Raw genomic sequence first — 72,089 nt, forward strand, 5'->3', positions numbered from 1 at the left:
GGGTGCTTGGGCACACTATCATAATTATGTGGGACCTTGCACAGATTGGCAGGAGTGCAGCTGTTAATTAAGGGGGAGGCTCACACAGTATTGCCAGGTTGCAGCCGCGCAGTGATGCTGGGGTGCTGGATGTTGGGTCAGTGGTGGGCGCAGAGGTTTGCGGGATGGTTGGTCGATGGCTATGGTTTCATTTCGCAGGGGAGCGTGTTGTGGCCATTCCTTGTGCAGCTCGCTTTTCTGGGTTTGAATCCATTAATACATAGAGCCGCGCAGTCTTTGCCGGCATGCAGACTTTGCAGGATCTATGCAAACATTTCCATGAATGGGGCCCAAAGTGCTTTCACTGGTGTGAAATTCGTCAGTCTCAGGGTATTTCTCCAGAGTGTGGCCTCAAGTCGTTTTACCCATAACGTTTATTTCTCTAGCAACACCTCTAAACCATCCAATGTGAAAAGCACTACACTAGTGTGTTAGTGTGTAACTTCAGCTTCCCATCCAATGAATATCCCCCACTGGTAGAAATAAAGGTTTTAATAACTTGAAATGTCCCCATTATCTTCAGGAAGATGGAATTTTATAAAATAGTACTACCCAACCACTACCAATCCCAACTACTAAATACTTGTATGCTGTCACTACTTCACTCATTGTATCGTTTTGGGCCTGATTCATGGAAAAATGTGCATTGATCATGCAAATCCTGCGTGCTAGAATTTGTGCGTCCCTGTATGCACACGATTTTCTGCGCACTCCGCGTATTCATGGAATTGTCCCCGCAAAGTAACCCTATGCGCAAGTTGCGGACAGAACGCCCATAACATGCCCCCACCCAAAGCAAATCTAACCATGTATACCGACCTTTGCGTAGTCCTCGTCCGCAGAGTAATTGACGCTGGTATTACTGCGTGCGTTCCCCCCAAACCAAGGCAGCAGCCCGGCGACACAGCAAAGGGTTCCCAGTAACTATTTGCAGCACACTCTAAGCATGCGTACCATGTATCGTAAAGGCAGTCATTTCCCAGTAGATATGCATGCAAACCCCTGTGATGCGTGTCTGCACCCCACTACATTGCATACGCAAACACCTAACTTCGATTGGCACCCCAAATGCGTGCACGCACAACTAAATGCAGAACCTGATCTTTGTTTTATTCTGTGATTCCTATGCGCATGGGTCTTAATGAATGTTTTCATGTGGAGGTTAGATTGCGAGCTCTGTGTGGTGATTACCCCGACGTGAGGTTGTGCGGTCAGGTCGATGAATATGCTTGGTTAAGCACAATTGTGGGTGTGCGATTGGCTCATGCAGGCCGTCACTCAACATGCCCACATTTTCCTGTGTTCTTCCTCATTCTGCATGGTCCATCCCCTACTTTGAGCTCTGTTTAAGACAGACCCACCCACTCACACAATGGGCCTCATTACGTGGTTGGTGGTGGCTACATTAGTTGTTGGTCTACATTAGACTGGTTCCAAACTCGGCTCCAGCTCTGGGTCCCATGAAAGGTGAATCACTGAGCCATTCCGACCACGGCAGACCCGGTAATTCTCCTTGCGCGGGAGCCGGTAGGTCCCCATTCCTATTTGAGCCCCCATAGGGCTCAATGGGGAGGATGGTATCAGCGTTAAGGTTCATAATGGTACCGTTGCTACCATCTAGTTCGCTCGCGGGTGCCGGTACGACCGCCTGGTCAGACCAGGTGGCTGCAAGTACACCCTCGAGCAGAACTCGTAATGTGGTGGTACGGTAACAACTTTGCCGGCAGCACTACCAGCGCCATTGTCACTGTACCGCCACAGTCGTAATGAGGCCCAATGTGCTCGACTGCACGCAGAGATGAGCAGGACCTGCACAAGGGCCCTGTAGTATACAGAACTTTCCTGCAAAGTCGATTCCATGAATCGACGAAGAGGGCTTTGCGTGCAGAGTGACTTGCAAAGTGCCTAAAAACCCCACAAAAAATTCCATGAATCGGCCCCTTCATTTCTATGCATACTTCTGAGCGATTTTCCCTTTTCCTCCAATTACGATAATTTTTGTTTTGTTAATATTAATTTTCTTTACACCATGGTTGGTGGGAATCTCAGTAGAGCACACAGCAGAGCACACAGCCCTGCTTTACACCATGGCTGGTGGGAATCTCAATAGAGCACAAAGCCCTGTTTTACACCATGGCTGATGGGAATCTCAGTAGAGCACACAGCCCCTGCTATATACCATGGCTGGTGGGAATCTCAGTAGAGCACACAGTCCCTGCTTTACACCATGGCTTGTGGGAATCTCAGTAGAGCATGCAGCCCTGCTTTACACCATGGCTTGTGGGAATCTCAGTAGAGCACACAGCAGAGCACACAGCCCTGCTTTACACCGTGGCTGGTGGGAATCTCAGTAGAGCACACACCCCTGTTTTACACCATGGCTGATGGGAATCTCAGTAGAGCACACAGCCCCTGCTATATACCATGGCTGGTGGGAATCTCAGTAGAGCACACAGTCCCTGCTTTACACCATGGCTGATGGGAATCTCAGTAGAGCACACAGCCCCTGCTATATACCATGGCTGGTGGGAATCTCAGTAGAGCACACAGCCCCTGCTTTACACCATGGATGGTGGGAATCTCAGTAGAGCATACCGCCCTGCTTTACACCATGGCTGGTGGGAGTCTTAGTAGAGCACTCAGCCCTGCTTTACACCATGGCTGGTGGGAATCTCAGTAGAGCACACAGTCCCTGCTTTACACCATGGCTTGTGGGAATCTCAGTAGAGCATGCAGCCCTGCTTTACACCATGGCTGGTGGGAATCTCAGTAGAGCACACAGCAGAGCACACAGCCCTGCTTTACACCATGGTTGGTGGGAATCTCAGTAGAGCACAAAGCCCCTGCTTTACACCAGGGCTGGTGGGAATCCCATTAGAGCACACAGCCCTGCTTTACACTATGACTGTTGGGAATCTCAGTAGAGCACACGGCCCCAGCTTCACACCATGGCTGGTGGGAATCTCAGTAGAGCACACAGCCCTGCATTACGCCATGGTTGGTGGGAATCTCAGTAGAGCACACAGCCCAGCTTTACACCAGAGATGGTGGGAATCTCAGTAGAGCACACAGCCCTGCTTTACGCCATGGCTGGTGGGAATCTCAGTAGAGCACACAGCCCTGCTTTACACCAGAGCTGGTGGGAATCTCAGTAGAGCACACAGCTCTGCTTTACACCAGAGCTGGTGGGAATCTCAGTAGAGCACACAGCCCTGCGTTACACCAGGGCTGGTGGGAATCTCAGTAGAGCACACAGCCCTGCTTTACACCAGAGCTGGTGGGAATCTCAGTAGAGCACACAGCTCTGCTTTACACCAGAGCTGGTGGGAATCTCAGTAGAGCACACAGCCCTGCATTACGCCATGCCTGGTGGGAATCTCAGTAGAGCACACAGCCCTGCTTTATGCCATGGCTGGTGGGAATCTCAGTAGAGCACACAGCCCTGCTTTACGCCATGGCTGGTGGGAATCTCAGTAGAGCACACAGCCCTGCTTTACACCAGAGCTGGTGGGAATCTCAGTAGAGCACACAGCTCTGCTTTACACCAGAGCTGGTGGGAATCTCAGTAGAGCACACAGCCCTGCGTTACACCAGGGCTGGTGGGAATCTCAGTAGAGCACACAGCCCAGCTTTACACCAGATCTGGTGGGAATCTCAGTAGAGCACACAGCCCTGCTTTACACCAGAGCTGGTGGGAATCTCAGTGGAGCACACAGCCCAGCTTTACACCAGAGATGGTGGGAATCTCAGTAGAGCACACAGCCCTGCTTTACACCAGGTCTGGTGGGACTGTCAGTAGAAAGCAACCCCCCATTATTCAATCGAATCACAACTGAATTGTGCATTTACAATTGTTTTATATAATATAATAAAGCAGGGTTAATACCCCATTTTTCAAGCTTGTCCCACATCTTGCTATTTAAACTGAATCTAAACCTTTTGAATATTCTGCAAAGCAGATGCACCGTTTATGATCTTTGTGCAACAATGTGCTCCTGATAAAATGTACAAGTGCCCAGATATTCTGAAGAACCCTCAGCCCTTTCCGGGACCCAGTCTGCTGGCTCTTAAAAATATGTGTTCCTGTACCCAGAGATTTAACTTTTCTGAAAGATGGGGAGCAAACATTTTGGACCCCAAATCGGTAAGAGCCAAGAAACGATAGTTCTCATGAGTCGATCTTAAAACCCTGTTTATTCACCAGGATAAGGATGACTTGCCTCCAACTCAAAGGAATGGAGCCCAAAATTATGATGTTCCGGAAAATCCTATATGGAATATTGGCCATAAAATAGGATTATTCTTAACGACACTGGCAGCCACCAGGGCCCAGAGCCTGGGAAGATTTCAATGTATTTATAATCCATACAATGTCGTCAATAGTAAAGGGAAACCACGAGGATAACTCCTCAGAATCAAGATCAGAAAATGTGCCAAGATGCCATTTTTCCTGCCATATAAATTCCTTATTAAAATATATAATGGGTCCGATTCATGGAATATTGCGCAGAGATCCCACAAATCCTGCGCTCCAAGAATGACTCGGTACAAGCCTGCGTGCAGAATTATTTCTGTGCGCTCTGTGTATTCATGGAATTGTTCACGCAGAGTAACCGTATATGCAAGTCACGTCCGGAACGCCCCCGACATGCATATATGCCAACCCTGCCAATTTAGGCATGAAACTCCAGATTTTTTCATTAAAAACAGTACTATTTGTTACTGTCTCCCACCTAAAATAACAATATCCCCAATGCATTCCTATGGGGAAAATGCATTCTCCCTCTCAGGGGCTTCAGAATGTTGGCATGTCTGGACACGTCCCAATGCAAAGCTAAAACAGCCAGAAACAGCTGCTTTTGCGTCCTCCCTGGGCGCGCTTACATGCACTCTAAAAACAGTGCAACAGTGCGTGGGATCCTCCGCAAGCAGACCTGAATCTCAGGTATCCTGTAACTCTTACCTGCACCCAACAACATATAGATGATTTATCGTAACTCAGGTAAAACTCAGAATTTCTACGTGCAAACCCTGGTAAACTGTTTCTGCACCCTGCTACACTGCGTACGTGCACACCTAAGTTAGATCGGAACTTCGACTGCGTGCACGCACCACTAAATCCGACACTCGATCTTACCTCTGCGAAGTGATTCCTATGCGCAAGTGTCTGCACGCCTGCCTTTGTGTGGTGGATAGTATAAGGCCTTTGCGTGGCCATTTCCCTGCTGGGAGCTTGCGTAGGTGGATGCCTGAATACGTAACGTGCCGTGTAATTTACCTTGTTCTTCCTAATTATTCGAGTTCCACCCCCTTCCCTGTCCTCTGCACAAGCCACGCCCAGCGTGGTGTCTCAAGGCACCTGGATGCTCCGAGCCTTACTGAGCCTGTGTGAAGTCCCTGCAAGTTAAGAAAAAGTACTGCGCTGCTGATGAACAGCCTTTCACAGGGGAATGGCGCCAAATCTCTGATATTCCATTCAAATAATTCCATGAATAGGGGCCAAAATCTACATATTGTATCCATTCCTCTTCAGAAATAGGGTTAATCTCTCACATCATTTACTAGCATCTGCTTATGAAAGTAATACCAGAATGTGAACCCATCTTTATCCCATACAGCTAAATAAATAATACCTTTTGGTGGATATTCTATCCATCTTCACCCAATCAGATAATTTATCTCCATAATAAATAATATGCCAATGAGCACTATTGGTGGATATTCTATGCATCTTCACCCAATCAGATCATTTATCTCCATAATAAATAATATGTCAAAGAGCACTATTGGTGGATATTTTATACATCTTCACCCAATCGGATTCTCTTTCTCCATAATAAATAATATGCCAATGAGCACTATTGGTGGATATTCTATGCATCTTCACCCTATCAGATTTTCTTTCTCCATAATAAATAATATATCAATGAGCACTATTGGTGGATATTCTGCGCATCTTCACCCTATCAGATCATTTATCTCCCTAATAAATAATATGCCAACGAGCACTATTGGTGGATATTCTATGCATCTTCACCCAATCAGATTCTCTTTCTCCATAATAAATAATATGTCAATGAGCACTATTGGTGGATATTCTATGCATCTTCAACCAATCAGATTCTCTTTCTCCATAATAAATAATATGCCAATGAGCACTATTGGTGGATATTCTATGCATCTTCACCCTATCAGATTTTCTTTCTCCATAATAAATAATATATCAATGAGCACTATTGGTGGATATTCTGTGCATCTTCACCCAATCAGATTCTCTTTCTCCATAATAAATAATAAGCCAATGAGCACTATTGGTGGATATTCTATGCATCTTCACCCAATCAGATTATCTTTCTCCATAATAAATAACATGTCAATGCGCACTGTTGCTGGTTATTCTATGCATCTTCACCCAATCAGATCATTTATCTCCATAATAAATAATATGCCAACGAGCACTATTGGTGGATATTCTATGCATCTTCACCCAATCAGATTCTCTTTCTCCATAATAAATAAAATGTCAATGAGCACTATTGGTGGATATTCTGTGCATCTTCACCCAATCAGATTCTCTTTCTCCATAATAAATAATAAGCCAATGAGCACTATTGGTGGATATTCTATGCATCTTCACCCAATCAGATTATCTTTCTCCATAATAAATAACATGTCAATGAGCACTGTTGCTGGATATTCTATGCATCTTCACCCAATCAGATTCTCGTTCTCCATAATAAATAATATGCCAATGAGCACTATTGGTGGATATTCTGTGCATCTTCACCCAATCAGATTCTCGTTCTCCATAATAAATAATATGCCAATGAGCACTATTGGTGGATATTCTGTGCACCTTCACCCAATCAGATTCTCTTTCTCCATAATAAATAATATGTCAATGAGCACTATTGGTGGATATTCTGTGCATCTTCACCCAATCAGATAATTTATCTCCAAAATAAATAATATGCCAATGAGCACTATTGGTGGATATTCTATGCATCTTCACCCAATCAGATTCTCTTTCTCCATAATAAATAATACGCCAATGAGCACTATTGGTGGATATTCTATGCATCTTCACCCAATCGGATTCTCTTTCTGCATAATAAATAATATGCCAATGAGCACTATTGGTGGATAGTCTATGCATCTTCACCCTATCAGATCCTTTATCTCCATAATAAATAATAAGCCAATGAGTACTGTTGGTGGATATTCTATGCATCTTCACCCAATCAGATTCTCTTTCTCCATAATAAATAATATGCCAATTAGCACTATTGATGGATATTCTATGCATCTTCACCCAATCGGATTCTCTTTCTGCATAATAAATAATACGCCAATGAGCACTATTGGTGGATATTCTATGCATCTTCACCCAATCGGATTCTCTTTCTGCATAATAAATAATATGCCAATGAGCACTATTGGTGGATAGTCTATGCATCTTCACCCTATCAGATCCTTTATCTCCATAATAAATAATAAGCCAATGAGTACTGTTGGTGGATATTCTATGCATCTTCACCCAATCAGATTCTCTTTCTCCATAATAAATAATATGCCAATTAGCACTATTGATGGATATTCTATGCATCTTCATCCAATCAGATTCTCTTTCTCCATAATAAATAATATGTCAATGAGCACTGTTGGTGGATATTCTATGCATCTTCACCCTATCAGATCATTTATCTCCATAATAAATAATATGCCAATGAGCAGTATTGGTGGATATTCTATGCATCTTCACCCAATCAGATTCTCTTTCTCCATAATAAATAATATGTCAATGAGCACTATTGGTGGATATTCTCTGCATCTTCACCCTATCAGATCATTTATCTCCATAATAAATAATATGCCAATGAGCACTATTGGTGGATATTCTATGCATCTTCACCCTATCAGATAATTTATCTCCATAATAAATAATATGCCAATGAGCACTATTGGTGGATATTCTATGCATCTTCACCCTATCAGATCATGTATCTCCATAATAAATAACAAGCCAATGAGCACTAATGGTGGATATTCTGTGCATCTTCACCCTATCAGATAATTTATCTCCATAATAAATAATATGCCAATGAGCACTATTGGTGGATATTCTATGCATCTTCACCCTATCAGATAATTTATCTCCATAATAAATAATATGCCAACGAGCACTATTGGTGGATATTCTATGCATCTTCATCCAATCAGATTCTCTTTCTGCATAATAAATAATATGCCAATGAGCACTATTGGTGGATAGTCTATGCATCTTCACCCTATCAGATAATTTATCTCCATAATAAATAATATGGCAATGAGCACTATTGGTGGATATTCTATGCATCTTCACCCTATCAGATAATTTATCTCCATAATAAATAATATGCCAACGAGCACTATTGGTGGATATTCTATGCATCTTCATCCAATCAGATTCTCTTTCTGCATAATAAATAATATGCCAATGAGCACTATTGGTGGATAGTCTATGCATCTTCACCCTATCAGATAATTTATCTCCATAATAAATAATATGCCAACGAGCACTATTGGTGGATATTCTATGCATCTTCACCCAATCAGATTCTCTTTCTCCATAATAAATAATATGTCAGTGAGCACTGTTGGTGGATATTCTATGCATCTTCATCCAATCAGATTCTCTTTCTCCATAATAAATAATAAGCCAATGAGCACTATTGGTGGATATTCCATGCATCTTCACCCTATCAGATCCTTTATCTCCATAATAAATAATATACCAATGAGCGCTATTGGTGGATATTCTATGCATCTTCACCCACTCAGATTCTCTTTCTCCATAATAAATAATATGCCAATGAGCACTATTGGTGGATATTCTATGCATCTTCACCCTATCAGATAATTTATCTCCATAATAAATAATATGCCAACGAGCACCATTGGTGGATATTCTATGCATCTTCACCCTATCAGATAATGTATCTCCATAATAAATAATATGCCAATGAGCACTATTGGTGGATATTCTATGCATCTTCACCCTATCAGATAATTTATCTCCATAATAAATAATATGCCAACGAGCACCATTGGTGGATATTCTATGCATCTTCACCCTATCAGATAATTTATCTCCATAATAAATAATATGCCAACGAGCACTATTGGTGGATATTCTATGCATCTTCATCCAATTAGATTCTCTTTCTGCATAATAAATAATATGTCAGTGAGCAGTGTTGGTGGATATTCTATGCATCTTCATCCAATCAGATTCTCTTTCTCCATAATAAATAATATGCCAATGAGCACTATTGGTGGATATTCTGTGCATCTTCACCCAATCAGATCATTTATCTCCATAATAAATAATATGCAAACGAGCACTATTGGTGGATATTCTATGCATCTTCACCCAATCAGATTCTCTTTCTCCATAATAAATAAAATGTCAATGAGCACTGTTGGTGGATATTCTATGCAGCTTCACCCAATCAGATTCTCTTTCTCCATAATAAATAAAATGTCAATGAGCACTGTTGGTGGATATTCTATGCATCTTTTGCCAATCAGATTCTCTTTCTCCATAATAAATAAAATGTCAATGAGCACTGTTGGTGGATATTATATGCATCTTCACCCAATCAGATTCTCTTTCTCCATAATAAATAAAATGTCAATGAGCACTGTTGGTGGATATTCTATGCATCTTTTGCCAATCAGATTCTCTTTCTCCATAATAAATAAAATGTCAATGAGCACTATTGGTGGATATTCTATGCATCTTCACCCAATCGGATTCTCTTTCTCCATAATAAATAATATGCCAGTGAGCACTATTGGTGGATATTCTATGCATCTTCAACCAATCAGATTCTCTTTCTCCATAATAAATAATATGCCAATGAGCACTATTGGTGGATATTCTATGCATCTTCACCCTATCAGATTTTCTTTCTCCATAATAAATAATATATCAATGAGCACTATTGGTGGATATTCTGCGCATCTTCACCCTATCAGATCATTTATCTCCATAATAAATAATATGCCAACGAGCACTATTGGTGGATATTCTATGCATCTTCACCCAATCAGATTCTCTTTCTCCATAATAAATAATATGTCAATGAGCACTATTGGTGGATATTCTATGCATCTTCACCCAATCAGATTCTCTTTCTCCATAATAAATAATATGCCAATGAGCACTATTGGTGGATATTCTATGCATCTTCACCCAATCGGATTCTCTTTCTGCATAATAAATAATATGCCAATGAGCACTATTGGTGGATAGTCTATGCATCTTCACCCTATCAGATCCTTTATCTCCATAATAAATAATAAGCCAATGAGTACTCTTGGTGGATATTCTATGCATCTTCACCCAATCAGATTCTCTTTCTCCATAATAAATAATATGCCAATTAGCACTATTGATGGATATTCTATGCATCTTCATCCAATCAGATTCTCTTTCTCCATAATAAATAATATGTCAATGAGCACTGTTGGTGGATATTCTATGCATCTTCACCCTATCAGATCATTTATCTCCATAATAAATAATATGCCAATGAGCAGTATTGGTGGATATTCTATGCATCTTCACCCAATCAGATTCTCTTTCTCCATAATAAATAATATGTCAATGAGCACTATTGGTGGATATTCTCTGCATCTTCACCCTATCAGATCATTTATCTCCATAATAAATAATATGCCAATGAGCACTATTGGTGGATATTCTATGCATCTTCACCCTATCAGATAATTTATCTCCATAATAAATAATATGCCAATGAGCACTATTGGTGGATATTCTATGCATCTTCACCCTATCAGATCATGTATCTCCATAATAAATAACAAGCCAATGAGCACTAATGGTGGATATTCTGTGCATCTTCACCCTATCAGATAATTTATCTCCATAATAAATAATATGCCAATGAGCACTATTGGTGGATATTCTATGCATCTTCACCCTATCAGATAATTTATCTCCATAATAAATAATATGCCAACGAGCACTATTGGTGGATATTCTATGCATCTTCATCCAATCAGATTCTCTTTCTGCATAATAAATAATATGCCAATGAGCACTATTGGTGGATAGTCTATGCATCTTCACCCTATCAGATAATTTATCTCCATAATAAATAATATGCCAATGAGCACTATTGGTGGATATTCTATGCATCTTCACCCTATCAGATAATTTATCTCCATAATAAATAATATGCCAACGAGCACTATTGGTGGATATTCTATGCATCTTCATCCAATCAGATTCTCTTTCTGCATAATAAATAATATGCCAATGAGCACTATTGGTGGATAGTCTATGCATCTTCACCCTATCAGATAATTTATCTCCATAATAAATAATATGCCAACGAGCACTATTGGTGGATATTCTATGCATCTTCACCCAATCAGATTCTCTTTCTCCATAATAAATAATATGTCAGTGAGCACTGTTGGTGGATATTCTATGCATCTTCATCCAATCAGATTCTCTTTCTCCATAATAAATAATAAGCCAATGAGCACTATTGGTGGATATTCCATGCATCTTCACCCTATCAGATCCTTTATCTCCATAATAAATAATATACCAATGAGCACTATTGGTGGATATTCTATGCATCTTCACCCACTCAGATTCTCTTTCTGCATAATAAATAATATGCCAATGAGCACTATTGGTGGATAGTCTATGCATCTTCACCGTATCAGATAATTTATCTCCATAATAAATAATATGCCAATGAGCACTATTGGTGGATATTCTATGCATCTTCACCCTATCAGATAATTTATCTCCATAATAAATAATATGCCAACGAGCACTATTGGTGGATATTCTATGCATCTTCATCCAATCAGATTCTCTTTCTGCATAATAAATAATATGCCAATGAGCACTATTGGTGGATAGTCTATGCATCTTCACCCTATCAGATAATTTATCTCCATAATAAATAATATGCCAACGAGCACTATTGGTGGATATTCTATGCATCTTCACCCAATCAGATTCTCTTTCTCCATAATAAATAATATGTCAGTGAGCACTGTTGGTGGATATTCTATGCATCTTCATCCAATCAGATTCTCTTTCTCCATAATAAATAATAAGCCAATGAGCACTATTGGTGGATATTCCATGCATCTTCACCCTATCAGATCCTTTATCTCCATAATAAATAATATACCAATGAGCGCTATTGGTGGATATTCTATGCATCTTCACCCACTCAGATTCTCTTTCTCCATAATAAATAATATGCCAATGAGCACTATTGGTGGATATTCTATGCATCTTCACCCTATCAGATAATTTATCTCCATAATAAATAATATGCCAACGAGCACCATTGGTGGATATTCTATGCATCTTCACCCTATCAGATAACTTATCTCCATAATAAATAATATGCCAATGAGCACTATTGGTGGATATTCTATGCATCTTCACCCTATCAGATAATTTATCTCCATAATAAATAATATGCCAACGAGCACCATTGGTGGATATTCTATGCATCTTCACCCTATCAGATAATGTATCTCCATAATAAATAATATGCCAACGAGCACTATTGGTGGATATTCTATGCATCTTCATCCAATTAGATTCTCTTTCTGCATAATAAATAATATGCCAATGAGCACTATTGGTGGATATTCTATGCATCTTCATCCAATTAGATTCTCTTTCTGCATAATAAATAATATGTCAGTGAGCAGTGTTGGTGGATATTCTATGCATCTTCATCCAATCAGATTCTCTTTCTCCATAATAAATAATATGCCAATGAGCACTATTGGTGGATATTCTGTGCATCTTCACCCAATCAGATCATTTATCTCCATAATAAATAATATGCAAACGAGCACTATTGGTGGATATTCTATGCATCTTCACCCAATCAGATTCTCTTTCTCCATAATAAATAAAATGTCAATGAGCACTGTTGGTGGATATTCTATGCATCTTCACCCAATCAGATTCTCTTTCTCCATAATAAATAAAATGTCAATGAGCACTGTTGGTGGATATTCTATGCATCTTTTGCCAATCAGATTCTCTTTCTCCATAATAAATAAAATGTCAATGAGCACTGTTGGTGGATATTATATGCATCTTCACCCAATCAGATTCTCTTTCTCCATAATAAATTAAATGTCAATGAGCACTGTTGGTGGATATTCTATGCATCTTTTGCCAATCAGATTCTCTTTCTCCATAATAAATAAAATGTCAATGAGCACTATTGGTGGATATTCTATGCATCTTCACCCAATCGGATTCTCTTTCTCCATAATAAATAATATGCCAGTGAGCACTATTGGTGGATATTCTATGCATCTTCAACCAATCAGATTCTCTTTCTCCATAATAAATAATATGCCAATGAGCACTATTGGTGGATATTCTATGCATCTTCACCCTATCAGATTTTCTTTCTCCATAATAAATAATATATCAATGAGCACTATTGGTGGATATTCTGCGCATCTTCACCCTATCAGATCATTTATCTCCATAATAAATAATATGCCAACGAGCACTATTGGTGGATATTCTATGCATCTTCACCCAATCAGATTCTCTTTCTCCATAATAAATAATATGTCAATGAGCACTATTGGTGGATATTCTATGCATCTTCACCCAATCAGATTCTCTTTCTCCATAATAAATAATATGCCAATGAGCACTATTGGTGGATATTCTATGCATCTTCACCCAATCGGATTCTCTTTCTGCATAATAAATAATATGCCAATGAGCACTATTGGTGGATAGTCTATGCATCTTCACCCTATCAGATCCTTTATCTCCATAATAAATAATAAGCCAATGAGTACTGTTGGTGGATATTCTATGCATCTTCACCCAATCAGATTCTCTTTCTCCATAATAAATAATATGCCAATTAGCACTATTGATGGATATTCTATGCATCTTCATCCAATCAGATTCTCTTTCTCCATAATAAATAATATGTCAATGAGCACTGTTGGTGGATATTCTATGCATCTTCACCCTATCAGATCATTTATCTCCATAATAAATAATATGCCAATGAGCAGTATTGGTGGATATTCTATGCATCTTCACCCAATCAGATTCTCTTTCTCCATAATAAATAATATGTCAATGAGCACTATTGGTGGATATTCTCTGCATCTTCACCCTATCAGATCATTTATCTCCATAATAAATAATATGCCAATGAGCACTATTGGTGGATATTCTATGCATCTTCACCCTATCAGATAATTTATCTCCATAATAAATAATATGCCAATGAGCACTATTGGTGGATATTCTATGCATCTTCACCCTATCAGATCATGTATCTCCATAATAAATAACAAGCCAATGAGCACTAATGGTGGATATTCTGTGCATCTTCACCCTATCAGATAATTTATCTCCATAATAAATAATATGCCAATGAGCACTATTGGTGGATATTCTATGCATCTTCACCCTATCAGATAATTTATCTCCATAATAAATAATATGCCAACGAGCACTATTGGTGGATATTCTATGCATCTTCATCCAATCAGATTCTCTTTCTGCATAATAAATAATATGCCAATGAGCACTATTGGTGGATAGTCTATGCATCTTCACCCTATCAGATAATTTATCTCCATAATAAATAATATGCCAACGAGCACTATTGGTGGATATTCTATGCATCTTCACCCTATCAGATAATTTATCTCCATAATAAATAATATGCCAACGAGCACTATTGGTGGATATTCTATGCATCTTCATCCAATCAGATTCTCTTTCTGCATAATAAATAATATGCCAATGAGCACTATTGGTGGATAGTCTATGCATCTTCACCCTATCAGATAATTTATCTCCATAATAAATAATATGCCAACGAGCACTATTGGTGGATATTCTATGCATCTTCACCCAATCAGATTCTCTTTCTCCATAATAAATAATATGTCAGTGAGCACTGTTGGTGGATATTCTATGCATCTTCATCCAATCAGATTCTCTTTCTCCATAATAAATAATAAGCCAATGAGCACTATTGGTGGATATTCCATGCATCTTCACCCTATCAGATCCTTTATCTCCATAATAAATAATATACCAATGAGCACTATTGGTGGATATTCTATGCATCTTCACCCACTCAGATTCTCTTTCTCCATAATAAATAATATGCCAATGAGCACTATTGGTGGATTCTTTATGCATCTTCACCCTATCAGATAATTTATCTCCATAATAAATAATATGCCAACGAGCACCATTGGTGGATATTCTATGCATCTTCACCCTATCAGATAATGTATCTCCATAATAAATAATATGCCAACGAGCACTATTGGTGGATATTCTATGCATCTTCATCCAATTAGATTCTCTTTCTGCATAATAAATAATATGTCAGTGAGCAGTGTTGGTGGATATTCTATGCATCTTCATCCAATCAGATTCTCTTTCTCCATAATAAATAATATGCCAATGAGCACTATTGGTGGATATTCTGTGCATCTTCACCCAATCAGATCATTTATCTCCATAATAAATAATATGCAAACGAGCACTATTGGTGGATATTCTATGCATCTTCACCCAATCAGATTCTCTTTCTCCATAATAAATAAAATGTCAATGAGCACTGTTGGTGGATATTCTATGCATCTTCACCCAATCAGATTCTCTTTCTCCATAATAAATAAAATGTCAATGAGCACTGTTGGTGGATATTCTATGCATCTTCACCCTATCAGATAATTTATCTCCATAATAAATAATATGCCAACGAGCACTATTGGTGGATATTCTATGCATCTTCATCCAATCAGATTCTCTTTCTGCATAATAAATAATATGCCAATGAGCACTATTGGTGGATAGTCTATGCATCTTCACCCTATCAGATAATTTATCTCCATAATAAATAATATGCCAATGAGCACTATTGGTGGATATTCTATGCATCTTCACCCTATCAGATAATTTATCTCCATAATAAATAATATGCCAACGAGCACTATTGGTGGATATTCTATGCATCTTCATCCAATCAGATTCTCTTTCTGCATAATAAATAATATGCCAATGAGCACTATTGGTGGATAGTCTATGCATCTTCACCCTATCAGATAATTTATCTCCATAATAAATAATATGCCAACGAGCACTATTGGTGGATATTCTATGCATCTTCACCCAATCAGATTCTCTTTCTCCATAATAAATAATATGTCAGTGAGCACTGTTGGTGGATATTCTATGCATCTTCATCCAATCAGATTCTCTTTCTCCATAATAAATAATAAGCCAATGAGCACTATTGGTGGATATTCCATGCATCTTCACCCTATCAGATCCTTTATCTCCATAATAAATAATATACCAATGAGCACTATTGGTGGATATTCTATGCATCTTCACCCACTCAGATTCTCTTTCTGCATAATAAATAATATGCCAATGAGCACTATTGGTGGATAGTCTATGCATCTTCACCGTATCAGATAATTTATCTCCATAATAAATAATATGCCAATGAGCACTATTGGTGGATATTCTATGCATCTTCACCCTATCAGATAATTTATCTCCATAATAAATAATATGCCAACGAGCACTATTGGTGGATATTCTATGCATCTTCATCCAATCAGATTCTCTTTCTGCATAATAAATAATATGCCAATGAGCACTATTGGTGGATAGTCTATGCATCTTCACCCTATCAGATAATTTATCTCCATAATAAATAATATGCCAACGAGCACTATTGGTGGATATTCTATGCATCTTCACCCAATCAGATTCTCTTTCTCCATAATAAATAATATGTCAGTGAGCACTGTTGGTGGATATTCTATGCATCTTCATCCAATCAGATTCTCTTTCTCCATAATAAATAATAAGCCAATGAGCACTATTGGTGGATATTCCATGCATCTTCACCCTATCAGATCCTTTATCTCCATAATAAATAATATACCAATGAGCGCTATTGGTGGATATTCTATGCATCTTCACCCACTCAGATTCTCTTTCTCCATAATAAATAATATGCCAATGAGCACTATTGGTGGATATTCTATGCATCTTCACCCTATCAGATAATTTATCTCCATAATAAATAATATGCCAACGAGCACCATTGGTGGATATTCTATGCATCTTCACCCTATCAGATAACTTATCTCCATAATAAATAATATGCCAATGAGCACTATTGGTGGATATTCTATGCATCTTCACCCTATCAGATAATTTATCTCCATAATAAATAATATGCCAACGAGCACCATTGGTGGATATTCTATGCATCTTCACCCTATCAGATAATGTATCTCCATAATAAATAATATGCCAACGAGCACTATTGGTGGATATTCTATGCATCTTCATCCAATTAGATTCTCTTTCTGCATAATAAATAATATGCCAATGAGCACTATTGGTGGATATTCTATGCATCTTCATCCAATTAGATTCTCTTTCTGCATAATAAATAATATGTCAGTGAGCAGTGTTGGTGGATATTCTATGCATCTTCATCCAATCAGATTCTCTTTGTCCATAATAAATAATATGCCAATGAGCACTATTGGTGGATATTCTGTGCATCTTCACCCAATCAGATCATTTATCTCCATAATAAATAATATGCAAACGAGCACTATTGGTGGATATTCTATGCATCTTCACCCAATCAGATTCTCTTTCTCCATAATAAATAAAATGTCAATGAGCACTATTGATGGATATTCTATGCATCTTCATCCAATCAGATTCTCTTTCTCCATAATAAATAATATGTCAATGAGCACTGTTGGTGGATATTCTATGCATCTTCACCCTATCAGATCATTTATCTCCATAATAAATAATATGCCAATGAGCAGTATTGGTGGATATTCTATGCATCTTCACCCAATCAGATTCTCTTTCTCCATAATAAATAATATGTCAATGAGCACTATTGGTGGATATTCTCTGCATCTTCACCCTATCAGATCATTTATCTCCATAATAAATAATATGCCAATGAGCACTATTGGTGGATATTCTATGCATCTTCACCCTATCAGATAATTTATCTCCATAATAAATAATATGCCAATGAGCACTATTGGTGGATATTCTATGCATCTTCACCCTATCAGATCATGTATCTCCATAATAAATAACAAGCCAATGAGCACTAATGGTGGATATTCTGTGCATCTTCACCCTATCAGATAATTTATCTCCATAATAAATAATATGCCAATGAGCACTATTGGTGGATATTCTATGCATCTTCACCCTATCAGATAATTTATCTCCATAATAAATAATATGCCAACGAGCACTATTGGTGGATATTCTATGCATCTTCATCCAATCAGATTCTCTTTCTGCATAATAAATAATATGCCAATGAGCACTATTGGTGGATAGTCTATGCATCTTCACCCTATCAGATAATTTATCTCCATAATAAATAATATGCCAATGAGCACTATTGGTGGATATTCTATGCATCTTCACCCTATCAGATAATTTATCTCCATAATAAATAATATGCCAACGAGCACTATTGGTGGATATTCTATGCATCTTCATCCAATCAGATTCTCTTTCTGCATAATAAATAATATGCCAATGAGCACTATTGGTGGATAGTCTATGCATCTTCACCCTATCAGATAATTTATCTCCATAATAAATAATATGCCAACGAGCACTATTGGTGGATATTCTATGCATCTTCACCCAATCAGATTCTCTTTCTCCATAATAAATAATATGTCAGTGAGCACTGTTGGTGGATATTCTATGCATCTTCATCCAATCAGATTCTCTTTCTCCATAATAAATAATAAGCCAATGAGCACTATTGGTGGATATTCCATGCATCTTCACCCTATCAGATCCTTTATCTCCATAATAAATAATATACCAATGAGCACTATTGGTGGATATTCTATGCATCTTCACCCACTCAGATTCTCTTTCTCCATAATAAATAATATGCCAATGAGCACTATTGGTGGATATTTTATGCATCTTCACCCTATCAGATAATTTATCTCCATAATAAATAATATGCCAACGAGCACCATTGGTGGATATTCTATGCATCTTCACCCTATCAGATAATGTATCTCCATAATAAATAATATGCCAACGAGCACTATTGGTGGATATTCTATGCATCTTCATCCAATTAGATTCTCTTTCTGCATAATAAATAATATGTCAGTGAGCAGTGTTGGTGGATATTCTATGCATCTTCATCCAATCAGATTCTCTTTCTCCATAATAAATAATATGCCAATGAGCACTATTGGTGGATATTCTGTGCATCTTCACCCAATCAGATCATTTATCTCCATAATAAATAATATGCAAACGAGCACTATTGGTGGATATTCTATGCATCTTCACCCAATCAGATTCTCTTTCTCCATAATAAATAAAATGTCAATGAGCACTGTTGGTGGATATTCTATGCATCTTCACCCAATCAGATTCTCTTTCTCCATAATAAATAAAATGTCAATGAGCACTGTTGGTGGATATTCTATGCATCTTCACCCTATCAGATAATTTATCTCCATAATAAATAATATGCCAACGAGCACTATTGGTGGATATTCTATGCATCTTCATCCAATCAGATTCTCTTTCTGCATAATAAATAATATGCCAATGAGCACTATTGGTGGATAGTCTATGCATCTTCACCCTATCAGATAATTTATCTCCATAATAAATAATATGCCAATGAGCACTATTGGTGGATATTCTATGCATCTTCACCCTATCAGATAATTTATCTCCATAATAAATAATATGCCAACGAGCACTATTGGTGGATATTCTATGCATCTTCATCCAATCAGATTCTCTTTCTGCATAATAAATAATATGCCAATGAGCACTATTGGTGGATAGTCTATGCATCTTCACCCTATCAGATAATTTATCTCCATAATAAATAATATGCCAACGAGCACTATTGGTGGATATTCTATGCATCTTCACCCAATCAGATTCTCTTTCTCCATAATAAATAATATGTCAGTGAGCACTGTTGGTGGATATTCTATGCATCTTCATCCAATCAGATTCTCTTTCTCCATAATAAATAATAAGCCAATGAGCACTATTGGTGGATATTCCATGCATCTTCACCCTATCAGATCCTTTATCTCCATAATAAATAATATACCAATGAGCACTATTGGTGGATATTCTATGCATCTTCACCCACTCAGATTCTCTTTCTGCATAATAAATAATATGCCAATGAGCACTATTGGTGGATAGTCTATGCATCTTCACCGTATCAGATAATTTATCTCCATAATAAATAATATGCCAATGAGCACTATTGGTGGATATTCTATGCATCTTCACCCTATCAGATAATTTATCTCCATAATAAATAATATGCCAACGAGCACTATTGGTGGATATTCTATGCATCTTCATCCAATCAGATTCTCTTTCTGCATAATAAATAATATGCCAATGAGCACTATTGGTGGATAGTCTATGCATCTTCACCCTATCAGATAATTTATCTCCATAATAAATAATATGCCAACGAGCACTATTGGTGGATATTCTATGCATCTTCACCCAATCAGATTCTCTTTCTCCATAATAAATAATATGTCAGTGAGCACTGTTGGTGGATATTCTATGCATCTTCATCCAATCAGATTCTCTTTCTCCATAATAAATAATAAGCCAATGAGCACTATTGGTGGATATTCCATGCATCTTCACCCTATCAGATCCTTTATCTCCATAATAAATAATATACCAATGAGCGCTATTGGTGGATATTCTATGCATCTTCACCCACTCAGATTCTCTTTCTCCATAATAAATAATATGCCAATGAGCACTATTGGTGGATATTCTATGCATCTTCACCCTATCAGATAATTTATCTCCATAATAAATAATATGCCAACGAGCACCATTGGTGGATATTCTATGCATCTTCACCCTATCAGATAACTTATCTCCATAATAAATAATATGCCAATGAGCACTATTGGTGGATATTCTATGCATCTTCACCCTATCAGATAATTTATCTCCATAATAAATAATATGCCAACGAGCACCATTGGTGGATATTCTATGCATCTTCACCCTATCAGATAATGTATCTCCATAATAAATAATATGCCAACGAGCACTATTGGTGGATATTCTATGCATCTTCATCCAATTAGATTCTCTTTCTGCATAATAAATAATATGCCAATGAGCACTATTGGTGGATATTCTATGCATCTTCATCCAATTAGATTCTCTTTCTGCATAATAAATAATATGTCAGTGAGCAGTGTTGGTGGATATTCTATGCATCTTCATCCAATCAGATTCTCTTTGTCCATAATAAATAATATGCCAATGAGCACTATTGGTGGATATTCTGTGCATCTTCACCCAATCAGATCATTTATCTCCATAATAAATAATATGCAAACGAGCACTATTGGTGGATATTCTATGCATCTTCACCCAATAAGATTCTCTTTCTCCATAATAAATAAAATGTCAATGAGCACTGTTGGTGGATATTCTATGCATCTTCACCCAATCAGATTCTCTTTCTCCATAATAAATAAAATGTCAATGAGCACTGTTGGTGGATATTCTATGCATCTTTTGCCAATCAGATTCTCTTTCTCCATAATAAATAAAATGTCAATGAGCACTGTTGGTGGATATTATATGCATCTTCACCCAATCAGATTCTCTTTCTCCATAATAAATAAAATGTCAATGAGCACTGTTGGTGGATATTCTATGCATCTTTTGCCAATCAGATTCTCTTTCTCCATAATAAATAAAATGTCAATGAGCACTATTGGTGGATATTCTATGCATCTTCACCCAATCGGATTCTCTTTCTCCATAATAAATAATATGCCAGTGAGCACTATTGGTGGATATTCTATGCATCTTCAACCAATCAGATTCTCTTTCTCCATAATAAATAATATGCCAATGAGCACTATTGGTGGATATTCTATGCATCTTCACCCTATCAGATTTTCTTTCTCCATAATAAATAATATATCAATGAGCACTATTGGTGGATATTCTGCGCATCTTCACCCTATCAGATCATTTATCTCCATAATAAATAATATGCCAACGAGCACTATTGGTGGATATTCTATGCATCTTCACCCAATCAGATTCTCTTTCTCCATAATAAATAATATGTCAATGAGCACTATTGGTGGATATTCTATGCATCTTCACCCAATCAGATTCTCTTTCTCCATAATAAATAATATGCCAATGAGCACTATTGGTGGATATTCTATGCATCTTCACCCAATCGGATTCTCTTTCTGCATAATAAATAATATGCCAATGAGCACTATTGGTGGATAGTCTATGCATCTTCACCCTATCAGATCCTTTATCTCCATAATAAATAATAAGCCAATGAGTACTGTTGGTGGATATTCTATGCATCTTCACCCAATCAGATTCTCTTTCTCCATAATAAATAATATGCCAATTAGCACTATTGATGGATATTCTATGCATCTTCATCCAATCAGATTCTCTTTCTCCATAATAAATAATATGTCAATGAGCACTGTTGGTGGATATTCTATGCATCTTCACCCTATCAGATCATTTATCTCAATAATAAATAATATGCCAATGAGCAGTATTGGTGGATATTCTATGCATCTTCACCCAATCAGATTCTCTTTCTCCATAATAAATAATATGTCAATGAGCACTATTGGTGGATATTCTCTGCATCTTCACCCTATCAGATAATTTATCTCCATAATAAATAATATGCCAATGAGCACTATTGGTGGATATTCTATGCATCTTCACCCTATCAGATAATTTATCTCCATAATAAATAATATGCCAATGAGCACTATTGGTGGATATTCTATGCATCTTCACCCTATCAGATCATGTATCTCCATAATAAATAACAAGCCAATGAGCACTAATGGTGGATATTCTGTGCATCTTCACCCTATCAGATAATTTATCTCCATAATAAATAATATGCCAATGAGCACTATTGGTGGATATTCTATGCATCTTCACCCTATCAGATAATTTATCTCCATAATAAATAATATGCCAACGAGCACTATTGGTGGATATTCTATGCATCTTCATCCAATCAGATTCTCTTTCTGCATAATAAATAATATGCCAATGAGCACTATTGGTGGATAGTCTATGCATCTTCACCCTATCAGATAATTTATCTCCATAATAAATAATATGCCAATGAGCACTATTGGTGGATATTCTATGCATCTTCACCCTATCAGATAATTTATCTCCATAATAAATAATATGCCAACGAGCACTATTGGTGGATATTCTATGCATCTTCATCCAATCAGATTCTCTTTCTGCATAATAAATAATATGCCAATGAGCACTATTGGTGGATAGTCTATGCATCTTCACCCTATCAGATAATTTATCTCCATAATAAATAATATGCCAACGAGCACTATTGGTGGATATTCTATGCATCTTCACCCAATCAGATTCTCTTTCTCCATAATAAATAATATGTCAGTGAGCACTGTTGGTGGATATTCTATGCATCTTCATCCAATCAGATTCTCTTTCTCCATAATAAATAATAAGCCAATGAGCACTATTGGTGGATATTCCATGCATCTTCACCCTATCAGATCCTTTATCTCCATGATAAATAATATACCAATGAGCACTATTGGTGGATATTCTATGCATCTTCACCCACTCAGATTCTCTTTCTCCATAATAAATAATATGCCAATGAGCACTATTGGTGGATATTTTATGCATCTTCACCCTATCAGATAATTTATCTCCATAATAAATAATATGCCAACGAGCACCATTGGTGGATATTCTATGCATCTTCACCCTATCAGATAATGTATCTCCATAATAAATAATATGCCAATGAGCACTATTGGTGGATATTCTATGCATCTTCACCCTATCAGATAATTTATCTCCATAATAAATAATATGCCAACGAGCACCATTGGTGGATATTCTATGCATCTTCACCCTATCAGATAATGTATCTCCATAATAAATAATATGCCAACGAGCACTATTGGTGGATATTCTATGCATCTTCATCCAATTAGATTCTCTTTCTGCATAATAAATAATATGTCAGTGAGCAGTGTTGGTGGATATTCTATGCATCTTCATCCAATCAGATTCTCTTTCTCCATAATAAATAATATGCCAATGAGCACTATTGGTGGATATTCTGTGCATCTTCACCCAATCAGATCATTTATCTCCATAATAAATAATATGCAAACGAGCACTATTGGTGGATATTCTATGCATCTTCACCCAATCAGATTCTCTTTCTCCATAATAAATAAAATGTCAATGAGCACTGTTGGTGGATATTCTATGCATCTTCACCCAATCAGATTCTCTTTCTCCATAATAAATAAAATGTCAATGAGCACTGTTGGTGGATATTCTATGCATCTTTTGCCAATCAGATTCTCTTTCTCCATAATAAATAAAATGTCAATGAGCACTGTTGGTGGATATTATATGCATCTTCACCCAATCAGATTCTCTTTCTCCATAATAAATAAAATGTCAATGAGCACTGTTGGTGGATATTCTATGCATCTTTTGCCAATCAGATTCTCTTTCTCCATAATAAATAAAATGTCAATGAGCACTATTGGTGGATATTCTATGCATCTTCACCCAATCGGATTCTCTTTCTCCATAATAAATAATATGCCAGTGAGCACTATTGGTGGATATTCTATGCATCTTCAACCAATCAGATTCTCTTTCTCCATAATAAATAATATGCCAATGAGCACTATTGGTGGATATTCTATGCATCTTCACCCTATCAGATTTTCTTTCTCCATAATAAATAATATATCAATGAGCACTATTGGTGGATATTCTGCGCATCTTCACCCTATCAGATCATTTATCTCCATAATAAATAATATGCCAACGAGCACTATTGGTGGATATTCTATGCATCTTCACCCAATCAGATTCTCTTTCTCCATAATAAATAATATGTCAATGAGCACTCTTGGTGGATATTCTATGCATCTTCACCCAATCAGATTCTCTTTCTCCATAATAAATAATATGCCAATGAACACTATTGGTGGATATTCTGTGCATCTTCACCCAATCAGATCATTTATCTCCATAATAAATAATATGCCAACGAGCACTATTGGTGGATATTCTATGCATCTTCACCCAATCAGATTCTCTTTCTCCATAATAAATAATAAGCCAATGAGCACTATTGGTGGATATTCTATGCATCTTCACCCAATCAGATTATCTTTCTCCATAATAAATAACATGTCAATGAGCACTGTTGCTGGATATTCTATGCATCTTCACCCAATCAGATTCTCGTTCTCCATAATAAATAATATGCCAATGAGCACTATTGGTGGATATTCTGTGCACCTTCACCCAATCAGATTCTCGTTCTCCATAATAAATAATATGCCAATGAGCACTATTGGTGGATATTCTGTGCACCTTCACCCAATCAGATTCTCTTTCTCCATAATAAATAATATGTCAATGAGCACTATTGGTGGATATTCTGTGCATCTTCACCCAATCAGATAATTTATCTCCAAAATAAATAATATGCCAATGAGCACTATTGGTGGATATTCTATGCATCTTCACCCAATCAGATTCTCTTTCTCCATAATAAATAATACGCCAATGAGCACTATTGGTGGATATTCTATGCATCTTCACCCAATCGGATTCTCTTTCTGCATAATAAATAATATGCCAATGAGCACTATTGGTGGATAGTCTATGCATCTTCACCCTATCAGATCCTTTATCTCCATAATAAATAATAAGCCAATGAGTACTGTTGGTGGATATTCTATGCATCTTCACCCAATCAGATTCTCTTTCTCCATAATAAATAATATGCCAATTAGCACTATTGATGGATATTCTATGCATCTTCACCCAATCGGATTCTCTTTCTCCATAATAAATAATACGCCAATGAGCACTATTGGTGGATATTCTATGCATCTTCACCCAATCGGATTCTCTTTCTCCATAATAAATAATATGTCAATGAGCACTGTTGGTGGATATTCTATGCATCTTCACCCTATCAGATAATTTATCTCCATAATAAATAATATGCCAATGAGCAGTATTGGTGGATATTCTATGCATCTTCACCCAATCAGATTCTCTTTCTCCATAATAAATAATATGTCAATGAGCACTATTGGTGGATATTCTCTGCATCTTCACCCTATCAGATCATTTATCTCCATAATAAATAATATGCCAATGAGCACTATTGGTGGATATTCTATGCATCTTCACCCTATCAGATAATTTATCTCCATAATAAATAATATGCCAATGAGCACTATTGGTGGATATTCTATGCATCTTCACCCTATCAGATAATTTATCGCCATAATAAATAATATGCCAACGAGCACTATTGGTGGATATTCTATGCATCTTCATCCAATCAGATTCTCTTTCTGCATAATAAATAATATGCCAATGAGCACTATTGGTGGATAGTCTATGCATCTTCACCCTATCAGATAATTTATCTCCATAATAAATAATATGCCAACGAGCACTATTGGTGGATATTCTATGCATCTTCACCCAATCAGATTCTCTTTCTCCATAATAAATAATATGTCAGTGAGCACTGTTGGTGGATATTCTATGCATCTTCATCCAATCAGATTCTCTTTCTCCATAATAAATAATAAGCCAATGAGCACTATTGGTGGATATTCCATGCATCTTCACCCTATCAGATCCTTTATCTCCATAATAAATAATATACCAATGAGCGCTATTGGTGGATATTCTATGCATCTTCACCCACTCAGATTCTCTTTCTCCATAATAAATAATATGCCAATGAGCACTATTGGTGGATATTCTATGCATCTTCACCCTATCAGATAATTTATCTCCATAATAAATAATATGCCAACGAGCACCATTGGTGGATATTCTATGCATCTTCACCCTATCAGATAATGTATCTCCATAATAAATAATATGCCAATGAGCACTATTGGTGGATATTCTATGCATCTTCACCCTATCAGATAATTTATCTCCATAATAAATAATATGCCAACGAGCACCATTGGTGGATATTCTATGCATCTTCACCCTATCAGATAATGTATCTCCATAATAAATAATATGCCAACGAGCACTATTGGTGGATATTCTATGCATCTTCATCCAATTAGATTCTCTTTCTGCATAATAAATAATATGCCAATGAGCACTATTGGTGGATATTCTATGCATCTTCATCCAATTAGATTCTCTTTCTGCATAATAAATAAGATATCAGTGAGCAGTGTTGGTGGATATTCTATGCATCTTCATCCAATCAGATTCTCTTTCTCCATAATAAATAATATGCCAATGAGCACTATTGGTGGATATTCTATGCATCTTCACCCAATCAGATCATTTATCTCCATAATAAATAATATGCAAACGAGCACTATTGGTGGATATTCTATGCATCTTCACCCAATCAGATTCTCTTTCTCCATAATAAATAAAATGTCAATGAGCACTGTTGGTGGATATTCTATGCATCTTCACCCAATCAGATTCTCTTTCTCCATAATAAATAAAATGTCAATGAGCACTGTTGGTGGATATTCTATGCATCTTTTGCCAATCAGATTCTCTTTCTCCATAATAAATAAAATGTCAATGAGCACTATTGGTGGATATTCTATGCATCTTCACCCTATCAGATAATTTATCTCCATAATAAATAATATGCCAAAAAGCACTATTGGTGGATATTCTATGCATCTTCACCCAATCAGATAATTTATCTCCATAATAAATAATATGCCAACAAGCACTATTGGTGGATATTCTATGCATCTTCACCCAATCAGATTCTCTTTCTCCATAAAAAAATAAAATGTCAATGAGCACTATTGGTGGATATTCTATGCATCTTCACCCTATCAGATAATTTATCTCCATAATAAATAATATGCCAAAAAGCACTATTGGTGGATATTCTATGCATCTTCACCCAATCAGATAATTTATCTCCATAATAAATAATATGCCAAAAAGCACTATTGGTGGATATTCTATGCATATTCACAAAATCAGAATCTCTTTCTCCATAATAAGTAACATGTCAATGAGCACTGTTGGTTGATATTCTATGCATCTTCATCCAATCAGATTCTCTTTCTCCATAATAAATAAAATGTCAATGAGCACTATTGGTGGATATTCTATGCATCTTCACCCAATCAGATTCTCTTTCTCCATAATAAATAAAATGTCAATGAGCACTATTGGTGGATATTCTATGCATCTTCACCCTATCAGATAATTTATCTCCATAATAAATAATATGCCAAAAAGCACTATTGGTGGATATTCTATGCATCTTCACCCAATCAGATTCTCTTTCTCCATAATAAATAACATGTCAATGCGCACTGTTGGTGGATATTCTATGCATCTTCATCCAATCAGATTCTCTTTCTCCATAATAAATAAAATGTCAATGAGCACTATTGGTGGATATTCTGTGCATCTTCACCCAATCAGATCATTTATCTCCATAATAAATAATATGCCAACGAGCACTGTTAGTGGATATTTTATGCATCTTCACCCAATCAGATTCTCTTTCTCCATAATAAATAATATGTCAATGAGCACTTTTGTTGGATATTCTATGCATCTTCATCCAATCAGATTCTCTTTCTCCATAATAAATAATATGCCAATGAGCACTATTGGTGGATATTCTATGCATCTTCATCCAATCAGATTCTCTTTCTCCATAATAAATAATATGCCAATGAGCACTATTGGTGGATATTCTATGCATCTTCATCCAATCAGATTCTCTTTCTCCATAATAAATAATATGCCAATGAGCACTATTGGTGGATATTCCATGCATCTTCACCCTATCAGATCTTTTATCTCCATAATAAATAATATACCAATGAGCGCTATTGGTGGATATTCTATGCATCTTCACCCAATCAGATTCTCTTTCTACATAATAAATAATATGTCAATGAGCACTATTGGTGGATATTCTGTGCATCTTCACCCAATCAGATCATTTATCTCCATAATAAATATTATGCCAATGAGCACTATTGGTGGATATTCTATGCATCTTCACCCAATCAGATAATTTATCTCCATAATAAATATTATGCCAGGGAGCACTATTGGTGGATATTCTATGCACCTTCACCCAATCAGATTCTCTTTCTCCATAATAAATAACAAGCCAATGAGCACTATTGGTGGATATTCTATGCATCTTCACCCAATCAGATTCTCTTTCGCCATAATAAATAACAAGCCAATGAGCACTATTGGTGGATATTCTATGCATCTTCACCCAATCAGATCATTTATCTCCATAATAAATATTATGCCAATGAGCACTATTGGTGGATATTCTATGCACCTTCACCCAATCAGATTCTCTTTCTCCATAATAAATAACAAGCCAATGAGCACTATTGGTGGATATTCTATGCACCTTCTCCCAATCAGATTCTCAGATTCTCTTTCTCCATAATAAATAACAAGCCAATGAGCACTGTTGGTGGATTTTCTATGCATCTTCACCCAATCAGATTCTCTTTCTCCATAATAAATCATATGCCAATGAGCACTATTGGTGGATATTCTGTGCATCTTCACCCAATCAGATCATTTATCTCCATAATAAATAATATGCCAACGAGCACTATTGGTGGATATTCTATGCACCTTCACCCAATCAGATTCTCTTTCTCCATAATAAATAACAAGCCAATGAGCACTATTGGTGGATATTCTATGCAAATTCTCCCAATCAGATTCTCAGATTCTCTTTCTCCATAATAAATAACAAGCCAATGAGCACTGTTGGTGGATTTTCTATGCATCTTCACCCAATCAGATTCTCTTTCTCCATAATAAATCATATGCCAATGAGCACTATTGGTGGATATTCTGTGCATCTTCACCCAATCAGATCATTTATCTCCATAATAAATAATATGCCAATGAGAACTATTGGTGGATATTCCATGCATCTTCACCCTATCAGATCCTTTATCTCCATAATAAATAATATACCAATGAGTGCTATTGGTGGATATTCTATGCATCTTCACCCAATCAGATTCTCTTTCTACATAATAAATAATAAGTCAATGAGCACTATTGGTGGATTTTCTGTGCATCTTCACCCAATCAGATCATTTATCTCCATAATAAATATTATGCCAATGAGCACTATTGGTGGATATTCCATGCATCTTCACCCTATCAGATCCTTTATCTCCATAATAAATAATATACCAATGAGCACTATTGGTGGATATTCTATGCATCTTCACCCACTCAGATTCTCTTTCTACATAATAAATAATATGTCAATGAGCACTATTGGTGGATTTTCTGTGCATCTTCACCCAATCAGATCATTTATCTCCATGATAAATATTATGCCAATGAGCACTATTGGTGGATATTCTATGCATCTTCACCCAATCAGATAATTTATTTCCATAATAAATATTATGCCAATGAGCACTATTGGTGGATATTTTATGCATCTTCACCCAATCAGATTCTCTTTCTCCATAATAAATAATATGCCAATGAGCACTATTGGTGGATATTCCATACATCTTCACCCTATCAGATCCTTTATCTCCATAATAAATAATATACCAATGAGCGCTATTGGTGGATATTCTATGCATCTTCACCGAATCAGATTCACTTTCTACATAATAAATAATATGTCAATGAGCACTATTGGTGGATTTTCTGTGCATCTTCACCCAATCAGATCATTTATCTCCATAATAAATATTATGCCAATGAGCACTATTGGTGGATATTCTATGCATCTTCACCCAATCAGATCATTTATCTCCATAATAAATATTATGCCAATGAGCACTATTGGTGGATATTCTATGCATCTTCACCCAATCAGATTCTCTTTATCCATAATAAATATCATGCCAGTGAGCACTATTGGTGGATATTCTGTGCATCTTCACCCAATCAGATCATGTATCTCCATGATAAATATCATGCCAGTGAGCAGTATTGGTGGATATTCTATGCACCTTCACCCAATCAGATTCTCTTTCTCCATAATAAATATCATGCCAGTGAGCACTATTGGTGGATATTCTGTGCATCTTCACCCAATCAGATCATTTATCTCCATGATAAATATCATGCCAGTGAGCACTATTGGTGGATATTCTATGCACCTTCACCCAATCAGATTCTCTTTCTCCATAATAAATAACAAGCCAATGAGCACTATTGGTGGATATTCTATGCATCTTCACCCAATCAGATTCTCTTTCTCCATAATAAATAACAAGCCAATGAGCACTATTGGTGGATATTCTATGCATCTTCACCCAATCAGATCATTTATCTCGATAATAAATATTATGCCAATGAGCACTATTTATTGGATATTCTATGCATCTTCACCCAATCAGATTATTTATCTCCATAATAAATAATTTGCCAATGAGCACTTTTGGTGGATATTCCATGCATCTTCACCCTATCAGATCCTTTATCTCCATAATAAATAATATACCAATGAGCGCTATTGGTGGATATTCTATGCATCTTCACCCAATCAGATTCTCTTTCTCCATAATAAATATGTCAATGAGCACTATTGGTGGATATTCTCTGCATCTTCACCCAATCAGATCATTTATCTCCATAATAAATATTATGCCAATGAGCACTATTGGTGGATATTCTATGCATCTTCACCCAATCAGATCATTTATCTCCATAATAAATATTATGCCAATGAGCACTATTGGTGGATATTCTATGCATCTTCACCCAATCAGATTCTCTTTCTCCATAATAAATAATATGCCAATGAGCACTATTGGTGGATATTCCATGCATCTTCACCCTATCAGATCCTTTATCTCCATAATAAAAAATATACCAATGAGCGCTATTGGTGGATATTCTATGCATCTTCACCCAATCAGATTCTCTTTCTCCATAATAAATAATATGCCAATGAGCACTATTGGTGGATATTCCATGCATCTTCACCCTATCAGATCCTTTATCTCCATAATAAATAATATACCAATGAGCGCTATTGGTGGATATTCTATGCATCTTCACCCAATCAGATTCTCTTTCTCCATGATAAATAATATGTCAATGAGCACTATTGGTGGATATTTTATGCATCTTCACCCAATCAGATCATTTATCTCCATATTAAATATTATGCCAATGAGCACTATTGGTGGATATTCTGTGCATCTTCACCCAATCAGATCATTTATCTCCATAATAAATAACAAGCCAATTTGCACTAGTGGTGGATATTCTGTGCATCTTCACCCAATGAGATCATTTATCTCCATAATAAATATTATGCCAATGAGCACTATTGGTGGATATTCTGTGCATCTTCACCCAATCAGATCATTTATCTCCATAATAAATAACAAGCCAATGTGCACTAGTGGTGGATATTCTGTGCATCTTCACCCAATCAGATCATTTATCTCCATAATAAATATTATGCCAATGAGCACTATTGGTGGATATTCTATGCATCTTCACCCAATCAGATTCTCTTTCTCCATAATAAATAATATGCCAATGAGCACTATTGGTGGATATTCCATGCATCTTCACCCTATCAGATCCTTTATCTCCATAATGAATAATATACCAATGAGCGCTATTGGTGGATATTCTATGCATCTTCACCCAATCAGATTCTCTTTCTCCGTAATAAATAATATGTCAATGAGCACTATTGGTGGATATTCTGTGCATCCTCACCCAAACAGATCATTTATCTCCATAATAAATATTATGCCAATGAGCACTATTGGTGGATAATCTATGCATCTTCACCCAATCAGATTCTCTTTCTCCATAATAAATAATATGCCAATGAGCACTATTGGTGGATATTCCATGCATCTTCACCCATTGAGATCATTTATCTCCGTAATAAATATTACGCCAATGAGCACTATTGGTGGCTATTCTATGCATCTTCACCCAATCAGATCATTTATCTCCATAATAAATATTATGCCAATGAGCACTATTGGTGGATATTTTGTGCATCTTCACCCAATCAGATCATTTTATCTCCATAATAAATAACAAGCAAATTTGCACTAGTGGTGGATATTCTATGCATCTTCACCCAATCAGATCATTTATCTCCATAATAAATATTATGCCAATGAGCACTATTGGTGGATATTCTATGCATCTTCACCCAATCAGATTCTCTTTCTTCATAATAAATAATATGCCAATGAGCACTATTGGTGGATATTCCATGCATCTTCACCCTATCAGATCCTTTATCTCCATAATAAATAATATACCAATGAGCGCTATTGGTGGATATTCTATGCATCTTCACCCAATCAGATTCTCTTTCTCCATAATAAATAATATGTCGATGAACACTATTGGTGGATATTCTGTGCATCTTCACCCAATCAGATCATTTATCTCCATAATAAATATTATGCCAATGAGCACTATTGGTGGATATTCTATGCATCTTCACCCTATCAGATAATTTATCTCCATAATAAATAATATGCCAACAAGCACTATTGGTGGATATTCTATGCATCTTCACCCAATCAGATTCTCTTTCTCCATAATAAATAATATGTCAATGAGCAATGTTGGTGGATATTCTATGCATCTTCATCCAATCAGATTCTCTTTCTGCATAATAAATAATATGCCAATGAGCACTATTGGTGGATAGTCTATGCATCTTCACCCTATCAGATAATTTATCTCCATAATAAATAATATGCCAACGAGCACTATTGGTGGATATTCTATGCATCTTCACCCAATCAGATTCTCTTTCTCCATAATAAATAATATGTCAGTGAGCACTGTTGGTGGATATTCTATGCATCTTCACCCATTCAGATCATGTATCTCCATAATAAATAACAAGCCAATGAGCACTATTGGTGGATATTCTGTGCATCTTCACCCAATCAGATTCTCTTTCTCCATAATAAATAAAATGTCAATGAGCACTGTTGGTGGATATTCTATGCATCTTCACCCTATCAGATAATGTATCTCCATAATAAATAATAAGCCAAGAAGCACTATTGGTGGATATTCTATGCATCTTCACCCAATCAGATTCTCTTTCTCCATAATAAATAATATGTCAATGAGCAATGTTGGTGGATATTCTATGCATCTTCATCCAATCAGATTCTCTTTCTGCATAATAAATAATATGCCAATGAGCACTATTGGTGGATAGTCTATGCATCTTCACCCTATCAGATAATTTATCTCCATAATAAATAATATGCCAACGAGCACTATTGGTGGATATTCTATGCATCTTCACCCAATCAGATTCTCTTTCTCCATAATAAATAATATGTCAGTGAGCACTGTTGGTGGATATTCTATGCATCTTCATCCAATCAGATTCTCTTTCTCCATAATAAATAATATGTCAATGAGCACTGTTGGTGGTTATTCTATGCATCTTCATCCAATCAGATTCTCTTCCTCCATAATAAATAATATGCCAATGAGCACTGTTGGTGGATATTCTATGCATCTTCACCCATTCAGATCATGTATCTCCATAATAAATAACAAGCCAATGAGCACTATTGGTGGATATTCTGTGCATCTTCACCCAATCAGATTCTCTTTCTCCATAATAAATAAAATGTCAATGAGCACTGTTGGTGGATATTCTATGCATCTTCACCCTATCAGATAATGTATCTCCATAATAAATAATAAGCCAAGAAGCACTATTGGTGGATATTCTATGCATCTTCACCCAATCAGATTCTCTTTCTCCATAATAAATAATATGTCAATGAGCAATGTTGGTGGATATTCTATGCATCTTCATCCAATCAGATTCTCTTTCTGCATAATAAATAATATGCCAATGAGCACTATTGGTGGATAGTCTATGCATCTTCACCCTATCAGATAATTTATCTCCATAATAAATAATATGCCAACGAGCACTATTGGTGGATATTCTATGCATCTTCACCCAATCAGATTCTCTTTCTCCATAATAAATAATATGCCAATGAGCACTATTGGTGGATATTCTATGCATCTTCACCCAATCAGATTTTCTTTCTTCATAATAAATAATATGCCAATGAGCACTATTGGTGGATATTCCATGCATCTTCACCCTATCAGATTCTCTTTCTACATAATAAATAATATGTCAATGAGCACTATTGGTGGATATTCTGTGCATCTTCACCCAATCAGATCATTTATCTCCATAATCAATATTATGCCAATGAGCACTATTGGTGGATATTCTATGCATCTTCACCCAATCAGATAATTTATCTCCATAATAAATATTATGCCAGGGAGCACTATTGGTGGATATTCTATGCACCTTCACCCAATCAGATTCTCTTTCTCCATAATAAATAACAAGCCAATGAGCACTATTGGTGGATATTCTATGCATCTTCACCCAATCAGATTCTCTTTCGCCATAATAAATAACAAGCCAATGAGCACTATTGGTGGATATTCTATGCATCTTCACCCAATCAGATCATTTATCTCCATAATAAATATTATGCCAATGAGCACTATTGGTGGATATTCTATGCACCTTCACCCAATCAGATTCTCTTTCTCCATAATAAATAACAAGCCAATGAGCACTATTGGTGGATATTCTATGCACCTTCTCCCAATCAGATTCTCAGATTCTCTTTCTCCATAATAAATAACAAGCCAATGAGCACTGTTGGTGGATTTTCTATGCATCTTCACCCAATCAGATTCTCTTTCTCCATAATAAATCATATGCCAATGAGCACTATTGGTGGATATTCTGTGCATCTTCACCCAATCAGATCATTTATCTCCATAATAAATAATATGCCAACGAGCACTATTGGTGGATATTCTATGCACCTTCACCCAATCAGATTCTCTTTCTCCATAATAAATAACAAGCCAATGAGCACTATTGGTGGATATTCTATGCAAATTCTCCCAATCAGATTCTCAGATTCTCTTTCTCCATAATAAATAACAAGCCAATGAGCACTGTTGGTGGATTTTCTATGCATCTTCACCCAATCAGATTCTCTTTCTCCATAATAAATCATATGCCAATGAGCACTATTGGTGGATATTCTGTGCATCTTCACCCAATCAGATCATTTATCTCCATAATAAATAATATGCCAATGAGAACTATTGGTGGATATTCCATGCATCTTCACCCTATCAGATCCTTTATCTCCATAATAAATAATATACCAATGAGTGCTATTGGTGGATATTCTATGCATCTTCACCCAATCAGATTCTCTTTCTACATAATAAATAATAAGTCAATGAGCACTATTGGTGGATTTTCTGTGCATCTTCACCCAATCAGATCATTTATCTCCATAATAAATATTATGCCAATGAGCACTATTGGTGGATATTCCATGCATCTTCACCCTATCAGATCCTTTATCTCCATAATAAATAATATACCAATGAGCACTATTGGTGGATATTCTATGCATCTTCACCCACTCAGATTCTCTTTCTACATAATAAATAATATGTCAATGAGCACTATTGGTGGATTTTCTGTGCATCTTCACCCAATCAGATCATTTATCTCCATGATAAATATTATGCCAATGAGCACTATTGGTGGATATTCTATGCATCTTCACCCAATCAGATAATTTATTTCCATAATAAATATTATGCCAATGAGCACTATTGGTGGATATTTTATGCATCTTCACCCAATCAGATTCTCTTTCTCCATAATAAATAATATGCCAATGAGCACTATTGGTGGATATTCCATACATCTTCACCCTATCAGATCCTTTATCTCCATAATAAATAATATACCAATGAGCGCTATTGGTGGATATTCTATGCATCTTCACCGAATCAGATTCACTTTCTACATAATAAATAATATGTCAATGAGCACTATTGGTGGATTTTCTGTGCATCTTCACCCAATCAGATCATTTATCTCCATAATAAATATTATGCCAATGAGCACTATTGGTGGATATTCTATGCATCTTCACCCAATCAGATCATTTATCTCCATAATAAATATTATGCCAATGAGCACTATTGGTGGATATTCTATGCATCTTCACCCAATCAGATTCTCTTTATCCATAATAAATATCATGCCAGTGAGCACTATTGGTGGATATTCTGTGCATCTTCACCCAATCAGATCATTTATCTCCATGATAAATATCATGCCAGTGAGCAGTATTGGTGGATATTCTATGCACCTTCACCCAATCAGATTCTCTTTCTCCATAATAAATATCATGCCAGTGAGCACTATTGGTGGATATTCTGTGCATCTTCACCCAATCAGATCATTTATCTCCATGATAAATATCATGCCAGTGAGCACTATTGGTGGATATTCTATGCACCTTCACCCAATCAGATTCTCTTTCTCCATAATAAATAACAAGCCAATGAGCACTATTGGTGGATATTCTATGCATCTTCACCCAATCAGATTCTCTTTCTCCATAATAAATAACAAGCCAATGAGCACTATTGGTGGATATTCTATGCATCTTCACCCAATCAGATCATTTATCTCGATAATAAATATTATGCCAATGAGCACTATTTATTGGATATTCTATGCATCTTCACCCAATCAGATTATTTATCTCCATAATAAATAATTTGCCAATGAGCACTATTGGTTGATATTCTATGCATCTTCACCCAATCAGATTCTCTTTCTCCATAATAAATAATATGCCAATGAGCACTTTTGGTGGATATTCCATGCATCTTCACCCTATCAGATCCTTTATCTCCATAATAAATAATATACCAATGAGCGCTATTGGTGGATATTCTATGCATCTTCACCCAATCAGATTCTCTTTCTCCATAATAAATATGTCAATGAGCACTATTGGTGGATATTCTCTGCATCTTCACCCAATCAGATCATTTATCTCCATAATAAATATTATGCCAATGAGCACTATTGGTGGATATTCTATGCATCTTCACCCAATCAGATCATTTATCTCCATAATAAATATTATGCCAATGAGCACTATTGGTGGATATTCTATGCATCTTCACCCAATCAGATTCTCTTTCTCCATAATAAATAATATGCCAATGAGCACTATTGGTGGATATTCCATGCATCTTCACCCTATCAGATCCTTTATCTCCATAATAAAAAATATACCAATGAGCGCTATTGGTGGATATTCTATGCATCTTCACCCAATCAGATTCTCTTTCTCCATAATAAATAATATGCCAATGAGCACTATTGGTGGATATTCCATGCATCTTCACCCTATCAGATCCTTTATCTCCATAATAAATAATATACCAATGAGCGCTATTGGTGGATATTCTATGCATCTTCACCCAATCAGATTCTCTTTCTCCATGATAAATAATATGTCAATGAGCACTATTGGTGGATATTTTATGCATCTTCACCCAATCAGATCATTTATCTCCATATTAAATATTATGCCAATGAGCACTATTGGTGGATATTCTGTGCATCTTCACCCAATCAGATCATTTATCTCCATAATAAATAACAAGCCAATTTGCACTAGTGGTGGATATTCTGTGCATCTTCACCCAATGAGATCATTTATCTCCATAATAAATATTATGCCAATGAGCACTATTGGTGGATATTCTGTGCATCTTCACCCAATCAGATCATTTATCTCCATAATAAATAACAAGCCAATGTGCACTAGTGGTGGATATTCTGTGCATCTTCACCCAATCAGATCATTTATCTCCATAATAAATATTATGCCAATGAGCACTATTGGTGGATATTCTATGCATCTTCACCCAATCAGATTCTCTTTCTCCATAATAAATAATATGCCAATGAGCACTATTGGTGGATATTCCATGCATCTTCACCCTATCAGATCCTTTATCTCCATAATGAATAATATACCAATGAGCGCTATTGGTGGATATTCTATGCATCTTCACCCAATCAGATTCTCTTTCTCCGTAATAAATAATATGTCAATGAGCACTATTGGTGGATATTCTGTGCATCCTCACCCAAACAGATCATTTATCTCCATAATAAATATTATGCCAATGAGCACTATTGGTGGATAATCTATGCATCTTCACCCAATCAGATTCTCTTTCTCCATAATAAATAATATGCCAATGAGCACTATTGGTGGATATTCCATGCATCTTCACCCATTGAGATCATTTATCTCCGTAATAAATATTACGCCAATGAGCACTATTGGTGGCTATTCTATGCATCTTCACCCAATCAGATCATTTATCTCCATAATAAATATTATGCCAATGAGCACTATTGGTGGATATTTTGTGCATCTTCACCCAATCAGATCATTTTATCTCCATAATAAATAACAAGCAAATTTGCACTAGTGGTGGATATTCTATGCATCTTCACCCAATCAGATCATTTATCTCCATAATAAATATTATGCCAATGAGCACTATTGGTGGATATTCTATGCATCTTCACCCAATCAGATTCTCTTTCTTCATAATAAATAATATGCCAATGAGCACTATTGGTGGATATTCCATGCATCTTCACCCTATCAGATCCTTTATCTCCATAATAAATAATATACCAATGAGCGCTATTGGTGGATATTCTATGCATCTTCACCCAATCAGATTCTCTTTCTCCATAATAAATAATATGTCGATGAACACTATTGGTGGATATTCTGTGCATCTTCACCCAATCAGATCATTTATCTCCATAATAAATATTATGCCAATGAGCACTATTGGTGGATATTCTATGCATCTTCACCCTATCAGATAATTTATCTCCATAATAAATAATATGCCAACAAGCACTATTGGTGGATATTCTATGCATCTTCACCCAATCAGATTCTCTTTCTCCATAATAAATAATATGTCAATGAGCAATGTTGGTGGATATTCTATGCATCTTCATCCAATCAGATTCTCTTTCTGCATAATAAATAATATGCCAATGAGCACTATTGGTGGATAGTCTATGCATCTTCACCCTATCAGATAATTTATCTCCATAATAAATAATATGCCAACGAGCACTATTGGTGGATATTCTATGCATCTTCACCCAATCAGATTCTCTTTCTCCATAATAAATAATATGTCAGTGAGCACTGTTGGTGGATATTCTATGCATCTTCACCCATTCAGATCATGTATCTCCATAATAAATAACAAGCCAATGAGCACTATTGGTGGATATTCTGTGCATCTTCACCCAATCAGATTCTCTTTCTCCATAATAAATAAAATGTCAATGAGCACTGTTGGTGGATATTCTATGCATCTTCACCCTATCAGATAATGTATCTCCATAATAAATAATAAGCCAAGAAGCACTATTGGTGGATATTCTATGCATCTTCACCCAATCAGATTCTCTTTCTCCATAATAAATAATATGTCAATGAGCAATGTTGGTGGATATTCTATGCATCTTCATCCAATCAGATTCTCTTTCTGCATAATAAATAATATGCCAATGAGCACTATTGGTGGATAGTCTATGCATCTTCACCCTATCAGATAATTTATCTCCATAATAAATAATATGCCAACGAGCACTATTGGTGGATATTCTATGCATCTTCACCCAATCAGATTCTCTTTCTCCATAATAAATAATATGTCAGTGAGCACTGTTGGTGGATATTCTATGCATCTTCATCCAATCAGATTCTCTTTCTCCATAATAAATAATATGTCAATGAGCACTGTTGGTGGTTATTCTATGCATCTTCATCCAATCAGATTCTCTTCCTCCATAATAAATAATATGCCAATGAGCACTGTTGGTGGATATTCTATGCATCTTCACCCATTCAGATCATGTATCATCTCCATAATAAATAACAAGCCAATGAGCACTATTGGTGGATATTCTGTGCATCTTCACCCAATCAGATTCTCTTTCTCCATAATAAATAAAATGTCAATGAGCACTGTTGGTGGATATTCTATGCATCTTCACCCTATCAGATAATGTATCTCCATAATAAATAATAAGCCAAGAAGCACTATTGGTGGATATTCTATGCATCTTCACCCAATCAGATTCTCTTTCTCCATAATAAATAATATGTCAATGAGCAATGTTGGTGGATATTCTATGCATCTTCATCCAATCAGATTCTCTTTCTGCATAATAAATAATATGCCAATGAGCACTATTGGTGGATAGTCTATGCATCTTCACCCTATCAGATAATTTATCTCCATAATAAATAATATGCCAACGAGCACTATTGGTGGATATTCTATGCATCTTCACCCAATCAGATTCTCTTTCTCCATAATAAATAATATGCCAATGAGCACTATTGGTGGATATTCTATGCATCTTCACCCAATCAGATTTTCTTTCTTCATAATAAATAATATGCCAATGAGCACTATTGGTGGATATTCCATGCATCTTCACCCTATCAGATCCTTTATCTCCATAATAAATAATATACCAATGAGCGCTATTGGTGGATATTCTATGCATCTTCACCCAATCAGATTCTCTTTCTCCATAAAAAATAATATGTCGATGAACACTATTGGTGGATATTCTGTGCATCTTCACCCAATCAGATCATTTATCTCCATAATAAATATTATGCCAATGAGCACTATTGGTGGATATTCTATGCATCTTCACCCTATCAGATAATTTATCTCCATAATAAATAATATGCCAACAAGCACTATTGGTGGATATTCTATGCATCTTCACCCAATCAGATTCTCTTTCTCCATAATAAATAATATGTCAATGAGCAATGTTGGTGGATATTCTATGCATCTTCATCCAATCAGATTCTCTTTCTGCATAATAAATAATATGCCAATGAGCACTATTGGTGGATAGTCTATGCATCTTCACCCTATCAGATAATTTATCTCCATAATAAATAATATGCCAACGAGCACTATTGGTGGATATTCTATGCATCTTCACCCAATCAGATTCTCTTTCTCCATAATAAATAATATGTCAGTGAGCACTGTTGGTGGATATTCTATGCATCTTCACCCTATCAGATAATGTATCTCCATAATAAATAATAAGCCAACAAGCACTATTGGTGGATATTTTATGCATCTTCACCCAATCAGATTCTCTTTCTCCATAATAAATAATATGTCAATGAGCAATGTTGGTGGATATTCTATGCATCTTCATCCAATCAGATTCTCTTTCTGCATAATAAATAATATGCCAATGAGCACTATTGGTGGATATTCTATGCATCTTCACCCTATCAGATAATTTATCTCCATAATAAATAATATGCCAACGAGCACTATTGGTGGATATTCTATGCATCTTCACCCAATCAGATTCTCTTTCTCCATAATAAATAATATGTCAGTGAGCACTGTTGGTGGATATTCTATGCATCTTCATCCAATCAGATTCTCTTTCTCCATAATAAATAATATGTCAATGAGCACTGTTGGTGGTTATTCTATGCATCTTCATCCAATCAGATTCTCTTTCTCCATAATAAATAATATGCCAATGAGCACTGTTGGTGGATATTCTATGCATCTTCACCCATTCAGATCATGTATCTCCATAATAAATAACAAGCCAATGAGCACTATTGGTGGATATTCTGTGCATCTTCACCCAATCAGATTCTCTTTCTCCATAAAAAAATAAAATGTCAATGAGCACTATTGGTGGATATTCTATGCATCTTCACCCAATCAGATTCTCGTTCTCCATAATAAATAATATGCCAATGAGCACTATTGGTGGATATTCTGTGCATCTTCACCCAATCAGATCATTTATCTCCAAAATAAATAATATGCCAATGAGCACTATTGGTGGATATTCTATGCATCTTCACCCAATCAGATTCTCTTTCTCCATAATAAATAATATGTCAATGAGCACTGTTGGTGGATATTCTATGCATCTTCATCCAATCAGATTCTCTTTCTCCATAATAAATAATATGCCAATGAGCACTATTGGTGGATATTCTATGCATCTTCACCCAATCGGATTCTCTTTCTCCATAATAAATAATATGTCATTGAACACTATTGGTGGATATTCTATGCATCTTCACCCTATCAGATCATTTATCTCCATAATAAATAATATGCCATCGAGCACTATTGGTGGATATTCTGTGCATCTTCACCCTATCAGATAATTTATCTCCATAATAAATAATATGCCAATGAGCACTATTGGTGGATATTCTGTGCATCTTCACCCTATCAGATAATTTATCTCCATAATAAATAATATGCCAATGAGCACTATTGGTGGATATTCTATGCATCTTCACCCAATCAGATTCTCGTTCTCCATAATAAATAATATGCCAATGAGCACTATTGGTGGATATTCTGTGCATCTTCACCCAATCAGATCATTTATCTCCAAAATAAATAATATGCCAATACGCACTATTGGTGGATATTCTATGCATCTTCACCCAATCAGATTCTCTTTCTCCATAATAAATAATATGTCAATGAGCACTGTTGGTGGATATTCTATGCATCTTCATCCAATCAGATTCTCTTTCTCCATAATAAATAATATGCCAATGAGCACTATTGGTGGATATTCTATGCATCTTCATCCAATCGGATTCTCTTTTTCCATAATAAATAATATGCCAATGAGCACTATTGGTGAATATTCTATGCATCTTCACCCAATCGGATTCTCTTTCTCCATAATAAATAATATGCCAATGAGCACTATTGGTGGATATTCTGTGCATCTTCACCCTATCAGATAATTTATCTCCATAATAAATAATATGCCAATGAGCACTATTGGTGGATATTCTGTGCATCTTCACCCTATCAGATAATTTATCTCCATAATAAATAATATGCCAAGGAGCACCATTGGTGGATATTCTATGCATCTTCACCCAATTAGATTCTCTTTCTCCATAATAAATAATATGTCAATGAGCACTGTTGATGGATATTCTATGCATCTTCATCCAATCAGATTCTCTTTCTCCATAATAAATAATATGCCAATGAGCACTATTGGTGGATATTCTGTGCATCTTCAACCAATCAGATTCTCTTTCTCCATAATAAATAATATGCCAATGAGCACTATTGGTGGATATTCTATGCATCTTCACCCTATCAGATCATTTATCTCCATAATAAATAATATGCCAATGAGCACTATTGGTGGATATTCTATGCATCTTCACCCTATCAGATAATTTATCTCCATAATAAATAATATGCCAACGAGCACTATTGGTGGATATTCTATGCATCTTCACCCAATCAGATTCTCTTTCTCCATAATAAATAATATGTCAATGAGCACTGTTGGTGGATATTCTATGCATCTTCATCCAATCAGATTCTCTTTCTCCATAATAAATAATATGCCAATGAGCACTATTGGTGGATATTCTGTGCATCTTCACCCAATCAGATCATTTATCTCCATAATAAATAATATGCAAACGAGCACTATTGATGGATATTCTATGCATCTTCACCCAATCAGATTCTCTTTCTCCATAATAAATAAAATGTCAATGAGCACTGTTGGTGGATATTCTATGCATCTTCATCCAATCAGATTCTCTTTCTCCATAATAAATAATATGTCAATGAGCACTGTTGGTGGTTATTCTATGCATCTTCATCCAATCAGATTCTCTTTCTCCATAATAAATAATATGCCAATGAGCACTGTTGGTGGATATTCTATGCATCTTCACCCATTCAGATCATGTATCTCCATAATAAATAACAAGCCAATGAGCACTATTGGTGGATATTCTGTGCATCTTCACCCAATCAGATTCTCTTTCTCCATAAAAAAATAAAATGTCAATGAGCACTATTGGTGGATATTCTATGCATCTTCACCCAATCAGATTCTCGTTCTCCATAATAAATAATATGCCAATGAGCACTATTGGTGGATATTCTGTGCATCTTCACCCAATCAGATCATTTATCTCCAAAATAAATAATATGCCAATGAGCACTATTGGTGGATATTCTATGCATCTTCACCCAATCAGATTCTCTTTCTCCATAATAAATAATATGTCAATGAGCACTGTTGGTGGATATTCTATGCATCTTCATCCAATCAGATTCTCTTTCTCCATAATAAATAATATGCCAATGAGCACTATTGGTGGATATTCTATGCATCTTCATCCAATCGGATTCTCTTTCTCCATAATAAATAATATGCCAATGAGCACTATTGGTGAATATTCTATGCATCTTCACCCAATCGGATTCTCTTTCTCCATAATAAATAATATGCCAATGAGCACTATTGGTGGATATTCTATGCATCTTCACCCAATCAGATTCTCTTTCTCCATAATAAACAATATGTCAATGAGCACTGTTGGTGGATATTCTATGCATCTTCATCCAATCAGATTCTCTTTCTCCATAATAAATAATATGCCAATGAGCACTATTGGTGGATATTCTATGCATCTTCATCCAATCGGATTCTCTTTCTCCATAATAAATAATATGCCAATGAGCACTATTGGTGAATATTCTATGCATCTTCACCCAATCGGATTCTCTTTCTCCATAATAAATAATATGCCAATGAGCACTATTGGTGGATATTCTGTGCATCTTCACCCTATCAGATAATTTATCTCCATAATAAATAATATGCCAATGAGCACTATTGGTGGATATTCTATGCATCTTCACCCTATCAGATCATTTATCTCCATAATAAATAATATGCCAATGAGCACTATTGGTGGATATTCTATGCATCTTCACCCTATCAGATAATTTATCTCCATAATAAATAATATGCCAACGAGCACTATTGGTGGATATTCTCTGCATCTTCACCCAATCAGATTCTCTTTCTCCATAATAAATAATATGTCAATGAGCACTGTTGGTGGATATTCTATGCATTTTCATCCAATCAGATTCTCTTTCTCCATAATAAATAATATGCCAATGAGCACTATTGGTGGATATTCTGTGCATCTTCACCCAATCAGATCATTTATCTCCATAATAAATAATATGCAAACGAGCACTATTGATGGATATTCTATGCATCTTCACCCAATCAGATTCTCTTTCTCCATAATAAATAAAATGTCAATGAGCACTGTTGGTGGATATTCTATGCATCTTCATCCAATCAGATTCTCTTTCTCCATAATAAATAATATGTCAATGAGCACTGTTGGTGGTTATTCTATGCATCTTCATCCAATCAGATTCTCTTTCTCCATAATAAATAATATGCCAATGAGCACTGTTGGTGGATATTTTATGCATCTTCACCCATTCAGATCATGTATCTCCATAATAAATAACAAGCCAATGAGCACTATTGGTGGATATTCTGTGCATCTTCACCCAATCAGATTCTCTTTCTCCATAAAAAAATAAAATGTCAATGAGCACTATTGGTGGATATTCTATGCATCTTCACCCAATCAGATTCTCGTTCTCCATAATAAATAATATGCCAATGAGCACTATTGGTGGATATTCTGTGCATCTTCACCCAATCAGATCATTTATCTCCAAAATAAATAATATGCCAATGAGCACTATTGGTGGATATTCTATGCATCTTCACCCAATCAGATTCTCTTTCTCCATAATAAATAATATGTCAATGAGCACTGTTGGTGGATATTCTATGCATCTTCATCCAATCAGATTCTCTTTCTCCATAATAAATAATATGCCAATGAGCACTATTGGTGGATATTCTATGCATCTTCATCCAATCGGATTCTCTTTCTCCATAATAAATAATATGCCAATGAGCACTATTGGTGAATATTCTATGCATCTTCACCCAATCGGATTCTCTTTCTCCATAATAAATAATATGCCAATGAGCACTATTGGTGGATATTCTGTGCATCTTCACCCTATCAGATAATTTATCTCCATAATAAATAATATGCCAATGAGCACTATTGGTGGATATTCTGTGCATCTTCACCCTATCAGATAATTTATCTCCATAATAAATAATATGCCAATGAGCACTATTGGTGGATATTCTATGCATCTTCACCCAATCAGATTCTCGTTCTCCATAATAAATAATATGCCAATGAGCACTATTGGTGGATATTCTGTGCATCTTCACCCAATCAGATCATTTATCTCCAAAATAAATAATATGCCAATGAGCACTATTGGTGGATATTCTATGCATCTTCACCCAATCAGATTCTCTTTCTCCATAATAAATAATATGTCAATGAGCACTGTTGGTGGATATTCTATGCATCTTCATCCAATCAGATTCTCTTTCTCCATAATAAATAATATGCCAATGAGCACTATTGGTGGATATTCTATGCATCTTCATCCAATCGGATTCTCTTTCTCCATAATAAATAATATGCCAATGAGCACTATTGGTGAATATTCTATGCATCTTCACCCAATCAGATTCTCTTTCTCCATAATAAATAATATGCCAATGAGCACTATTGGTGGATATTCTGTGCATCTTCACCCTATCAGATAATTTATCTCCATAATAAATAATATGCCAATGAGCACTATTGGTGGATATTCTATGCATCTTCACCCTATCAGATAATTTATCTCCATAATAAATAATATGCCAACGAGCACTATTGGTGGATATTCTATGCATCTTCACCCAATCGGATTCTCTTTCTCCATAATAAATAATATACCAATGAGCACTATTGGTGGATATTCTATGCATCTTCACCCAATCAGATTCTCTTTCTCCATAATAAATAATATGTCAATGAGCACTGTTGGTGGATATTCTATGCATCTTCATCCAATCAGATTCTCTTTCTCCATAATAAATAATATGCCAATGAGCACTATTGGTGGATATTCTGTGCATCTTCACCCAATCAGATCATTTATCTCCATAATAAATAATATGCAAACGAGCACTATTGATGGATATTCTATGCATCTTCACCCAATCAGATTCTCTTTCTCCATAATAAATAAAATGTCAATGAGCACTGTTGGTGGATATTCTATGCATCTTCATCCAATCAGATTCTCTTTCTCCATAATAAATAATATGTCAATGAGCACTGTTGGTGGTTATTCTATGCATCTTCATCCAATCAGATTCTCTTTCTCCATAATAAATAATATGCCAATGAGCACTGTTGGTGGATATTCTATGCATCTTCACCCATTCAGATCATGTATCTCCATAATAAATAACAAGCCAATGAGCACTATTGGTGGATATTCTGTGCATCTTCACCCAATCAGATTCTCTTTCTCCATAAAAAAATAAAATGTCAATGAGCACTATTGGTGGATATTCTATGCATCTTCACCCAATCAGATTCTCGTTCTCCATAATAAATAATATGCCAATGAGCACTATTGGTGGATATTCTGTGCATCTTCACCCAATCAGATCATTTATCTCCAAAATAAATAATATGCCAATGAGCACTATTGGTGGATATTCTATGCATCTTCACCCAATCAGATTCTCTTTCTCCATAATAAATAATATGTCAATGAGCACTGTTGGTGGATATTCTATGCATCTTCACCCAATCAGATTCTCTTTCTCCATAATAAATAATATGTCAATGAGCACTGTTGGTGGATATTCTATGCATCTTCACCCAATCAGATTTTCTTTCTTCATAATAAATAATATGCCAATGAGCACTATTGGTGGATATTCCATGCATCTTCACCCTATCAGATCCTTTATCTCCATAATAAATAATATACCAATGAGCGCTATTGGTGGATATTCTATGCATCTTCACCCAATCAGATTCTCTTTCTCCATAATAAATAATATGTCGATGAACACTATTGGTGGATATTCTGTGCATCTTCACCCAATCAGATCATTTATCTCCATAATAAATATTATGCCAATGAGCACTATTGGTGGATATTCTATGCATCTTCACCCTATCAGATAATTTATCTCCATAATAAATAATATGCCAACAAGCACTATTGGTGGATATTCTATGCATCTTCACCCAATCAGATTCTCTTTCTCCATAATAAATAATATGTCAATGAGCAATGTTGGTGGATATTCTATGCATCTTCATCCAATCAGATTCTCTTTCTGCATAATAAATAATATGCCAATGAGCACTATTGGTGGATAGTCTATGCATCTTCACCCTATCAGATAATTTATCTCCATAATAAATAATATGCCAACGAGCACTATTGGTGGATATTCTATGCATCTTCACCCAATCAGATTCTCTTTCTCCATAATAAATAATATGTCAGTGAGCACTGTTGGTGGATATTCTATGCATCTTCACCCATTCAGATCATGTATCTCCATAATAAATAACAAGCCAATGAGCACTATTGGTGGATATTCTGTGCATCTTCACCCAATCAGATTCTCTTTCTCCATAATAAATAAAATGTCAATGAGCACTGTTGGTGGATATTCTATGCATCTTCACCCTATCAGATAATGTATCTCCATAATAAATAATAAGCCAACAAGCACTATTGGTGGATATTCTATGCATCTTCACCCAATCAGATTCTCTTTCTCCATAATAAATAATATGTCAATGAGCAATGTTGGTGGATATTCTATGCATCTTCATCCAATCAGATTCTCTTTCTGCATAATAAATAATATGCCAATGAGCACTATTGGTGGATATTCTATGCATCTTCACCCTATCAGATAATTTATCTCCATAATAAATAATATGCCAACGAGCACTATTGGTGGATATTCTATGCATCTTCACCCAATCAGATTCTCTTTCTCCATAATAAATAATATGTCAGTGAGCACTGTTGGTGGATATTCTATGCATCTTCATCCAATCAGATTCTCTTTCTCCATAATAAATAATATGTCAATGAGCACTGTTGGTGGTTATTCTATGCATCTTCATCCAATCAGATTCTCTTTCTCCATAATAAATAATATGCCAATGAGCACTGTTGGTGGATATTCTATGCATCTTCACCCATTCAGATCATGTATCTCCATAATAAATAACAAGCCAATGAGCACTATTGGTGGATATTCTGTGCATCTTCACCCAATCAGATTCTCTTTCTCCATAAAAAAATAAAATGTCAATGAGCACTATTGGTGGATATTCTATGCATCTTCACCCAATCAGATTCTCGTTCTCCATAATAAATAATATGCCAATGAGCACTATTGGTGGATATTCTGTGCATCTTCACCCAATCAGATCATTTATCTCCAAAATAAATAATATGCCAATGAGCACTATTGGTGGATATTCTATGCATCTTCACCCAATCAGATTCTCTTTCTCCATAATAAATAATATGTCAATGAGCACTGTTGGTGGATATTCTATGCATCTTCATCCAATCAGATTCTCTTTCTCCATAATAAATAATATGCCAATGAGCACTATTGGTGGATATTCTATGCATCTTCACCCAATCGGATTCTCTTTCTCCATAATAAATAATATGTCATTGAACACTATTGGTGGATATTCTATGCATCTTCACCCTATCAGATCATTTATCTCCATAATAAATAATATGCCATCGAGCACTATTGGTGGATATTCTGTGCATCTTCACCCTATCAGATAATTTATCTCCATAATAAATAATATGCCAATGAGCACTATTGGTGGATATTCTGTGCATCTTCACCCTATCAGATAATTTATCTCCATAATAAATAATATGCCAATGAGCACTATTGGTGGATATTCTATGCATCTTCACCCAATCAGATTCTCGTTCTCCATAATAAATAATATGCCAATGAGCACTATTGGTGGATATTCTGTGCATCTTCACCCAATCAGATCATTTATCTCCAAAATAAATAATATGCCAATGAGCACTATTGGTGGATATTCTATGCATCTTCACCCAATCAGATTCTCTTTCTCCATAATAAATAATATGTCAATGAGCACTGTTGGTGGATATTCTATGCATCTTCATCCAATCGGATTCTCTTTCTCCATAATAAATAATATGCCAATGAGCACTATTGGTGAATATTCTATGCATCTTCACCCAATCGGATTCTCTTTCTCCATAATAAATAATATGCCAATGAGCACTATTGGTGGATATTCTGTGCATCTTCACCCTATCAGATAATTTATCTCCATTATAAATAATATGTCAATGAGCACTATTGGTGGATATTCTGTGCATCTTCACCCTATCAGATAATTTATCTCCATAATAAATAATATGCCAAGGAGCACCATTGGTGGATATTCTATGCATCTTCACCCAATTAGATTCTCTTTCTCCATAATAAATAATATGTCAATGAGCACTGTTGATGGATATTCTATGCATCTTCATCCAATCAGATTCTCTTTCTCCGTAATAAATAATATGCCAATGAGCACTATTGGTGGATATTCTGTGCATCTTCAACCAATCAGATTCTCTTTCTCCATAATAAATAATATGCCAATGAGCACTATTGGTGGATATTCTATGCATCTTCACCCTATCAGATCATTTATCTCCATAATAAATAATATGCCAATGAGCACTATTGGTGGATATTCTATGCATCTTCACCCTATCAGATAATTTATCTCCATAATAAATAATATGCCAACGAGCACTATTGGTGGATATTCTATGCATCTTCACCCAATCAGATTCTCTTTCTCCATAATAAATAATATGTCAATGAGCACTGTTGGTGGATATTCTATGCATCTTCATCCAATCAGATTCTCTTTCTCCATAATAAATAATATGCCAATGAGCACTATTGGTGGATATTCTGTGCATCTTCACCCAATCAGATCATTTATCTCCATAATAAATAATATGCAAACGAGCACTATTGATGGATATTCTATGCATCTTCACCCAATCAGATTCTCTTTCTCCATAATAAATAAAATGTCAATGAGCACTGTTGGTGGATATTCTATGCATCTTCATCCAATCAGATTCTCTTTCTCCATAATAAATAATATGTCAATGAGCACTGTTGGTGGTTATTCTATGCATCTTCATCCAATCAGATTCTCTTTCTCCATAATAAATAATATGCCAATGAGCACTGTTGGTGGATATTCTATGCATCTTCACCCATTCAGATCATGTATCTCCATAATAAATAACAAGCCAATGAGCACTATTGGTGGATATTCTGTGCATCTTCACCCAATCAGATTCTCTTTCTCCATAAAAAAATAAAATGTCAATGAGCACTATTGGTGGATATTCTATGCATCTTCACCCAATCAGATTCTTGTTCTCCATAATAAATAATATGCCAATGAGCACTATTGGTGGATATTCTGTGCATCTTCACCCAATCAGATCATTTATCTCCAAAATAAATAATATGCCAATGAGCACTATTGGTGGATATTCTATGCATCTTCACCCAATCAGATTCTCTTTCTCCATAATAAATAATATGTCAATGAGCACTGTTGGTGGATATTCTATGCATCTTCATCCAATCAGATTCTCTTTCTCCATAATAAATAATATGCCAATGAGCACTATTGGTGGATATTCTATGCATCTTCATCCAATCGGATTCTCTTTCTCCATAATAAATAATATGCCAATGAGCACTATTGGTGAATATTCTATGCATCTTCACCCAATCGGATTCTCTTTCTCCATAATAAATAATATGCCAATGAGCACTATTGGTGGATATTCTATGCATCTTCACCCAATCAGATTCTCTTTCTCCATAATAAATAATATGTCAATGAGCACTGTTGGTGGATATTCTATGCATCTTCATCCAATCAGATTCTCTTTCTCCATAATAAATAATATGCCAATGAGCACTATTGGTGGATATTCTATGCATCTTCATCCAATCGGATTCTCTTTCTCCATAATAAATAATATGCCAATGAGCACTATTGGTGAATATTCTATGCATCTTCACCCAATCGGATTCTCTTTCTCCATAATAAATAATATGCCAATGAGCACTATTGGTGGATATTCTGTGCATCTTCACCCTATCAGATAATTTATCTCCATAATAAATAATATGCCAATGAGCACTATTGGTGGATATTCTATGCATCTTCACCCAATCAGATTCTCGTTCTCCATAATAAATAATATGCCAATGAGCACTATTGGTGGATATTCTGTGCATCTTCACCCAATCAGATCATTTATCTCCAAAATAAATAATATGCCAATGAGCACTATTGGTGGATATTCTATGCATCTTCACCCAATCAGATTCTCTTTCTCCATAATAAATAATATGTCAATGAGCACTGTTGGTGGATATTCTATGCATCTTCATCCAATCAGATTCTCTTTCTCCATAATAAATAATATGCCAATGAGCACTATTGGTGGATATTCTATGCATCTTCACCCAATCAGATTCTCTTTCTCCATAATAAATAATATGTCAATGAGCACTGTTGGTGGATATTCTATGCATCTTCACCCAATCAGATTTTCTTTCTTCATAATAAATAATATGCCAATGAGCACTATTGGTGGATATTCCATGCATCTTCACCCTATCAGATCCTTTATCTCCATAATAAATAATATACCAATGAGCGCTATTGGTGGATATTCTATGCATCTTCACCCAATCAGATTCTCTTTCTCCATAATAAATAATATGTCGATGAACACTATTGGTGGATATTCTGTGCATCTTCACCCAATCAGATCATTTATCTCCATAATAAATATTATGCCAATGAGCACTATTGGTGGATATTCTATGCATCTTCACCCTATCAGATAATTTATCTCCATAATAAATAATATGCCAACAAGCACTATTGGTGGATATTCTATGCATCTTCACCCAATCAGATTCTCTTTCTCCATAATAAATAATATGTCAATGAGCAATGTTGGTGGATATTCTATGCATCTTCATCCAATCAGATTCTCTTTCTGCATAATAAATAATATGCCAATGAGCACTATTGGTGGATAGTCTATGCATCTTCACCCTATCAGATAATTTATCTCCATAATAAATAATATGCCAACGAGCACTATTGGTGGATATTCTATGCATCTTCACCCAATCAGATTCTCTTTCTCCATAATAAATAATATGTCAGTGAGCACTGTTGGTGGATATTCTATGCATCTTCACCCATTCAGATCATGTATCTCCATAATAAATAACAAGCCAATGAGTACTATTGGTGGATATTCTGTGCATCTTCACCCAATCAGATTCTCTTTCTCCATAATAAATAAAATGTCAATGAGCACTGTTGGTGGATATTCTATGCATCTTCACCCTATCAGATAATGTATCTCCATAATAAATAATAAGCCAACAAGCACTATTGGTGGATATTCTATGCATCTTCACCCAATCAGATTCTCTTTCTCCATAATAAATAATATGTCAATGAGCAATGTTGGTGGATATTCTATGCATCTTCATCCAATCAGATTCTCTTTCTGCATAATAAATAATATGCCAATGAGCACTATTGGTGGATATTCTATGCATCTTCACCCTATCAGATAATTTATCTCCATAATAAATAATATGCCAACGAGCACTATTGGTGGATATTCTATGCATCTTCACCCAATCAGATTCTCTTTCTCCATAATAAATAATATGTCAGTGAGCACTGTTGGTGGATATTCTATGCATCTTCATCCAATCAGATTCTCTTTCTCCATAATAAATAATATGTCAATGAGCACTGTTGGTGGTTATTCTATGCATCTTCATCCAATCAGATTCTCTTTCTCCATAATAAATAATATGCCAATGAGCACTGTTGGTGGATATTCTATGCATCTTCACCCATTCAGATCATGTATCTCCATAATAAATAACAAGCCAATGAGCACTATTGGTGGATATTCTGTGCATCTTCACCCAATCAGATTCTCTTTCTCCATAAAAAAATAAAATGTCAATGAGCACTATTGGTGGATATTCTATGCATCTTCACCCAATCAGATAAATAAATAAATCTTCACCCAATCAGATTTTCTTTCTTCATAATAAATAAATGTCAATGAGCACTATTGGTGGATATTCTATGCATCTTCACCCAATCAGATTCTCTTTCTCCATAATAAATAAAATGTCAATGAGCACTGTTGGTGGATATTCTATGCATCTTCATCCAATCAGATTCTCTTTCTCCATAATAAATAATATGTCAATGAGCACTGTTGGTGGTTATTCTATGCATCTTCATCCAATCAGATTCTCTTTCTCCATAATAAATAATATGCCAATGAGCACTGTTGGTGGATATTCTATGCATCTTCACCCATTCAGATCATGTATCTCCATAATAAATAACAAGCCAATGAGCACTATTGGTGGATATTCTGTGCATCTTCACCCAATCAGATTCTCTTTCTCCATAAAAAAATAAAATGTCAATGAGCACTATTGGTGGATATTCTATGCATCTTCACCCAATCAGATTCTCGTTCTCCATAATAAATAATATGCCAATGAGCACTATTGGTGGATATTCTGTGCATCTTCACCCAATCAGATCATTTATCTCCAAAATAAATAATATGCCAATGAGCACTATTGGTGGATATTCTATGCATCTTCACCCAATCAGATTCTCTTTCTCCATAATAAATAATATGTCAATGAGCACTGTTGGTGGATATTCTATGCATCTTCATCCAATCAGATTCTCTTTCTCCATAATAAATAATATGCCAATGAGCACTATTGGTGGATATTCTATGCATCTTCATCCAATCGGATTCTCTTTCTCCATAATAAATAATATGCCAATGAGCACTATTGGTGAATATTCTATGCATCTTCACCCAATCGGATTCTCTTTCTCCATAATAAATAATATGCCAATGAGCACTATTGGTGGATATTCTATGCATCTTCACCCAATCAGATTCTCTTTCTCCATAATAAATAATATGTCAATGAGCACTGTTGGTGGATATTCTATGCATCTTCATCCAATCAGATTCTCTTTCTCCATAATAAATAATATGCCAATGAGCACTATTGGTGGATATTCTATGCATCTTCATCCAATCGGATTCTCTTTCTCCATAATAAATAATATGCCAATGAGCACTATTGGTGAATATTCTATGCATCTTCACCCAATCGGATTCTCTTTCTCCATAATAAATAATATGCCAATGAGCACTATTGGTGGATATTCTGTGCATCTTCACCCTATCAGATAATTTATCTCCATAATAAATAATATGCCAATGAGCACTATTGGTGGATATTCTATGCATCTTCACCCTATCAGATCATTTATCTCCATAATAAATAATATGCCAATGAGCACTATTGGTGGATATTCTATGCATCTTCACCCTATCAGATAATTTATCTCCATAATAAATAATATGCCAACGAGCACTATTGGTGGATATTCTATGCATCTTCACCCAATCAGATTCTCTTTCTCCATAATAAATAATATGTCAATGAGCACTGTTGGTGGATATTCTATGCATTTTCATCCAATCAGATTCTCTTTCTCCATAATAAATAATATGCCAATGAGCACTATTGGTGGATATTCTGTGCATCTTCACCCAATCAGATCATTTATCTCCATAATAAATAATATGCAAACGAGCACTATTGATGGATATTCTATGCATCTTCACCCAATCAGATTCTCTTTCTCCATAATAAATAAAATGTCAATGAGCACTGTTGGTGGATATTCTATGCATCTTCATCCAATCAGATTCTCTTTCTCCATAATAAATAATATGTCAATGAGCACTGTTGGTGGTTATTCTATGCATCTTCATCCAATCAGATTCTCTTTCTCCATAATAAGTAATATGCCAATGAGCACTGTTGGTGGATATTCTATGCATCTTCACCCATTCAGATCATGTATCTCCATAATAAATAACAAGCCAATGAGCACTATTGGTGGATATTCTGTGCATCTTCACCCAATCAGATTCTCTTTCTCCATAAAAAAATAAAATGTCAATGAGCACTATTGGTGGATATTCTATGCATCTTCACCCAATCAGATTCTCGTTCTCCATAATAAATAATATGCCAATGAGCACTATTGGTGGATATTCTGTGCATCTTCACCCAATCAGATCATTTATCTCCAAAATAAATAATATGCCAATGAGCACTATTGGTGGATATTCTATGCATCTTCACCCAATCAGATTCTCTTTCTCCATAATAAATAATATGTCAATGAGCACTGTTGGTGGATATTCTATGCATCTTCATCCAATCAGATTCTCTTTCTCCATAATAAATAATATGCCAATGAGCACTATTGGTGGATATTCTATGCATCTTCATCCAATCGGATTCTCTTTCTCCATAATAAATAATATGCCAATGAGCACTATTGGTGAATATTCTATGCATCTTCACCCAATCGGATTCTCTTTCTCCATAATAAATAATATGCCAATGAGCACTATTGGTGGATATTCTATGCATCTTCACCCAATCAGATCATTTATCTCCATAATAAATAATATGCCAATGAGCACTATTGGTGGATATTCTGTGCATCTTCACCCTATCAGATAATTTATCTCCATAATAAATAATATGCCAATGAGCACTATTGGTGGATATTCTATGCATCTTCACCCAATCAGATTCTCGTTCTCCATAATAAATAATATGCCAATGGGCACTATTGGTGGATATTCTGTGCATCTTCACCCAATCAGATCATTTATCTCCAAAATAAATAATATGCCAATGAGCACTATTGGTGGATATTCTATGCATCTTCACCCAATCAGATTCTCTTTCTCCATAATAAATAATATGTCAATGAGCACTGTTGGTGGATATTCTATGCATCTTCATCCAATCAGATTCTCTTTCTCCATAATAAATAATATGCCAATGAGCACTATTGGTGGATATTCTATGCATCTTCATCCAATCGGATTCTCTTTCTCCATAATAAATAATATGCCAATGAGCACTATTGGTGAATATTCTATGCATCTTCACCCAATCGGATTCTCTTTCTCCATAATAAATAATATGCCAATGAGCACTATTGGTGGATATTCTGTGCATCTTCACCCTATCAGATAATTTATCTCCATAATAAATAATATGCCAATGAGCACTATTGGTGGATATTCTATGCATCTTCACCCTATCAGATAATTTATCTCCATAATAAATAATATGCCAACGAGCACTATTGGTGGATATTCTATGCATCTTCACCCAATCGGATTCTCTTTCTCCATAATAAATAATATACCAATGAGCACTATTGGTGGATATTCTATGCATCTTCACCCAATCAGATTCTCTTTCTCCATAATAAATAATATGTCAATGAGCACTGTTGGTGGATATTCTATGCATCTTCATCCAATCAGATTCTCTTTCTCCATAATAAATAATATGCCAATGAGCACTATTGGTGGATATTCTGTGCATCTTCACCCAATCAGATCATTTATCTCCATAATAAATAATATGCAAACGAGCACTATTGATGGATATTCTATGCATCTTCACCCAATCAGATTCTCTTTCTCCATAATAAATAAAATGTCAATGAGCACTGTTGGTGGATATTCTATGCATCTTCATCCAATCAGATTCTCTTTCTCCATAATAAATAATATGTCAATGAGCACTGTTGGTGGTTATTCTATGCATCTTCATCCAATCAGATTCTCTTTCTCCATAATAAATAATATGCCAATGAGCACTGTTGGTGGATATTCTATGCATCTTCACCCAATCAGATTCTCGTTCTCCATAATAAATAATATGCCAATGAGCACTATTGGTGGATATTCTGTGCATCTTCACCCATTCAGATCATGTATCTCCATAATAAATAACAAGCCAATGAGCACTATTGGTGGATATTCTGTGCATCTTCACCCAATCAGATTCTCTTTCTCCATAAAAAAATAAAATGTCAATGAGCACTATTGGTGGATATTCTATGCATCTTCACCCAATCAGATTCTCGTTCTCCATAATAAATAATATGCCAATGAGCACTATTGGTGGATATTCTGTGCATCTTCACCCAATCAGATCATTTATCTCCAAAATAAATAATATGCCAATGAGCACTATTGGTGGATATTCTATGCATCTTCACCCAATCAGATTCTCTTTCTCCATAATAAATAATATGTCAATGAGCACTATTGGTGAATATTCTGTGCATCTTCACCCAATCGGATTCTCTTTCTCCATAATAAATAATATGCCAATGAGCACTATTGGTGGATTTTCTATGCATCTTCACCCAATCGGATTCTCTTTCTCCATAATAAATAATATACCAATGAGCACTATTGGTGGTTATTCTGTGCATCTTCACCCTATCAGATAATTTATCTCCATAATAAATAATATGCCAATGAGCACTATTGGTGGATATTCTGTGCATCTTCACCCTATCAGATAATTTATCTCCATAATAAATAATATGCCAATGAGCACTATTGGTGGATATTCTATGCATCTTCACCCAATCGGATTCTCTTTCTCCATAATAAATAATATGCCAATGAGCACTATTGGTGAATATTCTATGCATCTTCACCCAATCGGATTCTCTTTCTCCATAATAAATAATATACCAATGAGCACTATTGGTGGATATTCTGTGCATCTTCACCCAATCAGATAATTTATCTCCATAATAAATAATATGCCAATGAGCACTATTGGTGGTTATTCTGTGCATCTTCACCCTATCAGATAATTTATCTCCATAATTAATAATATGCCAATGAGCACTATTGGTGGATATTCTGTGCATCTTCACCCTATCAGATAATTTATCTCCATAATAAATAATATGCCAATGAGCACTATTGGTGGATATTCTATGCATCTTCACCCAATCAGATTCTTGTTCTCCATAATAAATAATATGCCAATGAGCACTATTGGTGGATATTCTGTGCATCTTCACCCAATCAGATCATTTATCTCCATAATAAATAATATGCAAACGAGCACTATTGATGGATATTCTATGCATCTTCACCCAATCAGATTCTCTTTCTCCATAATAAATAAAATGTCAATGAGCACTGTTGGTGGATATTCTATGCATCTTCATCCAATCAGATTCTCTTTCTCCATAATAAATAATATGTCAATGAGCACTGTTGGTGGTTATTCTATGCATCTTCATCCAATCAGATTCTCTTTCTCCATAATAAATAATATGCCAATGAGCACTGTTGGTGGATATTCTATGCATCTTCACCCTATCAGATAATTTATCTCCATAATAAATAACAAGCCAATGAGCACTATTGGTGGATATTCTGTGCATCTTCACCCAATCAGATTCTCTTTCTCCATAAAAAAATAAAATGTCAATGAGCACTATTGGTGGATATTCTATGCATCTTCACCCAATCAGATCATTTATCTCCAAAATAAATAATATGCCAATGAGCACTATTGGTGTATATTCTATGCATCTTCACCCAATCAGATTCTCTTTCTCCATAATAAATAATATGTCAATGAGCACTGTTGGTGGATATTCTATGCATCTTCATCCAATCAGATTCTCTTTCTCCATAATAAATAATATGCCAATGAGCACTATTGGTGGATATTCTATGCATCTTCATCCAATCGGATTCTCTTTCTCCATAATAAATAATATGCCAATGAGCACTATTGGTGAATATTCTATGCATCTTCACCCAATCGGATTCTCTTTCTCCATAATAAATAATATGCCAATGAGCACTATTGGTGGATATTCTGTGCATCTTCACCCTATCAGATAATTTATCTCCATAATAAATAATATGCCAATGAGCACTATTGGTGGATATTCTGTGCATCTTCACCCTATCAGATAATTTATCTCCATAATAAATAATATGCCAATGAGCACTATTGGTGGATATTCTATGCATCTTCACCCAATCAGATTCTCGTTCTCCATAATAAATAATATGCCAATGAGCACTATTGGTGGATATTCTGTGCATCTTCACCCAATCAGATCATTTATCTCCAAAATAAATAATATGCCAATGAGCACTATTGGTGGATATTCTATGCATCTTCACCCAATCAGATTCTCTTTCTCCATAATAAATAATATGTCAATGAGCACTGTTGGTGGATATTCTATGCATCTTCATCCAATCAGATTCTCTTTCTCCATAATAAATAATATGCCAATGAGCACTATTGGTGGATATTCTATGCATCTTCATCCAATCGGATTCTCTTTCTCCATAATAAATAATATGCCAATGAGCACTATTGGTGAATATTCTGTGCATCTTCACCCAATCAGATCATTTATCTCCAAAATAAATAATATGCCAATGAGCACTATTGGTGGATATTCTATGCATCTTCACCCAATCAGATTCTCTTTCTCCATAATAAATAATATGCCAATGAGCACTATTGGTGGATATTCTCTGCATCTTCACCCTATCAGATAATTTATCTCCATAATAAATAATATGCCAATGAGCACTATTGGTGGATATTCTGTGCATCTTCACCCTATCAGATAATTTATCTCCATAATAAATAATATGCCAAGGAGCACCATTGGTGGATATTCTATGCATCTTCACCCAATTAGATTCTCTTTCTCCATAATAAATAATATGTCAATGAGCACTATTGGTGGATATTCTATGCATCTTCATCCAATCAGATTCTCTTTCTCCATAATAAATAATATGCCAATGAGCACTATTGGTGGATATTCTGTGCATCTTCAACCAATCAGATTCTCTTTCTCCATAATAAATAATATGCCAATGAGCACTATTGGTGGATATTCTATGCATCTTCACCCTATCAGATCATTTATCTCCATAATAAATAATATGCCAATGAGCACTATTGGTGGATATTCTATGCATCTTCACCCTATCAGATAATTTATCTCCATAATAAATAATATGCCAACGAGCACTATTGGTGGATATTCTATGCATCTTCACCCAATCAGATTCTCTTTCTCCATAATAAATAATATGTCAATGAGCACTGTTGGTGGATATTCTGTGCATCTTCACCCAATCAGATCATTTATCTCCATAATAAATAATATGCAAACAAGCACTATTGATGGATATTCTATGCATCTTCACCCAATCAGATTCTCTTTCTCCATAATAAATAAAATGTCAATGAGCACTGTTGGTGGATATTCTATGCATCTTCACCCAATCAGATTCTCTTTCTCCATAATAAATAAAATGTCAATGAGCACTATTGGTGGATATTCTGTGCATCTTCACCCAATCAGATCATTTATCTCCATAATAAATAATATGCCAACAAGCACTATTGGTGGATATTCTATGCAGCTTCACCCAATCAGATTCTCTTTCTCCATAAAAAAATAAAATGTCAATGAGCACTATTGGTGGATATTCTATGCATCTTCACAAAATCAGAATCTCTTTCTCCATAATAAATAACATGTCAATGAGCACTGTTGGTGGATATTCTATGCATCTTCATCCAATCACATTCTCTTTCTCCATAATAAATAATATGTCAATGAGCACTATTGGTGGATATTCTGTGCATCTTCACCCAATCAGATTCTCTTTCTCCATAATAAATAAAATGTCAATGAGCACTATTGGTGGATATTCTATGCATCTTCACCCAATCAGATTCTCTTTCTCCATAATAAATAAAATGTCAATGAGCACTATTGGTGGATATTCTATGCATCTTCACCCTATCAGATAATTTATCTCCATAATAAATAATATGCCAAAAAGCACTATTGGTGGATATTCTATGCATCTTCACCCAATCAGATTCTCTTTCTCCATAATAAATAACATGTCAATGAGCACTGTTGGTGGATATTCTATGCATCTTCATCCAATCAGATTCTCTTTCTCCATAATAAATAAAATGTCAATGAGCACTATTGGTGGATATTCTGTGCATCTTCACCCAATCAGATCATTTATCTCCATAATAAATAATATGCCAACGAGCACTGTTAGTGGATATTTTATGCATCTTCACCCAATCAGATTCTCTTTCTCCATAATAAATAATATGTCAATGAGCACTTTTGTTGGATATTCTATGCATCTTCATCCAATCAGATTCTCTTTCTCCATAATAAATAATATGCCAATGAGCACTATTGGTGGATATTCTATGCATCTTCATCCAATCAGATTCTCTTTCTCCATAATAAATAATATGCCAATGAGCACTATTGGTGGATATTCTATGCATCTTCATCCAATCAGATTCTCTTTCTCCATAATAAATAATATGCCAATGAGCACTATTGGTGGATATTCCATGCATCTTCACCCTATCAGATCTTTTATCTCCATAATAAATAATATACCAATGAGCGCTATTGGTATATATTCTATGCATCTTCACCCAATCAGATTCTCTTTCTACATAATAAATAATATGTCAATGAGCACTATTGGTGGATATTCTGTGCATCTTCACCCAATCAGATCATTTATCTCCATAATAAATATTATGGCAATGAGCACTATTGGTGGATATTCTATGCATCTTCACCCAATCAGATAATTTATCTCCATAATAAATATTATGCCAGGGAGCACTATTGGTGGATATTCTATGCACCTTCACCCAATCAGATTCTCTTTCTCCATAATAAATAACAAGCCAATGAGCACTATTGGTGGATATTCTATGCATCTTCACCCAATCAGATTCTCTTTCGCCATAATAAATAACAAGCCAATGAGCACTATTGGTGGATATTCTATGCATCTTCACCCAATCAGATCATTTATCTCCATAATAAATATTATGCCAATGAGCACTATTGGTGGATATTCTATGCACCTTCACCCAATCAGATTCTCTTTCTCCATAATAAATAACAAGCCAATGAGCACTATTGGTGGATATTCTATGCACCTTCTCCCAATCAGATTCTCAGATTCTCTTTCTCCATTCTAAATAACAAGCCAATGAGCACTGTTGGTGGATTTTCTATGCATCTTCACCCAATCAGATTCTCTTTCTCCATAATAAATCATATGCCAATGAGCACTATTGGTGGATATTCTGTGCATCTTCACCCAATCAGATCATTTATCTCCATAATAAATAATATGCCAACGAGCACTATTGGTGGATATTCTATGCACCTTCACCCAATCAGATTCTCTTTCTCCATAATAAATAACAAGCCAATGAGCACTATTGGTGGATATTCTATGCACCTTCTCCCAATCAGATTCTCAGATTCTCTTTCTCCATAATAAATAACAAGCCAATGAGCACTGTTGGTGGATTTTCTATGCATCTTCACCCAATCAGATTCTCTTTCTCCATAATAAATCATATGCCAATGAGCACTATTGGTGGATATTCTGTGCATCTTCACCCAATCAGATCATTTATCTCCATAATAAATAATATGCCAACGAGCACTATTGGTGGATATTCTATGCATCTTCACCCAATCAGATTCTCTTTCTCCATAATAAATAATATGTCAATGAGCACTGTTGGTGGATGTTCTATGCATCTTCATCCAATCAGATTCTCTTTCTCCATAATAAATAATATGCCAATGAGCACTATTGGTGGATATTCTTTGCATCTTCACCCAATCAGATCATTTATCTCCATAATAAATAATATGCCAATGAGAACTATTGGTGGATATTCTATGCATCTGCACCCAATCAGATTCTCTTTCTACATAATAAATAATAAGTCAATGAGCACTATTGGTGGATTTTCTGTGCATCCTCACCCAATCAGATCATTTATCTCCATAATAAATATTATGCCAATGAGCACTATTGGTGGATATTCCATGCATCTTCACCCTATCAGATCCTTTATCTCCATAATAAATAATATACCAATGAGTGCTATTGGTGAATATTCTATGCATCTTCACCCAATCAGATTCTCTTTCTACATAATAAATAATATGTCAATGAGCACTATTGGTGGATTTTCTGTGCATCTTCACCCAATCAGATCATTTATCTCCATGATAAATATTATGCCAATGAGCACTAATGGTGGATATTCTATGCATCTTCACCCAATCAGATAATTTATTTCCATAATAAATATTATGCCAATGAGCACTATTGGTGGATATTCTATGCATCTTCACCCAATCAGATTCTCTTTCTCCATAATAAATAATATGCCAATGAGCACTATTGGTGGATATTCCATACATCTTCACCCTATCAGATCCTTTATCTCCATAATAAATAATATACCAATGAGCGCTATTGGTGGATATTCTATGCATCTTCACCGAATCAGATTCACTTTCTACATAATAAATAATATGTCAATGAGCACTATTGGTGGATTTTCTGTGCATCTTCACCCAATCAGATCATTTATCTCCATAATAAATATTATGCCAATGAGCACTATTGGTGGATATTCTATGCATCTTCACCCAATCAGATCATTTATCTCCATAATAAATATTATGCCAATGAGCACTATTGGTGGATATTCTATGCATCTTCACCCAATCAGATTCTCTTTATCCATAATAAATATCATGCCAGTGAGCACTATTGGTGGATATTCTGTGCATCTTCACCCAATCAGATCATTTATCTCCATGATAAATATCATGCCAGTGAGCACTATTGGTGGATATTCTATGCACCTTCACCCAATCAGATTCTCTTTCTCCATAATAAATATCATGCCAGTGAGCACTATTGGTGGATATTCTGTGCATCTTCACCCAATCAGATCATTTATCTCCATGATAAATATCATGCCAATGAGCACTATTGGTGGATATTCCATGCATCTTCACCCTATCAGATCCTTTATCTCCATAATAAATAATATACCAATGAGCGCTATTGGTGGATATTCTATGCATCTTCACCCAATCAGATTCTCTTTCTCCATAATAAATAATATGCCAATGAGCACTATTGGTGGATATTCCATGCATCTTCACCCTATCAGATCCTTTATCTCCATAATAAATAATATACCAATGAGCGCTATTGGTGGATATTCTATGCATCTTCACCCAATCAGATTCTCTTTCTCCATGATAAATAATATGTCAATGAGCACTATTGGTGGATATTTTATGCATCTTCACCCAATCAGATCATTTATCTCCATATTAAATATTATGAAAATGTGCACTATTGGTGGATATTCTGTGCATCTTCACCCAATCAGATCATTTATCTCCATAATAAATAACAAGCCAATTTGCACTAGTGGTGGATATTCTGTGCATCTTCACCCAATCAGATCATTTATCTCCATAATAAATATTATGCCAATGAGCACTATTGGTGGATATTCTGTGCATCTTCACCCAATCAGATCATTTATCTCCATAATAAATAACAAGCCAATGTGCACTAGTGGTGGATATTCTGTGCATCTTCACCCAATCAGATCATTTATCTCCATAATAAATATTATGCCAATGAGCACTATTGGTGGATATTCTATGCATCTTCACCCAATCAGATTCTCTTTCTCCATAATAAATAATATGCCAATGAGCACTATTGGTGGATATTCTATGCATCTTCATCCAATCGGATTCTCTTTCTCCATAATAAATAATATGCCAATGAGCACTATTGGTGAATATTCTGTGCATCTTCACCCAATCAGATCATTTATCTCCAAAATAAATAATATGCCAATGAGCACTATTGGTGGATATTCTATGCATCTTCACCCAATCAGATTCTCTTTCTCCATAATAAATAATATGCCAATGAGCACTATTGGTGGATATTCTCTGCATCTTCACCCTATCAGATAATTTATCTCCATAATAAATAATATGCCAATGAGCACTATTGGTGGATATTCTGTGCATCTTCACCCTATCAGATAATTTATCTCCATAATAAATAATATGCCAAGGAGCACCATTGGTGGATATTCTATGCATCTTCACCCAATTAGATTCTCTTTCTCCATAATAAATAATATGTCAATGAGCACTATTGGTGGATATTCTATGCATCTTCATCCAATCAGATTCTCTTTCTCCATAATAAATAATATGCCAATGAGCACTATTGGTGGATATTCTGTGCATCTTCAACCAATCAGATTCTCTTTCTCCATAATAAATAATATGCCAATGAGCACTATTGGTGGATATTCTATGCATCTTCACCCTATCAGATCATTTATCTCCATAATAAATAATATGCCAATGAGCACTATTGGTGGATATTCTATGCATCTTCACCCTATCAGATAATTTATCTCCATAATAAATAATATGCCAACGAGCACTATTGGTGGATATTCTATGCATCTTCACCCAATCAGATTCTCTTTCTCCATAATAAATAATATGTCAATGAGCACTGTTGGTGGATATTCTGTGCATCTTCACCCAATCAGATCATTTATCTCCATAATAAATAATATGCAAACAAGCACTATTGATGGATATTCTATGCATCTTCACCCAATCAGATTCTCTTTCTCCATAATAAATAAAATGTCAATGAGCACTGTTGGTTGATATTCTATGCATCTTCACCCAATCAGATTCTCTTTCTCCATAATAAATAAAATGTCAATGAGCACTATTGGTGGATATTCTGTGCATCTTCACCCAATCAGATCATTTATCTCCATAATAAATAATATGCCAACAAGCACTATTGGTGGATATTCTATGCAGCTTCACCCAATCAGATTCTCTTTCTCCATAAAAAAATAAAATGTCAATGAGCACTATTGGTGGATATTCTATGCATCTTCACAAAATCAGAATCTCTTTCTCCATAATAAATAACATGTCAATGAGCACTGTTGGTGGATATTCTATGCATCTTCATCCAATCACATTCTCTTTCTCCATAATAAATAATATGTCAATGAGCACTATTGGTGGATATTCTGTGCATCTTCACCCAATCAGATTCTCTTTCTCCATAATAAATAAAATGTCAATGAGCACTATTGGTGGATATTCTATGCATCTTCACCCAATCAGATTCTCTTTCTCCATAATAAATAAAATGTCAATGAGCACTATTGGTGGATATTCTATGCATCTTCACCCTATCAGATAATTTATCTCCATAATAAATAATATGCCAAAAAGCACTATTGGTGGATATTCTATGCATCTTCACCCAATCAGATTCTCTTTCTCCATAATAAATAACATGTCAATGAGCACTGTTGGTGGATATTCTATGCATCTTCATCCAATCAGATTCTCTTTCTCCATAATAAATAAAATGTCAATGAGCACTATTGGTGGATATTCTGTGCATCTTCACCCAATCAGATCATTTATCTCCATAATAAATAATATGCCAACGAGCACTGTTAGTGGATATTTTATGCATCTTCACCCAATCAGATTCTCTTTCTCCATAATAAATAATATGTCAATGAGCACTTTTGTTGGATATTCTATGCATCTTCATCCAATCAGATTCTCTTTCTCCATAATAAATAATATGCCAATGAGCACTATTGGTGGATATTCTATGCATCTTCATCCAATCAGATTCTCTTTCTCCATAATAAATAATATGCCAATGAGCACTATTGGTGGATATTCTATGCATCTTCATCCAATCAGATTCTCTTTCTCCATAATAAATAATATGCCAATGAGCACTATTGGTGGATATTCCATGCATCTTCACCCTATCAGATCTTTTATCTCCATAATAAATAATATACCAATGAGCGCTATTGGTGGATATTCTATGCATCTTCACCCAATCAGATTCTCTTTCTACATAATAAATAATATGTCAATGAGCACTATTGGTGGATATTCTGTGCATCTTCACCCAATCAGATCATTTATCTCCATAATAAATATTATGGCAATGAGCACTATTGGTGGATATTCTATGCATCTTCACCCAATCAGATAATTTATCTCCATAATAAATATTATGCCAGGGAGCACTATTGGTGGATATTCTATGCACCTTCACCCAATCAGATTCTCTTTCTCCATAATAAATAACAAGCCAATGAGCACTATTGGTGGATATTCTATGCATCTTCACCCAATCAGATTCTCTTTCGCCATAATAAATAACAAGCCAATGAGCACTATTGGTGGATATTCTATGCATCTTCACCCAATCAGATCATTTATCTCCATAATAAATATTATGCCAATGAGCACTATTGGTGGATATTCTATGCACCTTCACCCAATCAGATTCTCTTTCTCCATAATAAATAACAAGCCAATGAGCACTATTGGTGGATATTCTATGCACCTTCTCCCAATCAGATTCTCAGATTCTCTTTCTCCATTCTAAATAACAAGCCAATGAGCACTGTTGGTGGATTTTCTATGCATCTTCACCCAATCAGATTCTCTTTCTCCATAATAAATCATATGCCAATGAGCACTATTGGTGGATATTCTGTGCATCTTCACCCAATCAGATCATTTATCTCCATAATAAATAATATGCCAACGAGCACTATTGGTGGATATTCTATGCACCTTCACCCAATCAGATTCTCTTTCTCCATAATAAATAACAAGCCAATGAGCACTATTGGTGGATATTCTATGCACCTTCTCCCAATCAGATTCTCAGATTCTCTTTCTCCATAATAAATAACAAGCCAATGAGCACTGTTGGTGGATTTTCTATGCATCTTCACCCAATCAGATTCTCTTTCTCCATAATAAATCATATGCCAATGAGCACTATTGGTGGATATTCTGTGCATCTTCACCCAATCAGATCATTTATCTCCATAATAAATAATATGCCAACGAGCACTATTGGTGGATATTCTATGCATCTTCACCCAATCAGATTCTCTTTCTCCATAATAAATAATATGTCAATGAGCACTGTTGGTGGATGTTCTATGCATCTTCATCCAATCAGATTCTCTTTCTCCATAATAAATAATATGCCAATGAGCACTATTGGTGGATATTCTTTGCATCTTCACCCAATCAGATCATTTATCTCCATAATAAATAATATGCCAATGAGAACTATTGGTGGATATTCTATGCATCTGCACCCAATCAGATTCTCTTTCTACATAATAAATAATAAGTCAATGAGCACTATTGGTGGATTTTCTGTGCATCCTCACCCAATCAGATCATTTATCTCCATAATAAATATTATGCCAATGAGCACTATTGGTGGATATTCCATGCATCTTCACCCTATCAGATCCTTTATCTCCATAATAAATAATATACCAATGAGTGCTATTGGTGAATATTCTATGCATCTTCACCCAATCAGATTCTCTTTCTACATAATAAATAATATGTCAATGAGCACTATTGGTGGATTTTCTGTGCATCTTCACCCAATCAGATCATTTATCTCCATGATAAATATTATGCCAATGAGCACTAATGGTGGATATTCTATGCATCTTCACCCAATCAGATAATTTATTTCCATAATAAATATTATGCCAATGAGCACTATTGGTGGATATTCTATGCATCTTCACCCAATCAGATTCTCTTTCTCCATAATAAATAATATGCCAATGAGCACTATTGGTGGATATTCCATACATCTTCACCCTATCAGATCCTTTATCTCCATAATAAATAATATACCAATGAGCGCTATTGGTGGATATTCTATGCATCTTCACCGAATCAGATTCACTTTCTACATAATAAATAATATGTCAATGAGCACTATTGGTGGATTTTCTGTGCATCTTCACCCAATCAGATCATTTATCTCCATAATAAATATTATGCCAATGAGCACTATTGGTGGATATTCTATGCATCTTCACCCAATCAGATCATTTATCTCCATAATAAATATTATGCCAATGAGCACTATTGGTGGATATTCTATGCATCTTCACCCAATCAGATTCTCTTTATCCATAATAAATATCATGCCAGTGAGCACTATTGGTGGATATTCTGTGCATCTTCACCCAATCAGATCATTTATCTCCATAATAAATAATATACCAATGAGCGCTATTGGTGGATATTCTATGCATCTTCACCCAATCAGATTCTCTTTCTCCATAATAAATAATATGCCAATGAGCACTATTGGTGGATATTCCATGCATCTTCACCCTATCAGATCCTTTATCTCCATAATAAATAATATACCAATGAGCGCTATTGGTGGATATTCTATGCATCTTCACCCAATCAGATTCTCTTTCTCCATGATAAATAATATGTCAATGAGCACTATTGGTGGATATTTTATGCATCTTCACCCAATCAGATCATTTATCTCCATATTAAATATTATGAAAATGTGCACTATTGGTGGATATTCTGTGCATCTTCACCCAATCAGATCATTTATCTCCATAATAAATAACAAGCCAATTTGCACTAGTGGTGGATATTCTGTGCATCTTCACCCAATCAGATCATTTATCTCCATAATAAATATTATGCCAATGAGCACTATTGGTGGATATTCTGTGCATCTTCACCCAATCAGATCATTTATCTCCATAATAAATAACAAGCCAATGTGCACTAGTGGTGGATATTCTGTGCATCTTCACCCAATCAGATCATTTATCTCCATAATAAATATTATGCCAATGAGCACTATTGGTGGATATTCTATGCATCTTCACCCAATCAGATTCTCTTTCTCCATAATAAATAATATGCCAATGAGCACTATTGGTGGATATTCCATGCATCTTCACCCTATCAGATCCTTTATCTCCATAATGAATAATATACCAATGAGCGCTATTGGTGGATATTCTATGCATCTTCACCCAATCAGATTCTCTTTCTCCGTAATAAATAATATGTCAATGAGCACTATTGGTGGA

This window comes from Ambystoma mexicanum, chromosome 4q, assembly GCF_040938575.1.
Source record: "Ambystoma mexicanum isolate Mex_15411 chromosome 4q, UKY_AmexF1_1, whole genome shotgun sequence".
Classification (NCBI taxonomy): domain Eukaryota; kingdom Metazoa; phylum Chordata; class Amphibia; order Caudata; family Ambystomatidae; genus Ambystoma; species Ambystoma mexicanum.